The sequence below is a fragment of the Parasteatoda tepidariorum genome, chromosome 4 (genome assembly GCF_982258835.1).
Source record: "Parasteatoda tepidariorum strain Cologne lab strain chromosome 4, Ptep-v5.0, whole genome shotgun sequence".
Classification (NCBI taxonomy): Eukaryota; Metazoa; Arthropoda; class Arachnida; order Araneae; family Theridiidae; genus Parasteatoda; species Parasteatoda tepidariorum.
The window spans coordinates 31,195,942-31,256,889 of NC_141758.1; the positions used below are offsets into that span (position 1 = coordinate 31,195,942).

Sequence of the window (60,948 nt, forward strand, 5' to 3'; positions counted from 1 at the left end):
CATTATTAAAATAGTTTATAAACAGATGGCGCTGCTGACTTTTTAATCTATAACACTCTGTTTTGAATATAATCAACATTTAAAAATCTGAAGCGCCGCTGTCCGAGAACAAATTGATAACAATCGTCCGTTCAAATATTTCAGTTGAAATGGTGTGATATGCAGTATAAAACTATACTTTAGAGTTTTTCCAGTCAACAGTGCCATCTACTAAGAAATTTTGTGCTTAATTTTGAAGCTCTTGAAAAATCAGATTTCTGATTCTTTAAGCAAAGTTCTTTTCCGCTCCTTAAGTTTTTTTTTCTTTCATTTTCTCCAATTGCTTTAAAAAATATTCTTTGGCATTTGAGTCATATGGTAAAAATGTTTGTTAACAGTTATTAATTTCAATATCATTTATTTGGACACTTATTTCTTCGCTTTATTTTAGTTTTCAATATAAAATAGATTCCATTAATCATCAAAAAACTTATAATAATATCGTTTGTCAGTGTTTATTTTGCACTACCAGCAAATTAACTCTCGTTCTTACCGTTTAAACTGAGAGCAGAAGGATGTTAATTTTTTTTATATCTGTTAAATACACTATAACAGCCTCCGCAAATCGCACTTAAGATGGACAACTATATTTTTTACATTAAATCTTGCAAGCTTAGGAATTATAGGAAACAAACTTAAAGCCGTATTTAGTGAATGTGAAAGAACACAGTCAAATAGCTTTAACCCTTCCCGGTACTGTGTTGCCCGGTTTCTCAACACTAATTCATCAAATGTTACAAACCAATAGAAAATGTAAAACTCATTCCTTTTAAAAGCTTAGAAACCACTCTTCCAAAAACAACAAAGGTCTAAATTATGTTGCTTCACTTAGAATGTAGAGTTTAAGATCACACTTGCTCACGTCCTGCCTGAATAAAATTTTCAATCAAAATTTTCTTATTCGTATATAGTAGATTTTTTGGTCAATAACCATGAAATGTGATTAATGGTATTTCGGTCAGAGAGTATTAAAGTTTGTTAAAATTAATTTCTTTAAAATTCGTAAGTGCAATTTAAAGTTCGCTCAGTAAAGTTTTATTTGTTTGTTGAATTAAGTTTTGTTGAATGCGTGGTTTAATGTCAAAACAAATTATTTATTTAATAATTTTTTTTATATTTTGTAACCGTCGTTGAACAGCCGTCTCAATTTTTGGGTTTACGACTGCCAATGTTCAACTCCCTAGCCTTGTAATTTTGAACCCAATCCAGAAGACAAGGGAACTCTTGGATCAAGTATTTAGAGAAATTTGCCTTCGTGGATAACTTTTCGATGAAACTTACCCGCTTTTGAGTTGCATGGAGAGGAAGACCACGAGAACTTCCCACGGATAGCCTGACGGCAAGGGGACTCTAATCTATAATCAGTCTACCACTGACGATATTTCACGTAAGCACTGTGATCGGTGCAAGCTGGATGCGGAATTCGTATCGACCAGCCATCGCCGGGATCGGACCCCGGTTCACCTCATTGGAAGGCGAACACTCCATCCTTATGTCTAAATGTAAGCAACACGATGTACACTGAGAGTGTATAAATAAGCATCTTGTCAAATGTATACTCAACAAATAACAGACACATTATTAATTACACAACAAATTAAATACAAGTAAGAGCAGCACAAAATTTGTTGAAAATGAAAAAATAAGCAATTTTTCGAAAATATAGTCAACACATAGCATACAGCATAGAGAAATTATATAATTATTTATGTTAATTATATTATTTATTTAAAGTTAGTTAAGTTTTGTATCTGCAATTCGTTTAGTTAAGTTTATTTGTTTAAAATTAGTTGAGTTTAGTTGCATGCGATGTTAATGACACAAAAAATACAGTCCAAATTCAAGCCACATTAAGCAATCAAAAATTACATGATTTATTTTAGCAAATCGACTTTTCTCTATGAATAGTTTTCGTAAACTGCATAATTAGGCTTCATCTGAAAATTTCACCAAAAAGAATAACTTTTTCTTTGAGGTTAGCTCATGTGGCATTAATTTCATGAGACTTCTAACACAAGACTAATATTCTCACCAAATAAGATGATTTATGGAGTCTCTGGGGAGTTAGGAAAAGGAAAAAGAAAAATTCTCAGATTTGATGGATAACTCAACGATTAATGCCCAAAGAATTTTGTTTTTCATAGTGTCAGTACATATAAGTATTGCATTTATTCAAATTATTTTACTAAATGACTGGGAAAGAATATGATAAATCACAACTTAAAACTACTTTAATAATGGTGCTATCAATCTTCAACAAAATACATTTTTCTTTCAAGTCAAATGGTGATTTATTTGTAATACGAACACCTTCATGTAAACTAAATTCACTAAATTTTTAATGTAGTTATAATGTAATGTTGTGAAAGAAAATAAATATCAAAAAAAGTTTATCTAATTCATTTATTTCGAATAATAACAAATAAAAGACGCTGAAGATTTAGATACTATTTTCATATTATATGTGTGAGTATAAATAGCACAATAAATCAATAAATAAATACAAAAAGAATAAAGAGAAAAATGAAGAAAATTAATAAACTTTTTTTTACAGCGCATAATATATGGAACTCATAAAATAAGATCAAAATATAGAGAATTACAGAATAATAAAAATATAAGAAGAAAAATTATTAAAATAAAACAAAATAGCACTAAAAATCCGGGGGGGAAAGATATACATTCCTCATCAGCTCATACGATTATATCCCCAAAAAGGACTGCTTTCTAATAATCATATAGCCGAAAGAAAATATCAATATAATAGTGCGAGGAGCACAAGAGAAAAAATTTGAAACAAAATACGAGTACATAGAACTAATAAAATAAGTTAAAAATATAGAAAAAAACATGGAAAAAATATTATAATTTTTTTTTTAAAAAAAAGGAAGGAAGAATTATTAAAATATTTTGAGATATGTCCATTTTATGAAATACTCATGTTGATTGCCATAATTTTCTAAACATGCTATCAGGGTACATTTTTTCAATAAACATTTCGAGATTTGTCTATTTTACTGAAGATGACTATTGATCGTCTTAATTTTTCAAACATAAGAACAGTGTCTATTTGTTTAAAAAAAAACTTTTGAGCTGTGTCTACTTTCTTAAACGTGCATTTTCAATTATATCAACAACAAAAAATGCCGACCCTTTCATTTAGACAAGCACAGTTTTAAAATATTTAATGCAGTTAAACTTATGTATTATTTGGTATCTCTAACAATTAGTCCGAAAATATTTTCCCAATTTCTTTCTTTCTTTTTTTCTTTTTGGGGCAAAAGTATTTATTTTTAAAATACACTAAATTTTTGAAATCTTTAAAACTAAAATACAAGAAAAATATTTGGTTTTAAATATTTTCTTTTCTCGAAGAAGCGGGCTCTGGAATTCTCCAGATTTCACTCTCTCTTTCCCATGAGAATGCAACAGTTATCCTATATCATGGCTTTGAAAAAGTTACTCTTTTCTAGAATTCTTTGCATTTTAGAACCACCATAATCCTTCTTCATTCTTATGCGTTACATAACGCGTTCCCATGGTAACTACTTTTGCTGAATAAAATAATTGAACATTTCGTTCCCAAGGAATGCGTATTTTAGATGTTCTTTTTGAATTTAAGGGAGAGAAAGTTTTTTCTCTTTTTTATTAGTATTATTTGTTTTGAAGTATTACTGAAACAGGAAAACTGAGAAATTATGTAGTTTTTGCTTCTTATTACAAAATACAGTGAAAGTTATAATGTATCCAAAATAAATGTTATTATTTTTTATTAATTTTTATTTTAATATTTTTTATTGTAAGCATGATATAAATAAACAATATCTTGGTGTTCTACTCCCAATATCTACTCAATCGTGAATGAAATTGCATGGTTGATAAAGTTAATTGCAAATAACTTAATTCTTTGCTATAATTTATGTACTTTTAAGTTATTTGAATAAGAAAAAAAATAAAAGCTGGGATGTTGAAAAAATTTATTGTTTTATTTCTCAAGTAAATGATGATCTATTAGGACTTTTTTTAAACGTCCCTAAACTAATACCGACATCAGCTACAGGGATTTGATTTGATTTTATAATCGGTGTTGAACGACTGACCATTTTCTGAGAGAACGACTATCAATGTTCAACTCCGCAGTCTTGCGATTTTGGACCCTATCCAGAAGACGAGGGAGCTTCTGGGTTAGGTATTGAATGAGATGAGAAGACTTTTTGATGGAAATAACCAGCTTTGCGTTACAATGACGAATGCCTCTCTCAAAATGACGAAAACCTCTCTCGGTTTGTTAAACGGCAAAGGGAGATGGAAGGAATTGGACGAAAATATGGAAACACATCCATACTAGCTCTGTGTAAACAATTTTTCTTTTCTGTGCAAACAATTTTGCATGGCAAAAACTGTTGGCACGACTTGAAAAATCATGCTTGAAGCTTTCATAAAATGTGTCTTTTTTAAATGTGCACAATTTGCATCGACCAAAATAAGCTTAGGAAGTAAAGAGCTTCTTTCCTTGTTCAACACCGTTATAACTAAAAAAGCATTCAAATATAAATATTGCAGAAGGATTTCAAAATTACTACGATTAAAACTAAAACAGAAGCTTACTCTCCCCTTTGTAGTCGATTTGAGTTTTGCATGGATAAAAATGACGCCATTTCCGAAAGCTACATGCATGGTCTTTTAAATTATGACAACAGCTTTTGCCATGTAACATCTTCCAAAACATTTGCTGCTGAAGGAAAGATTGTTTACAGATAGTTAGTATATCGGTGTTTCTTATTTTTCATCAGTTCCTATGCATTATTATATCATCATTATTATTTCAATAAATTAAATAATAATTTACTCATCCTTTACTCGAAATATTACATTACTTAATCATTTTTTTCGAAATAGGAAACTCAATAATGCTTTACAGGAATGGAAGTTTTTAGGATACTTTATAGAAAAGTTTGAGAGTTTTCTCAGAATAGGAACTTTCATCTGAACTTTATAACAAGCAGTGTAATAATAAATATACTTATTCCTTATTTTTTAAACTTAATGACTGAATCCAGTTAACTGTTTAGATGACGAACTCAATAGAGTAAAAAGTTCTTTAACAACTGCTTGATTTCAGAACAAGCTATATAATCACAAGATATATAGTTTTATATATTAATAGATTTTGGTTCATAGGAAAAATCAGTTTTTCGAATCTTAAGTGCTAAGAACGAAAGATTCGAGTTAACAGTCTTCGAAATTTTAGAAAAGCAATATGTTCCAAACAAAGAACAATGGCATTTATTGGCAAAAAAGGAGTAGTTAAAGAGCATAGAGGATGTGGTAGGTAAAGTGACATTTTCGGGTTTATATTAAGAACAATAATTTTGAACTTCAGACAAAGTTTGATAATTGTATTTTTTGATTGGCTTGATTTTTTTAATTTTACTGTTGGTTTTGAAAATTAAATAGTTGGAAATTTTGAGGGCCGATAAAAATCTTCCTTTTCCTGTAGAAAATTTTAATGTTCAAAGTGGTTCAATTACATTTCTTAAAAAGTGAAATATATGTATGTTTTAAGGGGTTTATCTGAAGAAAGCAACAACACCTAAAGTTTTGTTTTGCTGTGTTATCAGTATATACCTGCCTAGTTATAGCCATGCACTCGTTTCCATGCATTATTGCTTTTCAGAATTAGGCTGCTCCATCAAAGTTAGTGAAAAATTCAGTTTTTCGGTTTCTCTGCCCAGAAAATCTTGGTTAAACAACAGCAGCTCATTAATTTCTTTACTGAATAATAAATTTCACTATTAGAACAAGTTCTGTGATCCAGCACTTCCTTTGTGTGTGAATACTTTTAGTAGATATAGCCATTCAAACTTTCAAAAAATCCGAAATCTAACTTTTTTATTTAGCTTTTCTCAAAACGACAGTGTCGCTCAAAAAAAACTAACTATACCATCTTGTAAAAGCAAGCAAAATTCCGAATTCTGCATGTAATTGAAACGGTTATACAGAAAGAGATTAAAAGATTTTGTCCTAAACATCAGCAAATAAAAATCAGCAATGCATGCAAAAATTACACAGAAAAGTTCATCAGGAAAATACAAACTTGGATAATTAAACAAGAAACAGAAGTAAATGTTCCCGAAGTCCGAAGCTATGATATCCATAATCCATATAATTAGTACCCGGGTACAAATGGTAACCAAACTATTTTTTTCTGTGGGGTACTAATTACATGACATCCATATAATTAGTACCCCGCAGAACAAAATCGTTTGGTATCAATACAACTCTGATTATAGTCTCTCTTAACACGTTCACGCCGGGAAAAGTGAAAATACTGGTGCGGGAAAAGAGAAAATACTGGTAGAAGAACTATTTCAATATTAGATAATATTCGAGAGGAGTTAATCTATTCTCAACAATAACAATTCGCTGTAAGGAAATTTATCACAGCGAAGAAGCAATTCAATATTAAAATTGCATCCGTTACAAACAGTTGGTAGTTAGGGATTTTTATTATTCCCGGAAAAAAAACTAAAAATTAAAATTTATTGTTACCAGTTTTTACTCCGGCGCTCTGCAAAGATGAGAAAATCAAGCGTGACCGTGTTAAAATATGACTTCCCTGTTTCAATCCAGGAATGCCACAACTATGCTATTAGCAAAATATTTCATTGAGTGGTAGCCAATTAAAAACTGAAGCCTTTAGATGCTTATATAATTTTGCCAACATTTTAAAAATTTCACTAAGAGGATGCTAAAAAAAGACGTTGCATATGAAAATTCCGATTGTATTGCATACTACTATAATAAATGTTTAAACGACGCCAAAACCATTATCGAAAAATTAAAAATGGAATAGTTACGTTTCAATGCACTTTACTTTACAGAATGAATTTTTAAGAAACTCGCACCATTTTTTTTTCTTTATTTTAGTTTTATTAAATTTCCTCGATTACATATATATATATATATATATATATATATATATATATATATACGATCATTATTAATCTAAACTTTTTTAAAAGATTCATTAAGTAAATCAGAAGTTAGAAAAATGTCAAGTATTAATATGAGAAACAACAAAGTTAATTTTTTTACAATACCAATTCATTAACTAAAATGTATTTTATAAATAATTTAAATTTCCGTGTATTTAACTAGCTAAGGTGAAATTGAATGATTTCTTTTTCTAAGTATTCACTAGCTGAAATTATGCTGGTGAAAGTTATGAATATAAAGATGTATGCCTGTCAACTCTTCCGGATTTTCCAGAAGATTTTATTTCCATATTTAAAGTGGTAGTAATTATATACTATTTTTTCTTTAATAAACTTAATTTTTAAATGATTTTGATCACCACTATTCTAACAAAAATTAAGCATATATATTAATATGCGTTACTATTATGGTTGTCTATTTAAGTTTTCTCAAATACCAGGTATTTGTTTGCTTAAAATTGGAAGTTTTAATACCACTGGGAAATATGATAATGGAAGGGGTTAAAAGTTGGCAGGTATTTTAGAAGTATTATCCAAATAATAAATTGCTAGCTCTCGGGCTAATTTTTTATTTCATTAAAATAAATATGAAAAACCCTAATGTCTCATTAAAAACTTTTAATCTTGAATAAGCTGATCAGCACTCTATAAACTGAAGCAAAGTACCTGAAAGAGCTTTCTAAAACTCAGCTCTTTAATTTTTTTCAATTATTTAAAAAAAATATTTCTGTTTTCAGAACAATTAATTGGAATGATAGAGCATATGTTTTGAAATATTAAATCAGTATAGAAATTTAAATACTTTTTTTCCTCAGGGAATTAGTCACCTTTATCCCGAAAGGAGGAAAACTGTTAGCTCAATTACCTGTTTTTTTTATATATATGTTTTTCTTTATGATGAAAGGACATTTGTATTTACAGATATATCTTAGACTTTATATTTTGATTTTAAATTATGCATTCGCAACATTTTTTAAAAGTAAAGCATTACTCGCATCAGAGGTTATCAACTTAGTTTAATCCTCTCAGGCGCAGTGTAACTAGTCCGGTTACACTAATTAACGCACAGAATTTTTGAAGAAAAAAAAACGGCCAAAAAAAAATCTATTTTTTTAATGTAAAAAAGACACACTTTAGAACATTGTCTTTTCTTTTGGTGGACAAATTTGATATACTGCGCTTTTGTTCCAAGGACTAGATAATAAATTTCACTATTAGGACAAGATCTGTGATCCAGCACTTTCTTTGTGTGAGAATACTTTCAGTAGATATAGACATTCAAGCTTTCAAACAATCAAAAAACTAACTTTTTATTATAAGTATGTTTATCTCAAAACGGCAAAGTCGCTCAAAAAAAAAAAACTAAAACATTTTGTATGTAAATGTATCTACTTACACTTGGAAAAGAAAAATTAGTGGGACCTCACCCTATTTTCAAGAAAAGAATTACCAAAGTCGCATGTAAATGCTTTGTTAAAAATCACATACCTCCTCCTTTCTGGGGCAGTAACAATGGATCTTCCCTCACAAAATAAGCTAAATTAAGGAGATTTTATATGAAGTATATCTGTAATTAAAAGATACAATTATAGAAGAAAAACTCTAAGACATTAATTTACGCTCATGCATTTAACCTGCAAGCCAATGCTTTTGTTGTCACTCAATTCCATACGTTATTAAATTGATAGTCCAGACCCTACAAAAAAATTTTTACATATTACCATACAAATTTTTTAAAAAAAAACGCTACGTTATCTGTTCTTCCTTATGCAAACGTTATCTAATCCTCCGGGGTTTCGAAGCGTTAATAGTAAAAAAAAGAAACATATGAAGTTATCCCGAAATTATTCAAGTTTTACTTGCATACATTACAGGTGTTCTATGCGTGAACCCTTGGTCACACGGCATACATCAATTACATAGTCCAGTTCTCCCATGAGGGAATTATTTATAACCCTGTGTATATATATATATATATATATATATATATATATATATATATATATATATATATATATATATATATATATATATATATATATATATATATATATATATGTATATATGTATATATATATATATATATATATATATATATATATATATATATATATATATATATATATATATATATATATATATATATATATATATATATATATATATATATATATATATATATATATATTTTTTTTTTTTTTTTTTTTTTTTTTTAAATAATATGTTTGTTATTTTTTTACTTATTATTTCCCACCCCCTATTTTTCTTTGTTTTATTCTTCATTTTGAACTTATATATATATATATATATGACCCATATATATATATATATATGGGTCATTCTCACAAAGACAGTCATTTTCATGTCCCCAGTATATTTTATGTTTGTTTTACAACTTACGAAAAAAAATTTTTCAGGGAAAGTGTCCCTCAGAATGCAAGCTAACAAAAGAATAAAAATAAAATTATCAATTTTTATTTTTTATTAATTTTAGGTAATAAAAATATACCAATATGTCATTCCCTCACTTGTCCCCACTGCTGATTTAAAAAAAGAAAAAAATTGTTTCTGAAATAAAATTTTTTTTTTTTACAAATTTGTGTTTTTTATTTGAGAATATTGAAATATAGAATTCAGAAAATAAATTTTAAATTTAATTTCTGATAAAAATATTAACACAGCACTATTTTAAACTTTGTCCCCAGTGTTTCGCGTCATTCCCTCACAACAATGCTCTTATCACCTGCAATCATCTTAGAATAAAAATATTTTAATAAAAACTTCAGAAGTTAACAACTGGCATCATAGAACAAAATTGCAGTATGTTTCCATCTTCAACTTAAAGAAGCTTTGCTGTGGAATAAATTTGAATGAATCAAACCAGGTAAAATTTTTTACATTTGTCATTCCCTCATGTCGTTTTTTAGATTAAAATAAAATACAACTTCATCGAGAAAGTGGATAATTATATGTTGCTTTCTTGTATGAATATAATTGTATGTGATTGACTTCAGAAATTAATAAAGCCTAACTGTTATTTTTAAATTTTATTAAATTCGTCATTCCCTCACTAGTGTATATCACTAGTATCCTCACTAGTGAGGGAATGATTCAAGATGAGTATATCATTAAATTTTTTTTTGTTCAATCCTGCCAGCCAATTTTATTTCCCAAACCTGTAAAAACTATTAAATATATAAGACTAAATTATAATAAATATTAGATATACTTAGTATGTTATCATTTTCAAACTTTAGGTAGATGTAACTTAGATAAAAACATATATTTAAATAAAATATCATTCCCTCACTATTAGTGTCAGTCCCTCACTTTTTAAATAGTGAAAATAATTAATTTACTTATTAATTAATTTGAAAAATAAATTAATAAATTGATTTATTAAACTAATTAATTTATTTATTAAATTAATTAATTAATTATTAATTATTATAAATTAATAATTATAAATTAATTATTTAAAAAATTAATTAATTTAAATATTAAGTATAATTTATAGGATATATACTTTCTTTATAATGCCATTACATATTTCTATTAATATAGAAAGTTTCAGAGCTTTTTATTCACTTTACTTTTTTGGGATTTTATGAACTGAAAAATGACAGTTTTCGTGAGAATGACCCATATATATATATGAAATTTTAATTAAAAAACCGGAAAAAAAAGATATAATCTTTTCTTCAGCCCACACGATTATATCCGCAAAACAGAGTGCTTTCTGATATTGTATCAATAAAGCCAAAGCAAAATATATTAATACAATAGTGTGAGGAGCACTCAAAAAATTTTTTATAAAATAACTACATAAAAATAGATCATAAAAAGTAAAAATAACATGTAGAAACAGATAATGAAATAAAATAAAAAGAAAAAACATTAAAAAGGGGGGGACTATAAAGCGAGTAGCAAAATCATAACAACTTACATGGACAGATATTTTTCAAGAATGATTTAAAAATGTTTTCGCAGAAAGATTGCCAGATTACAAAATATGAAAACAAAAGATGAAAGCAAAAGCGCAAATTGAGTGTAACAAGAGGGTTTTAAAGTGTCGTTCTTACTGCACTGCTGAAGTGATTTGTTATTCTGAGTTTTGATTTGTTAGTTACCAAGGATGGTCCCGAAATGGATGTGCGCAAGGTAATATTATACTGGATAATTTTAAAAATTGATCATAAATAGTTTTAGAAGATAGATGTTTATTTAAGAAAAATATAAAATAGAAAAGAGAAACATAAATTGCCTGCTTTGCAACTTGCCTGCTTTGATACTTATTGTTTTTCTTAACTTTCTTAGTGTTTTCTTGTATTTATTTATTTATTATATATATATATATATCTATATATATATATATATATATATATATATATATATATATATATATATATATCTATATATATCTATATATATATATATATATATATAAATAGATATGCAATTTCTGATAAGCAAATTTAATGTGAATATTTAAATATTTTTAAAAGTTTAAACTTTTCTTGTAAAAACATATTTAGATTTTCAAGACTGCAATATAAATTTTTACTTGCAATAATTAACTTTGGAAAAAAAAGCAAAATTCAGAATTCTGCATGTAATTGAAACGGTTATACAGGAAGAGATTGAAAGATTTTGTCCTTAACAACAGTAAATAAAAATCAGCAATGCATGCTAAGTTCGGAAAAGCAAAAAAAAAAAAAAAAATTCAACTAGATAACATAGAAAAGTTCATCAGGAAAATACAAACTTTGATAATTAAACGAGAAACAAAAGTAAATGTTCCCGAAGTCCGAAGCTATGATATCTATATTCCATATAATTAGTACCCCGCGGAACAAAATTATTCGGTAACCGTACAAATCTGATTATAGTCTCTCTTAAAATATGACTTACCTGATTCAACCCAGAGATGTCACAACTATGATATTAGCAAAATATTTAATTAAGTGGTAGACAATTAAAAGCTGAAAACTGGAGAAGCTTATATAATTTTGCCAAGAATTTAAAAGCTTCACTAAGAAAGAACGTAAAAAAAGGCGTTACATGTGAAATTTCGAATCAGTTGCGTGTAGTGGAGCGGATGCTGTTATGGAAACAAGAAATACCACATTTCAAAGAGGGAATCTTCCCCTGATTCCCTTTCTGTCGCTGACCCCAGTCCAAGCTTGTGTTAAATATCTACCCAGCGCTTCTACTTGATATGGGTAAACCTCGTAACCATAGTCAACACCACTTCTCCAGAGGAATAGCGAGGGGAGTTTTTTCCATAGACTGACTATACATTCCACGGTTAGCCCGATGACAAGGGGAATCAAACGCATGATTCATCTACCACAGAGGACATTTCACGTCAGTACTGTTGTCGATTCGAGACTTGAGCAGAATTTACATCAGCCAGTCACCGTTGGGATTCAAACTTACTTCATTTAGAGGTGAATTCTCGATCTCCTGAGCCCCTGCGACTCTTTTTAACGAATTAAGCTGAATCAATATTGATTTGCTTTACAGCAACCAAAAATAATAAAGTTAATAAATTAGTTTTTTGTATGAATGGCCACAGATTTGTTTATTTTCAAAGTCGACATAATCTATTTTTTAATTTAAATAAATACGCGTTCAAGATGCAACTAAAAATTAGAATAAAGCATTTTAATTCTAAAATAAGTTATGATGTTACTTAAATTCTGAAATTTATTATTTTAATCTTTTTCATATACATTTAAGAAACACTTAAGACTTGTAAAATAAAAAAAAACGTTACTTAAAATAACTTTAACATGACAGAACCATTCAAATCTTTTCATTTTTTACAGAAAATATTAATGCAAAATTTGTTAAGAGGTTTTTTAAGAAATTGAAAAAAAAAATTATTTTTCTGAATACGAATGAATTCAGTGAACTGAAACAATAAGAAATATCTCGAGCGATAAGAAAGTTAATTTCATGGTAACAGTGATAATGGAATAAATAAAAAAAACCATCTGTTGGGAAAATTGTGTAACAGACTTTGAATCTATGACGCATAAAAATAATTTGAAAAATATTTTTATAAAAAACTAACTTCAATGTTTTTTAATGTTGCATTTCAGGTTCTAAAAAAAAAGTTTTTAGAAATGCTAACTTTCATTTTTACTTGTGCCTCTGAACCAAAAAAATTGATGAAAAAAAGGAGCGCTTTAAATTAAATTCTGCAACTGAAAAAAATAAAGTTATCTAAAACATATTAGATGTTAAGTCATAAGTTTTCATAGCATGCCAGAGGTAATATTTAAAAAATGATTTATGATTGATGATGACCTTTAAATGATAATTATTTTTTCATATTTGAACTAGACAAGGTGATTTTAACATGAATTGAATTTTATGGGTTTGAACTTTTTACGAAAAATTTATAAGCATTTTTTCGGAAAAAAAAAGATTATTAAATCCAATAACTGATCACTCTACAAAATTTGGAATTCAAATCACAGATTTGAGTTTTCTTCTACTAAAATCATTCAACACTGTTTTTCACCTTCTGAACTTGACTTTTAGGAGTCATTTTATATTTTGAAAAATTCTATTAATTGAGTAATGATTTTTTGAATATTCCACCGTTTTTCAACAGTTGAAAATCTATTTTAATTTAATCTGTTGTACCCTGGGGTTCCTGGCAAATCCTCTCACTCCTGTTTCTTATCTCCCCCTTGTTATTTTCTTGTTCAAACTTGTTCCTTTCTCCCTATTGGTTAAGCCAGTATACACGTGTTTGTCTTTTTACTTCTCCACCTTTGACATTTTAATACTAAGGAAGGTTCTTGTTTATCGAACTGAAACAATAGTATGTTCATTTATGCACTTTCATTTGTGTATTATTCACGTTGTGCTTTGTTTTAGATTATTAAATATTTTAAAATACTGTTATAAGAAAGGAAATATTATAGCTATAGGTAAGGTTATGTTAAAAACTATAATATTAATCTGCTTTAATGTTTTAACACACAATTACTAATAATTATTTACGTAAATAATTGAGAGATTTATTATTTTTGGGAAAAATACTTAGACAGTAAATAAATAATTTTTTCAAAAAAGAAGAGAAAATCATCTAAAAATTCAATTATAATTAGTTGATTTCAAAACTATTAATCTGACGTATTTCAACTTATAAATGAGAATTGACAGAGGTTAAACAAAGTACATTTAGTTTCTTTTTTTTTTTTTTTTTTTTTTTTTTTTTTTTTTTATGAGAGATCTGAGGGCTCAAAGTTTACATATATTAGAACGGTGAAGTACAAAAACTGGAAACCATTTCCTCATATTATTTGGCATTTTTTATGCATATTGAAACGAATTTTTATAATTTATTATACTACTCCTGGTTTGATAAATCAAAATTATTTAAGCAGACATAACATAAAGAATTAAAAAAATATTATTATAAATATTTACTACAGATTAGGCTTTATATGTGTTAAAGCCTAACAAAATTTTAAAAAATTGTTAATAATTTTGATGTTTTTACTCAGGTTTTCATCTACAACTATGAAAATTCTTTAGCAAAGATCGTAAAAGTTGACAGCTATGCTTCATATCTATTTTTCGATAAGATTAAAACATCCTTATGACTACCGAGAATCTTTTAACAACTACAACAAAACTGTTTTTCTGCATGAGAAAAAGTAAATAAAAATGTATTATTATGTATAGTAAGAGCTTATTTTACTCCTGGCGAAAATGTGTTATAAATGAAATCATAACATCATCAATAACAGTCATAAATTTAAGTTTTATGTGAGGCAGTTGAATTCGCAAGCCTGCAGAAACTTTTAGCTTCCTAGTTTTCGGCGTATGCATAAATCAAAGTGAATAAATAAACTGAATTAGGGATTTTGAAAAAGAGCTGTTATAAAATGTGAGAAAGGTTACCGGAGAAATATAAAAATTATTTTTTTTTAATTAGGTTATTTATTTTGAATTTTAAAGTTTGATGAGAATTACTGATACAATCATTAGTAAATGCTTACCCTTTTAGTAATTTATTTAATATATTGTTATTGAGAAAAAATGTAAACATATATTTTAAAATGCACTATATATTTCCTGTTTATTGCCATTTTACTTAAATTACTTCAGAATAACTACTAAATTATTCAATAAATAAGATTATTGGTTTAATACAAACCTATCACAAGTATCAAACTTTATTGGTTAAAAAAAAAGTCTTAGCTCACGGAACCTCTGTGACCACGGAATTCTAAAGCTCCGCGGAACACCTTTTGGGAACCACTGGTCTGGAAACTTCGTTTCACCCCGAGAATAACATTACCCTACAAATAACATTACTCTAGCGACAATTTCACTTTGGCCCTATTTGGGCTAATAATTGGCTTTATAAGAGTCCTATATAAACACGCATAGAGGAACCAATATTGGGATGTCTAGACTTTTTAATATTGGTTACATAGGGCCAATATCAGCCTATATAGACCCAATATGAGGCATATAGTGGCTGAATAACAAATATAAAATATATGATTAATCTGATACAAAGCAACTTATATAAAGTTAGTCTGGCAGCTGAAACAGTCCCTTAAGCTACGAAAACTCGAGCCAACAGGGTGACATACACAGGCCGAACTCGCCAAAGGGAGCCTCGTGTAAACCGGGCTCAAATAAGCAGGTCAGCCCCACACCTCTACCACAAAATAACATGCAATTGAGCAGTACTTTAATTTAAAACTACCATTTGAAAATTTTCAATTATAACTGAATAACTATAATAACAATTAAGGCCGACCGGCCTGTGTAGGGGTTAGGGAACTGCTCTTGCATCAGAAAGGTTCTGGGTTCGAATCCCGGGCAAGGCATGGATGTTCTTTCCTTCTCTGTATTTTCTGTCCTTACTGAGGGAGCAAAGTTGGCCCACTTAATATGGTGCCCCTGAAAGTGTGGCCAACAAATATGCTCTTCAGAGGCCTGTATGATGCCCAGGTGGGTCATTCTAAAAGGTGGGAATTGGAGGGAAAAAAACAATTAAGCTTACATGGATTATCTTCGACATCACGAAGCTTTACAATTTGTAATGCATTACATGCGAAAATCAAACATTATGTTTAATTAAGGAAATTAGTAAGAAATATTAGCAGTTTAAGAAATTAACATATTATACAAGTTTAATTGTGTACAAAACCAACAATACTATAAAATTGCAAGTTAACGTTATTCGTAAGGAGTATTTACGATTTGTTTAAGTCCTTCTTTCACTCTTCTCGTCTTGAATGAAAATTTAAAACTTAATTCTAATGATGGATTTTATTTTTCTTTTGGAAAATATTAGTCAAGTAAGTATATATATATATATATATATATATATATATATATATATGGTCAGCTAATTAATTAAAAAAATTGCTTTTTATATTTTCATACTTTGCATTCTCGTTCTGTTTCTTTTTTTTTCGAGTAACTGTGTCAAGAAGTCGTTCAGAATGAAAATGAGGACATTTTCTTCGCAGTATGGCCGAGTCTGTGGAGCTTGGAGCAGTTGTTACAGTATTATAGTGTAATAGCGGCGAACATCACGTAATACTTTAAGATTGTTGCATCATCCTTTTTGTCATTGGGAGGCGCCAACGAGTCCAGATAGGGAAGTCTCGATGGAGAACTCCCGAATTTATAATTAATTCTGAACTTCTTCGATAGAACAATTTAATTTCTTATTCACATGCACTTTGGAGAGCACTGCGTGAAGGCAGCTCTCACCAACCATGTCACTTCTTAATTTAAACGTACTTCCTTTTCTTTGTATTAAATGTCAAGCTTGATTGTTAAATCGTCGTTATTTCATCTTATACTGCATTAACTTCCATATAAATATATATATATATATATATATATATATATATATATATATATATATATATATATATATATATATATATATATATATATATATATATATATATATATATGGTCAGCTAATTAATTAAAAAAATTGCTTTTTATATTTTCATACTTTGCATTCTCGTTCTGTTTCTTTTTTTTTCAAGTAACTGTGTCAAGAAGTCGTTCAGAATGAAAATGAGGACATTTTCTTCGCAGTATGGCCGAGTCTGTGGAGCTTGGAGCAGTTGTTACAGTATTATAGTGTAATAGCGGCGAACATCACGTAATACTTTAAGATTGTTGCATCATCCTTTTTGTCATTGGGAGGCGCCAACGAGTCCAGATAGGGAAGTCTCGATGGAGAACTCCCGAATTTATAATTTATTCTGAACTTCTTCGATAGAACAATTTAATTTCTTATTCACATGCACTTTGGAGAGCACTGCGTGAAGGCAGCTCTCACCAACCATGTCACTTCTTAATTTAAACGTACTTCCTTTTCTTTGTATTAAATGTCAAGCTTGATTGTTAAATCGTCGTTATTTCATCTTATACTGCATTAACTTCCATATATATATATATATATATATATATATATATATATATATATATATATATATATATATATATATATATATATATATATATATATATATATATATATATATATATATATATATATATATATATATATATATATATATATATATATATATATATATATATATATATATATATATATATATATATATAAGCTGATTCTATTGCTTTTAGACGTAGTTATTAATATAAGTTATCAATAATAAATTATATCCTCTCCTTTCCCTAATTATTTATCAATTAATCATCCGCAAAAGCGATAAAATGTATTTTTGGAGAGATTTTAGCTATTTAGGATCAATGATTTTCCAAAATAACTTTGAGATTGCTTATTTTTCATTTTAGCGGTCATTATTAGTTATTTCAAAGATAAAATAAGTAGGTAAAGTATGAATTTTTCATCTGTTATATACTTTAACTGACTTGTCAAGTCATTTCTAGAAATACTTAGTTATCCTATGAAATAACTGAATTACACACTTTAACGGTACTATGTCAAAAGAAGATAAGCCCCTCGTACATAGTTAAAACTACGACACTGCCATCGTGTAAACGATATATCCATAATTTAAAATGTAATTTATAAACCATAATATATAGCATAAGAAGAATACAACATATTAGGTATAACATATTAATTTGACGAAAGTAGGATGAAACAGAAGAATATACCTGGTTATATTATTTATAGCATAAGAAGAATACAACATATTAGATATAACATATTAATATGACGAAAGTAGGATGAAACAGAAGAATATACCTGATTATATTATTTATAGCATAAGAAGAATACAACATATTAGATATAACATATTAATATGACGAAAGTAGGATGAAACAGAAGAATATACCTGATTATATCATTTATAGCATAAGAAGAATACAACATATTAGATATAACATATTAATGTGACGAAAGTAGGATGAAACAGAAGAATATACCTGATTATATTATTTATAGCATAAGAAGAATACAACATATTAGGTATAACATATTAATTTGACGAAAGTAGGATGAAACAGAAGAATATACCTGATTATATTATTTATAGCATAAGAAGAATACAACATATTAGATATAACATATTAATATGACGAAAGTAGGATGAAACAGAAGAATATACCTGATTATATCATTTATAGCATAAGAAGAATACAACATATTAGGTATAACATATTAATATGACGAAAGTAGGATGAAACAGAAGAATATACCTGATTATATCATTTATAGCATAAGAAGAATACAACATATTAGGTATAACATATTAATATGACGAAAGTAGGATGAAACAGAAGAATATATCTGATTATATTATTTATAGCATAAGAAGAATACAACATATTAGATATAACATATTAATATGACGAAAGTAGGATGAAACAGAAGAATATACCTGATTATATTATTTATAGCATAAGAAGAATACAACATATTAGATATAACATATTAATATGACGAAAGTAGGATGAAACAGAAGAATATACCTGATTATATCATTTATAGCATAAGAAGAATACAACATATTAGGTATAACATATTAATATGACGAAAGTAGGATGAAACAGAAGAATATACCTGATTATATTATTTATAGCATAAGAAGAATACAACATATTAGGTATAACATATTAATATGACGAAAGTAGGATGAAACAGAAGAATATACCTGATTATATTATTTATAGCATAAGAAGAATACAACATATTAGGTATAACATATTAATTTGACGAAAGTAGGATGAAACAGAAGAATATACCTGATTATATCATTTACAGCATAAGAAGAATACAACATATTAGGTATAACATATTAATTTGACGAAAGTAGGATGAAACAGAAGAATATACCTGATTATATCATTTATAGCATAAGAAGAATACAACATATTAGATATAACATATTAATATGACGAAAGTAGGATGAAACAGAAGAATATACCTGATTATATTATTTATAGCATAAGAAGAATATAACATATTAGATATAACATATTAATATGGCGAAAGTAGGATGAAACAGAAGAATATACCTGATTATATTATTTATAGCATAAGAAGAATACAACATATTAGATATAACATATTAATATGACGAAAGTAGGATAAAACAGAAGAATATACCTGATTATATCATTTATAGCATAAGAAGAATACAACATATTAGATATAACATATTAATATGACGAAAGTAGGATGAAACAGAAGAATATACCTGATTATATCATTTATAGCATAAGAAGAATACAACATATTAGGTATAACATATTAATATGACGAAAGTAGGATGAAACAGAAGAATATACCTGATTATATCATTTATAGCATAAGAAGAATACAACATATTAGGTATAACATATTAATATGACGAAAGTAGGATGAAACAGAAGAATATACCTGATTATATCATTTATAGCATAAGAAGAATACAACATATTAGGTATAACATATTAATATGACGAAAGTAGGATGAAACAGAAGAATATACCTGATTATATCATTTATAGCATAAGAAGAATACAACATATTAGGTATAACATATTAATATGACGAAAGTAGGATGAAACAGAAGAATATACCTGATTATATCATTTATAGCATAAGAAGAATACAACATATTAGGTATAACATATTAATATGACGAAAGTAGGATGAAACAGAAGAATATACCTGATTGTATCATTTATAGCATAAGAAGAATACAACATATTAGGTATAACATATTAATATGACGAAAGTAGGAGGAAACAGAAGAATATACCTGATTGTATCATTTATAGCATAAGAAGAATACAACATATTAGGTATAATATATTAATTTGACGAAAGTAGGATGAAACAGAAGAATATACCTGATTATATTTTTTATAGCATAAGAAGAATGCAACATATTAGATATAACATATTAATATGACGAAAGTAGGATGAAACAGAAGAATATACCTGATTATATTATTTATAGCATAAGAAAAATACAACATATTAGATATAACATATTAATATGACGAAAGTAGGATGAAACAGAAGAATATACCTGATTATATCATTTATAGCATAAGAAGAATACAACATATTAGGTACAACATATTAATATGACGAAAGTAGAATGAAAGAGAAGAATATACCTGAACTTTCATAAAGCATGACATAAAAAGGATGTATCAAATAAGACCTAAGGTATATTTAAAATCAATATTAATTAATTTCAATTAATTCTAAATTAATATAATTTCAAAATAAATTAATCTTGGAATTAATTCATTTTTAAAAAGTCGTATTTGAGACATTCTTCTTCTCAGGTACTATTTGATCGATTTCGCTCAAACTTTATATTTTGCCATTTATAATTAAATTCTTTAAAATTATGTAAAGGTTTTTGCATTTCAATTTTTTTCGACTAGCATTAAATAAAATAATAAAAAATAGTAAATATTTACTAAAGTTATTTCTTGAATGGTATTATCTTTTGATAAACGAGTCTTCTAATTATGTACAAAACTGTTTCAATTCGCTTAAAAAGATATGGCAAAATAAGCAATTACTGAAATAACGTTAAGGGGCTTAAACTTCACATCACTCTCCCAGCCTAACTATTGATACTATATTTCCAAGATTGCGGTATTTTGAAGATCAGAAGTCCATCAAAAAAAAGGTACATCTATTCAAGGACATCTATGTTTTTGTGCCTAATGTCGTAACTTAAAATATCATCTCTACTAATTAATTAGCATATTTGTAAACCCCCCCCCCCGAACCATTAAGATTAATTTCAAGAGTAATTGATTGATCGAGTCAAGAGAGAAAAGATTAATTGAGTTCTGCACAGAAACCGTGAAGTTTTATCATTAAATCAAAAGTTATTCAGGGTGGTCCATTTTTTATTTTGATCATTATGCATTACATAATAACTAAAAGGCCTTATTCAGTTGCAAAGCCAAGTAGGTTTGCCCCTGATAGATTTTTCGAAATAAGTAGATTCCATAGATGCTTAGAAAGATATTTTGTTTCATCCAAAATATATGAAAAAAAGTCTCTATCTAGTACATTTCAATTTCACTAAAAAGCTTTTACTACTATAAAATATAACATTTGCTACCACTTTAATTAATCAAGAAAAATATCCCGTTGATATATCTCTAGTCATTTGGCTTTAACATTGATTATTAAAAAAGTTTTTTAAGATAAGTTACTCAAGACTGTATAATTAGACAAAAATTGGTTTCTTTATGATTTTACTTTCTTTTTTATAAGTAGCAATAGATTAAACAAGTTTTAAGACGTGTCCATGATAGGGTGATCAAAAACAACTTTGAAAAAAAAATTATTAAAAAAGTGTGCTTAGCCTATGTATCATTAAAAATGGAGAGAAAAGTTCAAATTTTAATAACAAAAATTTGATTAAAGTAATGATTAGTAAGCTCTTTTGGTTAATTTGTAAAAACTGCCTACTCTCACCTTCTTCTCCTCTAGATGACACAAGTAATTTATTAACGATTTCTATCTGTGCTTATTTTTTTGATAAAACGAGTAAAAAGAAATTATGTAACAAATAATAAATTTCTGATTCAGCATGCATTTCTTTTAAAAATGTTTGTGCTTTATACTTCTACGAGATATACAAATCGATCTTTTGCTGAGTTCAAAGACGACTAAATTACTATAGTCAGCAACGCATAATTTTTTATTTAAAAAAAAATAAGAATGAAACATAAATAGAAATGAATGAACAATTTATTGAAAAAGATGAATAATGATGAAGACCTTTTTTATATGAAATTGCAACATTTCGTTCCAAGATATTACAAAAGAATAAAAAATATTTAAAAGATATCATTTTAAAAAGAATCTTTTTAACACGCATGTACAAAAAATAAATATATAAATAAAATAAAATGAAGCATTTCTTCGCTGCTACTTCAATGAAATGTTGCTTTTTAAATTTGTTTATTTACAATGTAAAAGAAATAGAATAATTCAGTACAATATTTTTTTCTTACTAATGTATTGATGGGAAATCACCAGCTTAAAAATCACCAGGAAAAAATTGCTAATTATAATTTCTTTTAATAAAATTTAGAATTTTATTCATTTCGTGCGAACCATGCTAATGAAACAAAGAATTTTTTTTTTAATATAAAGAATAATTCGAAATGCAAATTACAGGGATATTTGCAATTGAATCATTAAAGAGAGAATAAATAAATTAAAATTATTTTAGTTTCTACAACTTTTTACATTTTTAGTCACCTGTGGCGTCCTTCTAAATGTAAAAAGTTCAAAATTAAAAATTCTTAGCACGAATGTTTCATTCGTAGATATCGAATCATTAAAACTGGTTTAGTCAGGAAAGTAATCAAAAGTTTGAGACCCTTAATTTAACTCCACTTTTTTGTACATTTCACCACATGTCGAGTTAATTAAGCAAATTAACGCGTTGAAAGCCATGCTTGCCCGTTGACTAATCGGGCAGGTATAAACTTAATTTTCTAATATTAGACAGATTTTGATAGATTATAAGAAAAATTAGCACGACGTGAATTATATATACTTACAAATTCTTTAGAAATAGTGGTGGATTAAAATCTATTAAATTCAATTTATTAAACCAATAATTGAAATTAATAAACTACCACTTGAAAATATTTATTCGCTGTCCGGAGCAAGTTCGCATCTCTGTGTATATAAATAAAACTATTTTTGTGTGTTCGATATTGCATTAATTTCTTCAAACCGTTTTAGTAACGATAATAATATCTAAAAATTTACTCGAATTATGTGTTTCTAATAATCTTGGCCTCACCGGTGACCCCCGTGTCACTACGAACAAACTCAGTGCCGGTCACCGCTGATCCCCATGGCATTCAACGTGTTAACCCTTTCGCGCCGACTGTCACAAATACGTGACAGCATAAAACCGCATCAATCAGGGTAAGAAGATAAAACTGGTAATCAAAGTATTTCTTTAGCAGTTTATTTGTGGGCGGAGTTATAATTTTTTGATTTATTTAATTCACCATTACTTTGTTCAAAATAAAACTATTTAGTTATACTTTGAATTAACATTTATTATATTTGTGATTAAACTAACAATAATTAAAGTAAAAGCAAAGTAAGTCTGTCGAATTAGCAACGACTACATTTAAGTTACCGTTTTTTATTTAATTACAACTTGATTCTGATTTTGTACGAATGCTTTTCTGAATCACCCGTCCCCAAGGGGTTAAAGAAAGAATTCAACGAAATTATAATGTCAGTTTATCTACAGATTTATCCACTTATCTGCGCAAGAAACTTCATCATAAAGCTATCTTTGCCAACAATTAAATGCTTAATTAGAAACCACTATTCTCACCAATCGAGTTAAATTTATCAATTAGATTGTTCAAGGGTGATCATAAAGTCAAATAATCATGGAGTCAAATAATCAGGAAATTTCTAGAAATTACTTTCGTTTCGAGAAAACTCTACTCCCCTTGGGAAAAATTTCTAAACTCCAGGATCCAAACTGTTGTCATTAACTGTTTTGCTGAAGCCAACTTCAGCTATACTTAAGTGATTTATAGAAGAGCATACCTAAGAAAAAGAAATAATTCATACACTTCCTCGTAAGAATGGTAAGTTAAGCTGGAAACGACTGAGAGGAAAAATAAATACCTCTAGTTTGTTTCGGTCGTAAAAGCAATTTTGCTTTTATTAGGATTTTGCAGAGCAATAAACATTCGAATGTTATATTATTTTGCGATGATTCTAAGCGAATGAATTTTGTGGAAATAATTCTTTAAGTTGTTCTTTATAATGCAAAGTAATATTTTTAGTATACTCCATTAGTAATCTTGCAAAAAGAAAGTTTTTGTTAAATTGTTTTATCTCTTTCCAGCGAAGCAAATTTTGATTTAAAATTTATGACAGACAGCACATTAGAAACTGCGACTATAGATCTTGTTTTCCAAGTAAAGACATATGTTTAAGTTCCATGTTTCTAAAAAAAATTCAGATTCCTAAAAAGGGTGGACGTTTAGAGGAAATAATATCTTTGATTTAGTTTCGCCATACTGGACATTCTGCTCTTGAAAATTTAATGTATTTAACTCTTTGGCGCAGATGGACACTAGTCGCCCTTTTGTACATATATATTTTCGGACGTTTTAGTTGCAAGCAAAAATATATTTTGGTACTTTTTTAATTATAAAAAACAGAGCCGTGATGGTTCAGGGGATAACGCGTCCACTTACCGATGAGGTGAGCCGAATTCGAATCCCAGTGATGGCTGGTAGATACCAATTCCGCTTACGACTTCCACCGACAGCAGTGCTGACATAAAATATCCTCAGTGGTAGCCGGATCAGGGGTAAGAGTCCCTTTGCTGTCAGGCTAACCAAGGGAGTTTTTGAGATTTTCCTCTCCGTGCAACACAATAGCGGGCTAGTTCCATCAAAAATTACTCCTCTAAGGCAAATTTCTCCCAATATATGATCTGGGAGTTCCCTTGTCTTCTGAATTGCTTTCAAATTTACAAACTACGGAGTTGAACAATAGCAGTCGTAAACCCAAAAAAATTGGCTCGGTTGTTAAACAACGGTTTTAAAATAAAATTATAAAAGACAGTCTAATAGTTACTAAAAAAATCTATTGGATTATCTGAATCATATTTGTACTCAAACATAAAATCCAAAAAAGTAGTTTCAAAAATTTTCCTTCGTATTAAAAATTTATCAATAATTGATTTTATAAATTAAATAACTTTCAATAATGAATAACTGTTTCTCTTAGATGTAAATTACTGCAAATAAGTAAAAATTTTGTTTGGAAGTGAACCGTGTTTAACCTTCAAAAAACTATGCAATAGACTAAATATGCAATAAGTTTGCATATTTCTTCTCAAAAATCTAAACCTTATATAAAGTACATTTCGTTTTTAATTTATATAAGGCGTTGAATATATACAAGACTGTCAATGATCAGCTCCGCAGCCATGTCGCTTTGCTTTTACCCCCTGGGGACGGGTGATTCAGAAAAGCATTCGTACAAAATCAAAATCAGCTGGATGCTGGATATTGGGGTTATCTCGGCGTTTGGCGCGAAGCGCCACTAACCGATTCATCGATTCTGTTTTGTTGTATTCTGGGAGGTCCTATATATCTTTGAAGTTGTAGTATGTTGTAACAACAAGTCAAGTCCTTAAGGAGTAAATCTTTAGTTTTGAAGGGAAAATCATCTTTGGATTGGGGAGATCCCCTTGAGTAGAGTTGTATGATAAAGTTAATAGTATTTTGATAGTATGCAGTCTGAGCATAAAAAGGCGGTAATTGGGCTGAAATTCGAATTATCACTGATTATATCAATATCGAACAATTTATTGAAATCCGATGTGGTGCATGTCTTTGCGTCGCTGTAAAATTTTGTGGTCAATTTAGCTATAAAGCAATTGATATCATCAATGTTTAAGTCTTTTCTGAGCAATCTATTGCTAATCGCCCTTGGGGCGCCAGTCATTGTGCGTAAAAATTTACCTTCAGTTGTAAATAGCTTCTTTTTTAGGTTGTTGCTTATGGTAGTGAGGGTTCAAAATCAGGCAGGACTGAAAGCCCATATATATCAAAACTGTAAAGAGTAAAAACTGGTAACAAATAAAATTCATTTTTTAGTCACATATTTTTCGGGAATAATAAAAATCCATAACTACCAATTGTTTTTAAGGGATACAATTTTTGTATTGTATTGCTTCTTAGACAATTAAAAATTTATTACAGTGAATTATTTATTGTTAAGAATAGATTGACTCCTCCCGAATATTACCAAATATTGAAATAGTTCTATTACCAGTATTTTCTTCTTTCCGTCTCGCTTTCAGGCCTGGAATCAGGATGTAAATAAATAAAAAACTGTAACTTAAATGCAGGCGTTGCTAATTTGACAGACTTACTTTTCTTTTACTTTTATTATTGTTAGTTTAACCAAAGATATAACCAATGTTAGTTCAAAGTATAACTAAATAATTTTATTTCGAACTAAATAATGGTGAATTAAATAAATTAAACAATTATTACCCCTCCCACAAATAAACTGCTAAAGAACTATTTTGGTTACCAGTTTTATCTTTTTACCCTGATTGATACGGTTTTATGCTGGCACGTATGTGTGACAGTCGGCGCGAAAGGGTTAAAGTGAAAGAAAAATGAGTCCGTAAAGTTAGCCATGTCCTCATTTAAGCTACCACTTGTTTTTCTATCCCGAATCTATATGAATGCGTTTAGAACTTCATTGCTTCCAAGAGGTTAACCCTTTCGAAAACTGCAAAAATCGAATCAAACTGAGAATAGTCAGGCTGGACATAAGCATGTTAACACAATGTGAAGCGACAGTTGTGTGTTGTTTAATTAATAGTGGTTGCTAAACGTTTGAAAGCAGTTTTATACTTCTAGTCCTTAGTAACATTCGTTGAATTAGTACCATACAACATTTGTTGCTATATTGCTAGACTAGTTACACAGCACCTAAAATGATTAAGGCAAATATAATAAACAACGATACAGTGAACTAACTGCTTTATTTTTCTCCATTTAATTTTTGAAAACATAATTCCCTGAATAATTATTTTAAACAGAATAGTTTTTATTAAGTAATTAAAATGAGGAGGAATTGAATTTTCAAATGTTCTTTTAGAAACTTTATTCTCACTTTTTTTAGTTTTCCCAGGAATCACTAAATTACTAAACTTAATTCTTCTCTGAAAAATCCGCTGCATCAAGGATCAATTTAAGATGTGAACGGAAATCATTTGCTTCTATAATAATAATTTTTATAAATAATTTTAATTTCTCTTTTATCATTGATGTTCTTATGAATAGAATAACCCAATTTTAAGGCTGCAAGTTGATATTTCGATAAGCGATAAATTTCCATACAATAGTTTCTGCTTATCAGTAAAAAGATTTAATCTTGTATTTCGGCTTCAGTAATGATTTAATTTGTAAACTTGCATTGTTACTAAGCAAAAACCTATGATGAGATGTGAGAGCTCCAATTCGTCAAGAAAGTTCGAACTTCCATTTGAAAGATATCATTTCAGACACTGAAGTTAGAAAATAAACTCATAATAAGAGAATTATAACTATCTAATGACTTGTTTTTTTTACATATATATATATTTTAACTTAAATTATTTCCTTCTTTTCATGCACTTTTGCAAAAGCTAACTTTAATTTGGGAAAAAAATTAATTATCTTTATAAAAACTCTCCTAAAGAGAAGAATCATCAAAAGCATTGATTTCCACTTTATATCAAATGTCTTTTTCCTTAAAGCAAGAATTAAAAAAAACAATTATAAAATTCACAAGCTTTAATTTACATAAAAATGGCTCTTTCTAAAATTAATTAAAATTTTTCTTCCTAAAAACATGAAAAAGCTTTATCCCTCTTAGCTTAGCCCAAAACTCCCCATTCGATGGGGAAAAAAAGGGGAACTTTGAGCAATCTCTTATCTATTATCCTACCAAAGCACACTCTCAAAAAGTCTTTTTCTTTTGTAAATCCACTGCTTCACAAATTGGTGAGGAAAGAAACAATAAGATTGTTGCACGGGGTCCTCATTAGTAAGGTTACGATTTGAATACAAATTAGTTCGAAATGTTTCGAGTGCCAGGCACTATCTTATTGAAATTCCTCTTAATTAAGCTCTTTTCAATTCACTTTTTCTCATTAAAAACGTTCCCGGAATATTTTTAATTCCATATTAATAAGTTCATACATTCTTTCTTTGGGGAAATACTTTCAAGTCTATCTCTTTTGGATATAATAATTTTAATTACGTTTGGTAACAATTTCCGTCTTTTTCTTCGCTGCCATTGCAGTACTTTTCTATAGATTTGAAAGAAGAAATTATTCAAAATAATCTGAATTCTTAATCATCTTACGTATTTATTAACGAACTGGCATTATTAATGCTCAAAATAATGGAGTTTGAAAAATAGAACCATGAACTTATAAAAATATCTTATATTCTAGTAAAATATGGACAATAATTATTTCAGTATGTAAAATAAAGAAAAAGAAGCAGAAAGATTTTTTTAGATTATTCATTGCTTAAAACTATCAATCTGCGCTATGAAGTAAATAATGACACCAGACAAATAATAAAAATGAAAAGTACTGATTACTTTCCTCAACTATAACTAGAATAGAAAAAAAAGAGTAATTTACTGGTTTTTGACTGTTTGAATTCAAATGAGAGGAGTTATTTTGTCACACAATTAACATAATATTCGATTCCCGAGATAATTAATTATTTTCATATTTACTGAAATCCTACAAATTAAATAACACAACTTGATCTTAGCATATTTTTTTGCTTTTAAAAAATAATTTTAAAATATATATTAAACATAATAAGATAATATATAACACATCAGTTGAATTTTAAGAAAAGATAAAAACTGATAGCATAATTATTTCAATATAGGTTTTATAATATAAAACGACGACGGCAAAATTATGTATATTGTGCAATCACCGTGATAGATACTTAAAATAACGTTTTCAAATCGATTCTGTCAAGCGAACTGTGTCGTTATTAATTTTTAAAGATTAAGTGATAGCTTACATACGAAAGAATTCTTAATATACACATTAATATACTAACATTCCTTTCATAAATAAATTTTTATATCAGTGCAATAAAAAACAATAAAGGTTTAGTGGATATTTATTGTGAATCGAAAGTTTTATTTCCAGATTTCTAGTGACTCGTTGTTACCTACCCTTTCAAAACAAAAGGTATTCTTATTTTTTAAAAAAAGTAATTAGTAGCAGTAACATGATTTCATAACTCGCGTGTATCTGGATTCACGTGTATCTGGATAATCACGTGTATAAACAAAATCGTTTGTATTCACCATATTTTTTTAATAACCGTCGTTGAGCAACCGACCCAATTTTTTTTTGGGGGGGGGAGGGGTTACGACAATGGGATACTTGCAAGTGACGTAGTGTGGGTATCTCGATCCTGATTGGTTATTGAAACGTGGCATTTGTTTACACTAGCAACTGTTCTTTTTATTCTACTTTGCCAAGCCTGAAGCAACTGAAGCCAAGCCTGTCAAGTACCAATTCTCTTAAGTAACGCAGCCTATAATCTTACACAAATATTTCAATTCTACCACTATATAATAACACAAAGACAGGCACGAAGCCATGAAGAACACAAACAAACTTATTATGCATCGAAGTTGCCAGGTACACAAAAAAAAATATATATAACAGTTGCAATTAAATTCATGAACAAATAATAAATTAAAGTTAAGTAAAAGAAGTAGACTAGAAAGAATTATATTTCAACAAATTTGATTTGCTATACGGCTCTCTATTTAATTAACTCAACGTTAATTAATATTTTAAGTTATGTAGAGAGACTTAGCTCAACTTTAATACTCCATATTGCTGATAAAGATTAGCTGGTGCTGACGTCATAGGTCACATGCATGGGTACTGGTTGTCTTCTTCTTCTTGGAGTGCAAGTGCCCAATTAATGTTCAACTCCATAATTTTGTAATTTTGAACCCAATCAAGAAGGCAAGAGAACTCCTGGATCAAGTATTGGGAGAAATTTGCCATCGTGGAGGACATTTTGATGGAGCTAACCCGCACTTGCGTTACATGGAGAGGAAGATCACGGAAATCTCCCACGGTTAGCCTGACTGTAAAGGGGGCTCTAACCCCTGATCCATCTACCACTGAGGATATTTTACGTCAGTACTGTGGTCGGTGCAAGCCTGATTCGGATTCGTGTCGACCACCATTGCTGGTATTCGAATCCTGTTCACCTCATTGGAAAGCGAACGGTCATTCCTCTGAGGCATCACGGCACACCATAAAATATTTGAAACATATGCAGAAGTATATGCGCTTTTTTCAAAATTTAAAATGGAAGCTATTAGTTTAAATCTAAGCATATAACCACTCATCATGGGAACATTTTTTTGAGTAATGAATGTACTCATATTAGTGCTTAGATCTGCTCAAATTTGTCATTTATTCGGAAATGCTAGTCTCTGTTATTTCGTTTGACATAACACAATTATTAGCTCTTTCTTTTTTTGCCATTAATAATTTTCTTTCGCTCATTTAATTTACTTGACCAACATTGCCATTTTATTTTATGAATAGCTTCGTAAAAAATAGTGTTTCTTTCTCTTGGCAATTATCATAAAAAATATGCATGCTACTTTTCTCTTGATAATCACATGTCAAGGGTTTCACCAGTTCATTCAGACATGAAAAATTAATAATTTTTAACTTATGAGCCTTCAAAAAGCTATTTTCAGGAATACGCAACTATGTATTTCGGTCAATTCTCGTCGGAACACTTACACAAAATAGACGAAGTCTGGAAAACGCACTATGTGAAACTTTCTCAGAATCATTTTCCTTTACAAACATTTTATGAAGATTTTTAAAATTATGTTCTAAAAGATACCTCATTTGCTTTTTCACTCTGTTAAGTATCATAGTATATTTTTTTACCAGCTGTTACACATCTTTTTCCAGAAAGAATTTGAACTCCGATACCTGTTTGACGTTAAGACTTGGTCTGTTTGTTTTTTGTTATTTTTTCTTCCTTCCTTTTCTTGAGGGGGGAAAGGGGAATAGAGAACTTTATAGCATCTAACATTTTTAATTATGTTATTTCATAAAGACAACAATCTGTTTAAAACATTTTTAAGAATATGATTCCCTTAAAAACACAACACGTGTCAGTAAGAATCGTATCATCTATTGTCTAATTTATGAAGGAACATTATAATGAGTATATAAAAAATAGTATTATAATGATTGTAAATCATAAAAATGTCGGAAAAAAATTCGGTAAAGGTAATTTTTATTAAGAATTCTCATTAAAGTATGTTCTAAAAAATTCAATTTCCACCTTTTGACAAGTCGTGTGTGTCTGTTACCACATTTGTAACTAAATTTTATTGATTAAAATACCAAACACTTACTTTTAATTTATTATAATCTTTCCAGAATGTAAGTGTGTCTATACATTCTGAAAAGATAATAATAATGTAATTATATGTAATGTAATTGTATCAATTTTGAATATTTTACTCAATTGTAAAATATGATGGAGTAAAAATTAGTTTAGTTATTGGAATGTAATTCTTGTAATAACAATTTAGCTTTTATGTTTTGGACAGGCGTATTTTTAATTTTCTTTCATTTAAATTCCTAGAAATACATTTTTGTTCCTAATCAGAGCTGTAACATTATACTTCGAATACTATATGTTAATAATCCTGAAATACTTCCTGCTGATAATTATGAGAAAAATCATTTAAAAAAGCAAAGAAAAATCATTTAAAGTTTGCTAGAACTTCTAAGAAAAATAATACTTTTCATATAAACAGCAAATGCCCAAATACGAAAATGACCCATATTTGCATACTTTTCGCCCTCACGGAGGATATTTTTCTGTGGTATTTGCGTACCTAAATTCATGCAAATTATTGATTATGTCAGAAATTGATTCATTTTTGAAATCATTTATAAACGTAAATCCATAATTATCAGATTATTTATGAGTTTAATTAATATATGTGTTCTGTTGGACTAGGGCCGAAATTGGTTCATTTTTGCCTACATTTAGAAACATAAATCCATAATTATCAGATTATTTATGAGTTTAATTTATATGTGTTCGTTTGGGACGATGGCAGAAATTGATTCATTTTTTCCATAAATCTATACATATCAGATTATTTATGAGATTAAGTAATATATGTGTTCTATTGGTTAAAATCTTTTCAAATCACATTTATTAACAAAAGTGACAGTCGTAAACTAAGAAGAAATAAAAGAATTTAGCTTAGCTACAGAGCTTTCTTCAATAATTTATAAGAATTTAATGTATAAAAAACTAATAAAACGGCTGATCAGCGAGAATGTTGGAATAAAAAATACAATTGCTCCACTTTTATCAGTTTTGCCTGATCTAGGTTCTGAGAACGTAATCTTCTAAAATTTAAAAGCAGTAAAACAAATAAGGGGAAAAAACGTTTTAATGAATTTGTTTCGAGATTATTTTAGAAGGCGGATGAAAGCTAAATCTGAAACTTAAACAGGGTAGCCATTTCCAGAAAATTTTAAAAACTGATTATAACATATCAAGGAATCAAGATGTTTTAATTAATTGCCATCAATCAAACATATTTGAAAACTAAATATTATTGTTACAACTGACTGATTGAAGTTCTAAAATTAACGTGAAATTAAAAGCTGTGAAATTTGCGATAATTTCATAAAAATTTTTGTCACCGCTTTTTAAATTTTTTCCAGGCTGAGGCAGCCCTAAAAAAGATGTAATTTAAAAAAATAATTAAATTCGAAAAGAATGACTATCTACCTGTTTTTCATCTAAAAAATCCTTAAAAATCTGGGCGTTTCTTACATTTACAGGTATAAATGATTAAAGAAAGAATTAACTATTTCATTAATGAGTTAACTCCTGTGGCGTATAATAATGAACTATTGCAATTTGGAGATATTATCTCAAAATACAGAGTCATTTCAATGTTATTTTAAGATTAATTTTTTTTAAATTTGTTTTTAAAAACGTTTTTAATGATCAAATGCCATGAAAATTTACGTTTAGGTTTTCAAAAAATCTGAAAATTCTGAATATAAAAATTTTTATATCTTGCAAAAATATTTTTTTATCATTAACTATTTAAATAATAAAAATTATTTATTTCATCGAAATTCCCCATTTTATAACTTATTTGTCTTTGGGCAGAGGGCTTATAACTTAAAGTGAAAGAATTGTAGTTTTACCAATCATTCAAAAGATACGAAGAGAAACGGGATACATGACGAGTAAAATAACATATAGAGTAGCAAATTTTTTGATATGTTATAGTTATACTGTTATAACTATGCTGTTATAAACTTTTCATAAGTTTGTCTAACCTTCCTAGTGTGGGAGGAAGGAATTTGATGAGAAAAAGGTATGGTCTTTAATAAAATTAATTGTTCCACATATTAAGAGTTTTTTTTGTAATTAATAAACACTTAATACAATCAAAATTCGACCATCCGACAAAACAAGCTTAATATACACGTGAAACTAATACGTAATGTCTATAACGCGTTTCTCGTATGTCAATACATATTTTACAACATTTTAAATTTTCGCGAAATATCTCTTTTTATCGATCTAACATTAAAGCAGAGATTTTTAAAACAAATAGATTTTTTATGTAACTTACAAAATGGAACATAAAACAATCTTCATTAATGTGATCATTTATATGTGTGTTAAAATAATTTAAATGTAGTTGATTCTTGAAAAAAAATTTTAATTCTAATTTATTAAACAGCTTATTGCTTTCATTTAAAAATATTTTCGTTAATATATAATAGAGTAGTGGTATGATGATTTTCGATATATAAGTAGTAATTCCAACTACCAAGGAAATTCCATAGTAGTTGGAAGATATGTCAGTATATCGTCAATACTTTTATATCTCCAGTAGAAAAAAATATTTTTTAACTTTTTCCGGTGTAATGTAGCCAGTCTGGCAACACTACTTCAATAAATGTTATAAGCTAATGCAATTGCTTAAATGTAAAACTAATTTTTTTTAAATGCTTAGCAGCCACTTTTTTTCAAACAACAAAGAGCTAAAGTATGCACTTCACTTAGAGCAAATTAATTTGAAATCGAACTTGCTTTTCTATTCAAAAAAATCAAATTTAATAGCAATACTGAAAACCTGATCAAGCGTTTCCCCACGTTGACCATCAAACTAAATTCAACCACACATAGTTCAGAGCAAGCTACTCCTTTTAATTTTCATTAGTTTTATTTACTCAAGCAAGGCAATTGAACTCAAAAACCAGCCATCACACAGTCTGCTGACCTTATAAAATTCCACTACAATTATTTAAATAAACATAATGGATAGGATAAGGGATGCCACGCGGCCCAGGAGCCCAGCTCAGTAAATTAAAGAAGATAAAGTATATATTGTGGAATAGTTTAAAAAAAGAATAAGTATACTCTTCCCGAAAACTAGCTATAACTGATATACAAGTAGGTTTACTACCAGTCTTTCCTCTTTTCCATCTTACCTTTACCCCTGTTATGATGTTTAGCAGTAATATTGTTTATTAGTTCTTTCCCTTTTTCGTTGCATTTTTAAGTTTTTTTTTTTTCAAAGAATCTATTCAAATGGAATGATGATAATACAAAAAAACAAAGGATTCTCCGAATTCAAAACAATTTTTTTGCTAATTCTATAATTATTAAAACCTCAAAGAATTTTTAAGTTTTTTCATTTGCTGTCCGTTTGCTTGAATTACCATTTCTACTTACTTTTTTAATGCTTAACTTTCGTTTTAAACATTGTTTTGAATAATAAGAACTATTTTATATTAACATTACTTTTGTTACTGATTATATTAGTACCAAGTAAATTTTTTTAACTTCAAGGCATATGAAATATAAAATTAGCCGTCAAATTGTTGAAAAACGATCAAATTTCGGAAAATTATTTAAATTAATTTATATTTCGCTCGGTGAGTCTTAATGAAAAAAAAAAAGCTTTATTTAAAGAGACTCCATTTAATGATCAATAATGATATTTATTGATAGTGAATTTCGATTTATGATTAAACTTTGGTTTTAATCACACAGCATCTACTAACTCACCTTATGAGTAGTAAATACTTATACAATTCTTTTGTAACTAATTTTCTATATAATTATTTTGCTTATTTTAAAAATATATATTAAAATATATTTAAAATATTAGTGGTATAAAAATTGAATCACCTAGGCTTATTTTAAAATTTGCTTCACTATTTTATTATTTTATTTTATATATTAAATAATCACGTCACATTACTCCAAATGCTTATCAACTCGAAATCTCAAACTTCGATTTAAAAAATATGCAGAGAATGAGGCATTTAATTTGAAATAACGGTGAAAAATAATTCAATAGTAGTGAAACTTGCACACAGAATTTTATCAAAACAATAATCACGTACTTTCGTCAAAATAATTTCATACTTGCGAATTCTTTTCGAGAATGATTTTCTTCAGAGGTAGTGAGATTACAATCTGTTTCCTTTTCCTATTTAAAAAATCATTATTTTTCATATTTAATAATTTTTGAATTTATATATAAATTTAAGATATGAAAAAAAGTATAAGTTTTGCTCCCAGTTTAAATAGAAGAACACATCAGCATACATATAAATTAAATATAATGAAGTCTAATTCTTATTAAACGTGTTAAAACAAAAACTCTATCAGAGAAGCCAAGGGCAACATAATTAATATTTATTTATTTTTAAACTCTTTAATTAATTTTAACTACCACTATAACTTACATTTCAAATTATTTATATTTAAATTAAAATCTTGCCAAATTTAGGAGATTAAACAATTAATGACGTCTTAAAAAATTCAATATGCACGCATATTGATGTTCTTATCACATTTAACATCTTCTGCCAGGGGTGAAGGCGAGGCGGAAAGGTTGGTAGTAAAACCATTTCAGTTATAACTAGTTTTCGGGAGGAGTTAACTTATTCTTTTTAAAACTATTCAACAACATCTACTTTAGCCTTGGAAAATAACCAGTTTTATATATAGACTAAAATTATAAAAGATATCTTGATATAAAAAAAAATGCTAAAATGAAATGGCTTTCGTACCAGTTTTTGCACTTTTCCTTGTTGCTATATAAGGGCTTTCAGCCATGTCTTCTGCCTGTAAGATGTGGCACCATGATTAAACTATTATTTTCCTTTTATTACTCGCTTATGTAATATTGCCAGGCCTGCCAACTTCTACTCTTTTTGCAAAATAAACCTTAGAGTGATATATATTTAAAAACCAAAGCTTTCTGAAATTTTGGTCATTTCGCCAACACTTTAAACGCCTCACCACGGTTGACTAAAAAACTTTCACATGAAAGTAGGTTGTCCTATTAGCAAATACCTTTTGATAAATTACTATATTCCTTATAAATTCTAACATTATAAAAGGTTTCTGCGGTCCTTGAAAAACTTTAGAAGTGATTGTAAATTAATACTAGAAGATATTTCTTATTTTAATATACCACTTTGTCGTTAAGTGTTTTAGAAGTTGGAATTTTCATGCATATATACTTTCTTTGGAAAACCATTTTTCGTGGTGGTTACACAGAATAAAATTATAAACATTAGTTTAATTTTCGTTACAACTTTTTAAAATTTACAATGCTCAAGGAAACCCTCTTATACAAATCTCTTTTTTCAAAAGCTATTAATATAGTTTCTAAAATAATCCTTTTATCCCACTTAGAAAGGCCAATTGCCTTAGCGACACTAAAACCAAATAATGCAAAAGTACGAACAGGCAAAATAATGTCCTTTCTTTCTTCACGATATTATCTCAACAGACATGCATAAGAAAAACAATCTGGAATTTCAAAACTAAAAAACAAAAGTAGACACGTCGAAATACAAGTTTTGTCGAAAAACTGCGTTTAAAATTAAATTTACATTCCCGATCCATCTTTAAAAACTTCTCAACTCGGAAATGACAGTGAAGCATTGAGTTAGATGACGAGTATTTTCACTTTCGAATAAAGAAATCGAATGAAAGAAAAAGAGGGGGAGGTAGAGAACGTACATGTTCGGGTTGAAATAACACAAGAACTCAATTGGAAATTTTTCAGCTGCGAATATCAGCTGCCAAATAAGAATTCAAAATGACTTCTGTAATTCTGTCACATTTTTCTCTTACAAAAGCAGCAGACGTTGCATTACTCGGTGACGAATATAAGTTTGAAGTCAGATTAAAAAATTTAAAATTCCTAAAAGAATTCGAAGTTAAACTAGATGCGCATGCCTCTGAACCAAATGAAAAGAAAGTGTCAAGGATGAATATAGTCTTATCTGTAGGTCTAGAATCGTTCAACAAGGAAATAAAATCTTGCAAACAAAGTTTGTTTATGGTAATTAAAATTTCCCAATTTAACCCATCACATTGTTCTTGAAATTTACAACATAAAAGTTTTAAGTTTAAAAGAAACATTCGTTAATTATGCACATCATGCAATACGCAATAAATAACTTCAGATTTTAAAAGAAATTGAAGATAAATTAAAAATGCATGTCTCCGAACCAAATGAAAAGAAAGTGTCAAGGATGAATGTGGGCTTATCTGTAGGTCTAGAATCTTTCAACAAGGAAATATAATCTTGTAAACAATGTTCATTTGAGGCAATTAAAATTTCTTAATTTCGCCTATCACATTTCTCTTAAAATTTACAACATGAAAGTTTTATATTTAAAATAAATATTCTTTAATTATGCATAAATAACAAAAAAGCAAATTTAATTATGCATATAAAGTTGCAATAACTTAAAATTTGTGAAAGAATTTGAGGTTAAACTAGAAACGCATGCTTCTAAATCAAATTAAACAAAATGTCAAGGATCAATGTAGTTTTTATCTGTAGGTCTAGAATCGTTCAGCATTGAAAGAAAATCTTGCAAACAATGTTTGTTAAGGCAATTATGAAAACAATGTTCTCAGGAACTAACTATTCGACCAATTTAACTCAAATTTAATATTTTGCCATGTAAAACTGCCTTCTCTAAAACGATTTAAAAATAAAGTATCTTACAATTTAATCTTTTTTCGAAAATTATTAAATAAAAATTTATAAAAAATAATAAAAAAATAAAGAAATTTTATTAAGTGTAATTTTTTGCATGGAATTATATTTGGATAAACGAATTTTATAATTATTTGCAAAAATTTTTATACATGTCTTATAAATATGGGAAAATGTTTTATGTACATAAAAATATCGTCTGCACTAATTAGTTATCATAGACTTAGGGTTTTTACCATAATACATGCATAAAGGAATGTTTTTGATATGCAATACCAAAGCTGGGTTAAAAACTGACAAGTAAAAACCGAGCGATCCGCGAATTCCAATGCACCACCAAAACAATAATCGCTAATCTTTTGGACTGGATTCTTTCTTTTTTTTCTTCGTTGTACAATATAAAAGCTTAGAAAATATTAAAATACCTGCCAACTTCTAATCCTTTCCATTATGATTTTTCCCAGTGGTAGTAAAATGAAATTAAATTTTCAATTGTAAGCAAAAAATACGTTGTAATTGAAAAGGCTTTAGCTGACAACCATGTTGGTAATACATATTAATATATATGCTAAATTGTTTTCAGAATACTGGTAATCAAAATGATTTTAAATTTAGTTTATAAAATAAAAAATAGTGCATATTTTTCTACCACTTTAAATATAAAAATAACATTTTACGCCAAATGCGTAAAAGTTGGCAGGTATGACTGAATTTATTTTTCACTAGCAGTTAGTTCCCTCTGACATGACAGTATTACTGTCATCTGCATCAGTTGGGAACATTTGGCACATTGGGGAACATTTTTTGTTGCAATTATGCAAGAATTTGATCTTTCCCAATTCAGGTAAGGGGATTTCAAATCTGAAATTAGTTTCATTCCTAAATATACAGATTGTTTTTGTACAAGTACAAATTTATAAAGAATGTATAGGTTTATATACATACATGTACACTTGTCTACTTTGAAAACTACTCTACACTTTGAAAATAACACTTGACCTTAACGTAAAACATCAAAATCTTCTAGGGTTGCTATTTATCCGGAAGCGATAAGAAATTTCCAATAAGAAAATTTTGTATTATAAAATTAATTATCAGAAATCAAATTATCAAAACTACCACTACTTGTTAATAAGTGAAAGATGTGTTTTTATTGCATCATATTTACCAACTATCAGCTGACCACTATGTGATACAACAAATATATTTGAATGAGATAATTCCGTTGAATAATTCACGTTGAGATAATTCACGTTGAATGAGATAATTCCGTGACCCAGGTGCCCAGTTTCAGAACACTACTAACACTAGGTAATTGCAACTATGAAGTAATAATTGCAAAAAGTTTGTTTTTGCCAAAAGAAGGAAAAACGTTAATGCTTTTATTACAGTATGTTTAAATGTTTTAATATCTTTTCCGGGTAGGTATCATCCATGATCCTCCTACCACTCCCTAAGTAGCGGAGAAGTCTGGACGCTTCTTCTTCTTCTTCTTCTTCTTCTTGCTTGAGCTTGTCAGATATGTGGCACCTCTGCACATGTTGCATTTTGTACCATACTCCAAGCCCAATTTTTCCTAGTTCCATTGTCTCGGGTCGCCTACTTTATTAATATAGTCTGACAGTCCCTTAATGGAATTAAGGTGAAGCTCTTTAGGATATGGATTGCCTAAGGTAGTGAGGCGCATAAGGGCGAGGGCATCACATTCGTATAGGATGTGATGTGCTGATTCTACCTCTTCACGGCATTTCCGACATATTGGTTCTTGTTCGAAAAGTCCCAATCTATGTAGATGTTTCCTGAAATGATAATGCCCAGTGATGAAGCCTACAATTGTTTGAATCTTCAATCTTGGGAGCCTAAGAATTTCAGAAGCAATTTTTGCAGAAGGGCTGCTGATCATGCTTTTAGCATGTTTTTGTCCAGGAGAATTGCGCCAAACTTTGTTCATCTCCTGTTTTTCCCATTTTAGGACAGCCTTCTTTGTAGTCTTCATATTGATTCCACAGAAGGGTTCCGTTCCTATTGGATTGAAAGAGGATCCCCGTTTTGCGAGTTCATCAGCTCTTTCATTACCATCAATTCCCATATGCCCTGGTACCCAAATAAGAATGATTTTATTCTTTTTTGCCAGTTCTATTAGGAGATTCTTGCATTCCAAAACAATTTTTGATTTTACTTGAAATGAATAAAGAGCCATCAAGGCTGCTTGACTGTCGCTGAAAATAAGAATCCGCTTACCATGGTAGCCTTTCTTAATATTTATCTGCAGACAGTTTACAATAGCAAGTACCTCCGCCTGAAAGACAGTAGCATACTCCCCAAGACCTTCAAAAAGGTTGAATCTTGGTGACAAGCCACAGACACCCAGTCCTGAGAGGTTACCTTTCTTTGATCCATCGGTATACCAGATTAGATCATCATTTTTTGTATCGATCGTGTTGTTATCCCATTCTTCTCTGGTAGGAAAAACTACTTCAAATGGTCTTTCAAACACGTACTTTCTCTCCATGCAGTCAGAAGGCATAAGGAGAGTTGGATGGTAAATTTTCTTAGTAATACTGGTATGACCTCCAGAAGAGGGCTTGTCATACCATTAATATTGCAATTTCATTCTATATGCAGTCATTCTGGCAGAGCTGCACATGAAGATATCTAAAGGAGTCAGGTCCAGAATTGCCTCAAGTGCTCTGGTAGGGGCCGTGGACATTGCACCTGTGATACACAAGCAGGCCAGTCTTTGCAGACTTCCCAGCTTATCCTTCACAGTTTTCTGTTCCACTTTACACCACCATATCACTGAAGCATATGTGAAAGCAGGCCTGACAATTGCTGTGTACATCCAAAACATCATTTTTGGTTGTAATCCCCAGTTTTTACCAAGCATGCGTCTGCACATCATTATGCATTTTTTTGCTTGATTGATTTTGTAATCAACATGTTTATTCCAGGTGAGTTTTTGGTCAAGAATTAAGCTTAAAAATTTCACCTCAGAGGCAATATTGATTTCAACGTTAAAAAGTTTTGGGATAAAAAAGCCTTCCCTTTTTATTTTACGAGTGAATGGTACTAGATTGGTCTTCTGTGGATTTATGTCCAGATTCCTCTCCCTGCACCATTTGCTTACATAACTTAGAGCGTTTTGCATAAGTTGGCAAGTTATGTGAAAATCTTTGCCAAGGATGAGTATGACAATGTCATCTGCATATCCCTGGGTATAGTAGCCTGTATTATTTAGATGTTTGATTAGGCTATTTACAACCAGATTCCAAAGTAATGGTGATAGTACACCTCCTTGTGGACAGCCTCTGGTTGTTTTCTTTTCTAATGTCTCGTTGAAGATATTCATTTGAATGGCTCTATCCATAAGTAGGGACTTAATCCATAAACATAAAGTTTGGTCTATCCCTGTTTCCCTTAAGGCATTAAGGATGGATGGGTGAGAGGTATTATCAAAAGCACCCTGAATATCTAGGAAGGTGGCCAATGCAATTTCCTTTCTCTACAGGGTGTCTTCATTCTTAGAAACTAGCTTGTGTAAGGCTGTCTCTGTAGATTTACCAGGTTGGTAGGCAAACTGTAGATTATGCAAGGGGTTATTGCTACCCAGGTAATCCCTAATATGCCTATCAATAATTTTCTCCATAATTTTAAGAAAGAATGAAGATAAGCTAATTGGTCTGAAAGACTTAGCCTGGTCATAGTTACTTTTGCCAGGTTTAGGAATGTAAACAATCCTGGTCTTTTGCCATAGCTTTGGAATATGTCCCAGTGCCAGACTGGCTCTGTAAATTCTGGTTAACACAGGGATGATAGGATCTCCTGCCTTTTGGATCATTACAGGAATGATTCCATCAGGTCCAGGGCTTTTAAGTGGTTTGAAGGTGGAGATAGCCCACCTGACATTGTTTTGATTGATAACGTTCTTAGCATAGGTCCATTGATTTCTTTGTATTCTTTTTACAGATCCAATGAAATGTTGTCCTTCATTGCTATCCATATCAATGGCTCCTGGAAAGTGAGTTTTGGCCATAACTTCCATTATCTCTTTTCCAGTGGTAGCAAAGTTGCCATCCTCATCCTTTAAGGTGCCAACCATTATGGGTTCATCCCTTCTAAGGATTCTCTGGAGTCTAGCTCCTTCAGAGATAGAATTTACCTCTTCACAGAACTTTCTCCAGGATTCTTGTTTGCTTTTCCTGACATTTTTGTTATAGTTGGTGAGGGCTCTTTTATAGTTGTCCCACTCACCATGTTTCTTTGCTTTATTAAAAAGTTTTCTAACATTTGCCCTTTCAGTTTCCAAGGAGTTGTTCCACCAAGGACATTGGGGCTTTGCTCTTTTGGTACGTATTGGGCAATTTTTATTGTATGAACCTAGAATTTCGTTCTGCAGAGTTTCTGCTGCAATTTCTAGATCATAATTATCTCTAATATAATTTTCTCCCAGTTGAGTCAGCCCCATGATATCATCTTGGAATTTCTTCCAATTTGTTCTCATGGGGTCTCTGAAGCAGCGGTCAATATTTATATTGGAGTTTATTTCAAAATGGATGTTTTGATGGTCGGAACCTGATGGTCTCCCATCTACTTTCCATTTCGTGATATTTTTACTGATAGCCGGTGTTGCTATAGTAATGTCAATTACTTCAGAACGATTAGAAGTTATAAAGGTAGGGTCATTGCCTTTGTTCAAAATATCTAAATTGTAATTAAGAATAAATTCTAAAAGACACTCACCTCTTTTATTTGTGTCTGTGCTGCCCCATACAGTATGGTGAGCATTGCAGTCCAGCCCTAAGACTACCTGCAAGCTGTTTTCTGCACAAAACTGCAGGAGTTTGTGCAGTGTTTGGTCAGGTGGAGCCTTCTCTTCATAGGGTAGGTAGACTGAGCAAAAAACAATTTCTCGGTCTCTTCCCTCTATGTTGAGTCTGACTTTCACTGCTGTTAAATCCCTATGAATAAAATCTGTTAGAGGTAGAACCTTAATATCTTTATCTATTAGGATACATGTTCTAGCTTCACTATTAAGATTATAAATGAGCTTACCTTTTGTTCCTTTGAGGCCACTGATTTTTCCCCTGACAAGCCAAGGTTCTTGGATCAGGGCCAGGTGAAAATCCTCATCAAGAAATTTCTTGGTGAGGTTTGTGGTGCCACTTCTACTGTGGTGGATGTTGGCTTGAAGAACCTTCACCCCCATCGTTTTTGGAAGGTTTGTCTAGGACTTTGGCTTGAACTTGGTGAAGTCCGATATAAAATTTATATCCCCTTTTGCCAAGTGTAGCCGCGTCCAGTTCAGGCACGCTAAGGACGATGGTCTGTCCTGATGGTTCATTCTTCCGATGAAGTATGTTCCATTCGGTTGGAGTAAGCCCACCATTTTGTGCCTCAATCTTTCTCAGAACCTCTTTGGACTCCAGTTTACTACAGACTTTCGGCAGTTTAGCAATGATCTTAGTAGTTCTGACAAGTTTCTTTGCCTCTCCTACCAAGAGAGTTTGCTCCTGCCATGGGTTTATCTCAACTACAATCTGTTCCAGCCACTTAGAGCTCCCCAGATCTGCACAATTGATGATAAGTGCCCCATTTTCTAGTCTGCAAGAAAGAAAAGTGGGGACAAAACCCTCTTCATTTCTAGAAATTTTTTCAGTTATCAAGAACTCAAGGTCTAGGGCCTGTTCTTCGGATAAGCGCTCAAGAGGATGTCCTTCAAGAATCACAGCCATTTTAACTGCGGTTAGAGCTTCCTTAAAGGTTATACCTTCAGGTCCTTCTTTCCTGGCAGCCTTTGGGGCTACATCTTGTTCCATCCTTTGGCTTTGTCTTTTCTCGCCTCTCTGCTTTGGTTTGGGTTTTTCTACCCAGGTACCTTCAGCCATCTTTTTTTCTCGGGCAAGTTTCTTTTTCTGTGCACCAGATAGTCTTTTTTTAAGTTTGATCCCATCCATGGAGGCAGTCATGCTATTAATAGCTTCCTGCCCCACTTGAGATGTTGATTGGGTAGAGGTCATTTCTACCTCTTTTGATGAAGGGTTCATTTTATCTCCTTCAGTTGGTTTTTCCCTAGTTTCCTTTTCTTTTGCAGAAAGGTCTACTTTGGGATTTTCACCTGCAAATGCAGTAATTTGAGTTGTATTTTTGTCATTTTCAGCCATAAATTACCTCAAATAAAAAGCTCAGGTAAAGAAAGTCAGCCCAGCATTGCCTGAGTTACTGGGTAAGGCAATTACTCTAGATGTTCGCCAGTCAAACTAGAGGCTCCGTTAAGACACTATAACCGCAGTGCCATTCACCCAAGGCACGGGTCGCGTAACACCTGGGTTACGGGAGTTGGTTCGCGACCTCCTATTTGTTATTCAGAGGCTATCCTGTCAGCGCTACAGGACATTCGGCTATCCACCACCTGCCGTCGCGCCTGGTAGCCGGTCAAGCCCCAGGAGTCTGGACGCTTAGTATTCACTTAAATGAATTTAAAAGAACACCTATTGGGAATATATTTTTGAAATACATACAAATTGTAGCTAGTAGTAAAAAATTGATTGCATGTTTGAAATAAGCGAAGCGAAAATATGTATTTGTTCAATAACTTCATGCAATAGAGAGCAAAAAAAATTGTACATCAGTCATATGCATGATAACAAAATGGAAATAATAGAAAATGAATTTTATATAGATTATTAGATTTTTTTTTTGAATTTTATATAGATAATAGATTATCATTAATAATTAGTATAGTTTATTATCTTAAAAATACTTGAATTATGAAATGATTTAAATACATTTACATTGCAAAAAAAAAAAACAATGACAACTTTTAATCATTTTAGCTTAAAAAATTTCTCGTCGGGCATTTGCTTTTAATGAAACCAATTCTTTATAGCAGACAAAAAAATAACAAATAAGTCATTTCACAAATATAACAACATTATAAGCAATTCAATGCACTCATTTTTTTAAAATATATTTCAAATTAAATATCTTAACGATGTTTTCAACACGATAAAAAATAAAGTTTACAAAATACCTCAGGGAAATTTTTAGTAATTCGCTTAACTTTCAATTGATTCCAAATTTACCAGAAAGCCCATTACTCACTCTTCGGTTATTTCTACAAATATTTAAATGAAATGAAATCGCTCTTTGACAATTCAACCGCAGCGATCAAAACTAATTACACATTTGTAAATTTCCTTAATCTTAAAATTATATTTCAACTTACAGTTATTGATTTAAACGCCGTCGAAATTTAAATGACTCAGTTTGCTTTTTTGATTACATCAAATTATTAATTAAGCGTTTTTGGCATATCTAAATATTTTACCAATTATTGATTTCGATTATTCGGGTTTATTTAAGAACATAATATTTATTTATTTTTAAATTAAAAACTTTTTATTGCTTGCAAGATTGTGATAATTTGAAAAAAGTATTTAAAAAAGTTAGTCAAACTATTTTATTCATATTTTTATGAGCAGCATGACAATGTTATGATTTATTCAACGCAACTTATTTGCGCTTTTCAAAAACTACTCAAGTTCATTTAACACGTTCACGCCGGGAAAAGTGAAAATACTGGAAGAAGAACTATTTCAATATTTGATAGTATTCGGGAGGAGTTAATCTATGCTCAACAATAACAATTTATTGTAAGGAAATTTATCACGGCGAAGAAGCAATTCAATATAAAAATTGCGTCTGTTAAAAACAATTGGTAGTTAGAAATTTGTATTATTCCCGGAAAAAAACTAAAAAATGAAATTTAATGTTACCAGTTTTTACCCCGGTGCGCTGCCAAGATGATACAATCTAGCGTGACCCACCGGTGGGTCACCCCGGCGTGAACGTGTTAAAACTAATTTCGATTACAAAAGCTTAAAAACTTTGCTAAAGTTAGAGCAGAAAAGGTAAAACTTTTAATGAAAATTTCCACGATCCGAAATTAAAAAAGAGAAAAAAATAAACCAAAAAATAGTAACTGCAAATGTACTGTTCTAAAAAAAAAAATAAACCACCCCGAATAACTTTTGATCTAAAGATCGGAACTTCACGTTCTAGAATTTAATCTTTATATTTCGAGGGGTTGAATTTAAATATCGAAACTAATTAGGGCAGACGATTTTTTAAATTACGAAATTAGACTCAGAAATGCAGTTTCTTTGAATAAGTGAACTCTTTTTCAACGAATTTGATTTCTGACCCCAAAATATAGTCGGTAGCCACAATCTGGAAAATATGATCTGAATGGTTTGGTAAGGAGAGAGGTCCAAAGTTTGAACCCCTTAATGTTAATTTTATTTTTTGAGTATTTTGCCATATTTCGAGATCTTTTTAAGCAGAATAAAAAGTTTTTGCACCCAATTATAAAATTATTTTATCCAAAGATAATTCCACGCAAAAAATAGCTTTCAATAAATGTTTATTATTTTTTTAAATTATAGTCGAAAACATTTTGAATTGTTAAGTATGCAAATTTTTATATATTTTTAAATAAATATTTTCATGGCAGAATGCAAAATTTGAGCGAAATTTGTAAAGTAGTTCCCGAGAAATCGAATTTTTAAAAGGTCATATTTTTGAAATTATATTTCTCCGGAACTACTTTACTTTTGTAACTTGAAATATCGTCTGCACTAACTAATTAGAATATTTGAGGTCACCTTCTAGAACAGGGGTTTCCAACTTGCATGAGGCCGGAGGCCACAATTAATAACACAAATCAAATGGCGGGCCGCAACTTTATCAAAAATTTTTGTAGGACTCTTTTATGTTTGAAGGAACATTAAATATTACTGTCAGAGTTTTACCAAGTTGTAGAAAAGAAAAGTATTAAATTACAAATTAAAATAAGTAGATTTTTGAAAATATTTAATTGTTATTCATACTATTTTTAAAAATACTAAATAATAAAAATTAGGGGGTACAATAATTTAATGTACACCTATGTATTAAACAATTAATGTGCAACAGATATCTAATTGTTAAGGCATTAAAATTTACATAGTAGTACACAAAATATTCAATGAATAAATTGAGGTTTGTCTGCTGCAACTACCAGAGAGTAGATATTTACATTTTAAATTTACAAATGTTAAAAATGTTAAAAAGTTAAATCGGAGAATTTCTTCGAGAAAATTTCTGATACGCACTTGTTAAGTTATATTCACAAAATACAAAAAAAAATGAAATAAAAAAGAGCAACATACACGACTATTTTTGTATTTGAATAAATATTTTCTTGGATGCAAAACCTGAAAAATGAATTTCTTTGCACCGTTGGTATGTTAAGTTTCACAGAAACGAAGAAATTAGGTTTTTATAAACGAGAAAAGTATTTTAAAGCCATTTAGATTTTTTTACGAAAATTGTCCGCAAAAAAATGGCAACTAATATATTTTAGTTCGTGGGCCACATAAAAAGGCTTCGTGGGCCGGATGCGGCCCCCGGGCCGCCAGTTGGAAACCCCTGTTCTAGAACCATTAAGTTTCAATGCTGAAGAGCCGATCATTACATTAAAAATTACTCAGGGTGATCATTTTTTTCTTCTTCTCGTGCATAGGTAGCGACGTTGTACTAAAAAATGTACGTAAAAATAAGTAAAAAGAAATGTAATTTATGGTGTTATTGAAATGTTATTCTGGAAGTTATTTAGCGCAAGTCGAAAATCTTTTTTTTTTTTCACGTAAGTTCGATTACTGAAGTGCTATATAATAATGAACTAAATAAAACAAGAGTCTAGACAAGGGTTTTATTGTTTATTAACATTTTTAAAGATTCGGTCAATTAAATTACGTGCCTCTACATTCAAGTCTCCACCTTCCATCTGTAAATATTCGAAATAAAATGAAATTCGTGATAAACATTTTAAATTGTTCATGGCAAAAAATTACAAAATAATAATAAGAAGAAATTTATAATAATTTTCTTTTCTACTTTATTATTTAAATACTTTGAATTAAAATTAATTTATAATATAATAGCAATGGAAATTAATTTACAATTCGAAAGAAAATTCCCTGTTAAAGTCATAAATTAGTTATCAAAGCCATTTTTTTAATAAATAAAAGCAGGGATAAGCTTACTTTTATGACGCTTTGATATAACGTTCCATCATTCAATAAGAAAGCTGAAGTTGAAAGCAGTTAAAGTTTCTGAAGATGTTCTTGAGTCAATGAGAAACAATATTTGCTCAAGTTCATTGCAGTGAAGCAACAATAGGAATGCTATGTGTTGACCCCCCCCCCGGCTTTAACGTATACAGCAAGCGCAGCACACCTCTGCTGTAATAAATTGGTTTTTATTTTATTTTATTTTTAAGAAATGCTTGGATGTTACTTTTAAAAGAATGTCGTGTCTTAAAGAAGACTATAGCGCAATTTTTTGTAGGCAAGAGAGAGAAATTACACATTGATTTAAATATTCTAGTTCTGCTTTTTCTTGTTTTTAAGTTTATTTTTATGTTGAACATGATGCATACTTGTGCCTCATAAATTCTTTAGAATAAATATGATGAAGTACTATTTCTCAAAGTCATTACATGAGTTTCTTTAAAAAAAATAGTGTTTTTTATTCTTTATTCGAGCTAAAATACATTGTTAAACAGAATTAAATTAACACGTTGAATGCCATGGGGTTCACCGGCGATTATTAAAAACACATAATTCGAGTAAATTTTAAATTTTTTTATAATATTTTCGTTACTAAAACGGTTTGAAGAAATTAATGCAATACATAACACACAAAAATAGTTTTATTTATATACACAGAGATACCAACTTGCTCCGGACAGGGAATAAATATTTTCCAGTGGTAGTTAATTAATTGTGATTCTTGGTTTAATAAATTCAATTTAGTATATTTTTATCCACCTCTATTCCTAAACAATTCGTAGGCTTATATAATTCACCACTTTCAGTTATGCCATTCTAAACCATTTTAAAACCAGCCAAATCTGCTGGCATGCCAACTGCTCCGCTTTCTGGAATAGTGTTAATAATGTGGGAGTAAATTCTATAGTAAAATTCGTTAAAGAAAGATAGTTACGCTTACTTTTTAATACAGTAGCCAGTAGATTGATTTCTTAACGTGCATTTTATATCATACTTATAATTTTTGATATTTGGAGGTGGAAAAATAAATAATGAATGGCTTACAGAGATGCCAACTTGCTCCGGACAGCAAATATATATTTTAAAGTGGTAGTTTATCAATTGTGATTCTTGTTTTAATAAATCATTTTAGTCATACCCTCCAACTTATGAGGATTTTGAAAATAATTCTTTCTAGTGGTAGCGAACCAAAGTAGAAATTTTTAAAGCAAATGGATCTCTCATAAGACTTTTATCAAAACTTAAGAATCTAGCCCCATGGCCTGCACTTTTATAAGTAATAGTGGACAAATTACGCTAAAATTAATTTTTTTTAAATATTAAGACATTAATTTTGCTACCGTCTCAAAAGAAGATTTCTGAAACTACGGAAATTCCGTAGCAGTTGGAGAGTATGATTTTAGTAGATTTTTATCCACCGCTATTTAAAAATAATTCGTAGGCCTATATTATTCGCCACTTTATAGTACTTATGTCATGCTATACCTTTTAAAAAGCAAGTGAAAATTATCAAATGTTTGCAAAATTTACTTCGAAGTTATTTACCGTTTTTTGGCATCTCTGGACTTATATAAAATGAAAAATACTTAACTAAAAGTAACTTAAATTTCACTACCACTAGAAAATACCATTTTACAAAGCGGAGCAAGTTGGCATCTCTGATACTTGATGTTTCACTTTGCTTGCTTGCTTTATTTAACCCCTTGCGGACGGATGATTCAGAAAAGCATTCGCACAAAATCAGAATCAGGATGTAATTAAATAAAAAACGGTATCTTAAATGTAGTCGTTGCTATTTTGACAGACTTTGCTTTTACTTTAAATATTGTTAGTTTAATCATATATATAATCAATGTTAATTCAAAGTATAACTAAATAGTTTTATTTTGAACAAAGTAATGGTGAATTAAATAAATCAAACGATTATAACTCCGCCCACAAATAAACTGCTAAAGAATTACTTTGGTTACCAGTTTTATCTTTTTACTCTGGTTGATACGGTTTTATGCTGACACGCGTTTGTGACAGTCGACGCGAAAGGGTTAAATAAACTGGGCATCTGGGCCGCGAAGCGCCCTCTATCCCATTCATCATTAAATAACATACAGTAATGTGAAATACATCGATTTGGCAAACATTGCGGTAGCCATAAGAAAATCAAGCCGTTTGCTTGTGAAATAATAAAACAATGAAAAACTTCAATATGGCAAATTGACGTTTTTACATAACATTAGAAATATTGACTGTAGACTTAAATTAATAATAAAGATAAAAGATGTACTTGATGTTTCACAAGGCTGAAAGTCCGTATACATCAAGAGGGAAAAGAGTAAAAACTGGCAACAAATAAATTTCATTTTTAGCTTTTTTCGTGAATAATAAAATATCCATAATTACCAATTTCTTAAACGCGTACAATTTATATATTGAATCGCTTTATTTCCGGGGAATGTTAAAATAACAGCAAATTTTAATGAAACTTTTAAATTTGAAAGTTATAGCAAAGACAATAACAACAGACTAGAGATGGGTTAACTTCTATTTCACTGTTACCTCTGCTATTGTGGTTCTAAAGTAACAGTAACAAATAGCAGTGAGTGTGTTTAGTTCGATATATCAATTCGATTAATCATTTTCTTAAACAAAATTTGGTACAAATTAATCGATTAGAAATTTTTAATAAATAATCAATATAATTAGTTTTTTAGTAAAATTAATAGATATCATAAATTTTTAAATTAATCGATAAATATAATTAATCGTTATACTTAGTAGCCATTTTTATGTTAAGTAATGATTTTTAATGACCAATGTATATAGCAGAGATGCCAACTTGCTCCGGACAGCAAATATATGTTTTAAAGAGGTAGTTTATCAATTGTAATTCTTGGTATAATAAATTAAATTTAGTAGATTTTCATCCACCACTATTTCCAAATAATTAGTAGGTTTATATATCCACCACTTTATATGCCATGCTATACCTTTTAAAAAGCAAGCAAAAATAGTCACATATTTTCAAAATTTGTATTCGAGTTATTTACCGTTTTTTTTAATTATTTAGCTTGTCGGGAGCAGTTGACAACTCTGAATATAGCCTTTTTCCTTGGAACAAAAGCGCAGTATATGAAAATTGTCCACCAAAAGAAAAGACAATGTTTTAAAATGCTTTTTTTTTTAACATTCAAAAAATTTATTTTTTTTCGGCCAGTTTTTTTTTTTAAAAAATCTGTGCGTTAAGGTTTTTGTAGTATAACCGGACTAGTTACACTGCACCTGAGTTAAACTATGTTGATAACCTCTGATGTGAGTAACGCTTTACTTCAAAAAAATATTGCGAATGCATAATTTAAAATCAAAATATGAGGTCTAAGATATATCCGTAAATACAAATGTCTTTACATTATAAAGAAAAATATATATAAAAAAAATAATTCAACAACTAGTTTTCCTATCTTCGGGATAACGGTGGCTAACGCCCTGAGAAAAAATAAGTATTTAAATTTCTATACTGACATAATATTTCAAAACACGTGCTCTATCGTTCCATTTCCAATTTATTGTTCTGAGAACAGAAATATTTTTTTTTAAATAATTGGAAAAGTAAAGAAGTGGGTTTTCGAAAGCTCTTTCAGACACTTTGCTTCAGTTTTTAGAGTGCTGATCAGCTTACTCAAGATTAAAGGTTTTTAACCCTAGGTTTACGGACGTTTCTTATATACCTATCTCTACGCACACACGTCAACTTGACGTGTGAAAGAATACATATAATTGTGATTCTTGATTTAATAAATTCAATTTAGTAGATTTCTATCCACCACTATTTCTAAATAAATCGTAAGCTTATATTATTCATCACTTAATATTTTTTTCAAAATTTATTTAGCTGTTATATACCATTCTTTGAAATTATTTTGGCGTGTCCGGAGCAGTTGGCATCTCTGCACTTAGAAACCAATGTAATTGTATATTTAAAGAAAAATATGAAATATATATTTACAGACCTGCCAACTTTTAATCCCTTCCATTATCATTTTTCCCAGTGGTATTAAAATGTAATTAAAACTTCAATTTTAAGCAAACAAGTACGTTGTATTTGACCAAAATGATGTTGACAACCATGATAGTAATGCATATTAATATGTAAGCTTAATTTTTGTAAGAATAGTGGTGATCAAAATCATTTAAAAATTAAATTTATAAAAGAAAAAATAGTATATATTTCCTACCACTTTAAATATGAAAATAAAATCTCCCGCAAAATCCGGGAGAGTTGGCAGGTATGTATTAATTAAATATTCTAGTATTTTATGTTTCAATACTCGAACTAAGCAGCTGAAACCTTCAAAATCTGACATCAATTGACATTCTGCTGTTTGTTTTTTCTATTACTGCTTATCGGCAACAGATGTTTATCACCTGTTTCATTTGCGATAACGAATCGAAGTATTGTCGGTACATTCCTATTTATTATTGATGTGATAATTGCTTGTTTACTCAAAATTTTGTCTAAATTATGATCGCGTCAAATTGACTCATATCCGTAGATATAGAGAATTTCAATATTTCAACGCTTTTGAAGAAAATAGCCTTCAAAATATATTTACGTCGATCAATGGTTAAAAGTCATTACAAGAAAAAAAATAAAAATTCAAACGGGTTTTATAATTTTCCATACAAAACTCGAAATGCGTCAAAATGACGCGTCCCGTAAACCTAGTGTTAATGATACATGAGGATTTTTCATATTTATTTTAATGAAATTAAAAATTAGCCAGAGAGTCAACAACTTACTCTTAGGATAATACTTCTTTTCATCATTACATTCACCAGCACAATTTTCAGCTAGTGATCACTTAGAAAAACTATTCTGCTCATTACGATTACACAATTTCTATCATAATTTGAAATATTTATAAAATGCATTTTAGTTAATAAATTGGTAGTGTTTAAAAAAATTAAACTTTGATATTTCTTATATTAATATTTGACATTTTTCTAACTTAAGATATACTTGAAGAATTTTTTTAAAAGTTTATATTAATAAAGATCATATATATATATATGATCTATTCCAATAACTATAAACGTAACTATTCCAATTTTAACTTTTCGATACTGTTTTTGGCGTCGTTTAAACATTCTTTATAGTAGTATGCAATATAATAGTATGATTTTTAATAACCAACAGACCTTTTTTCAATTCTTGTAATATGTTAAAATAACATAAGAAAAGATTTGATCTCAGATAAAGAATATTAAGTTATAGCTCATAATTCGCACTACTAATATTTCCATAATGTTTACTATATCTTGTTTACTATATCTATCTATACTATACTATATCTTGTAATGTTTACTATATCTATATATAGTGTTTACAATATGTTACGCGCTACTAATATTTCCATAATGTTCCGTCTAATATTTGCAAATCTAGTTTGTAGTTATTTACCGTGGCCAGATGGGCAAGACATGTAAAATTAGCGTGGCGTTCAGAGTGTTAATGCGTTGCCTAACTAAAATTTGCTTTCGTAACTTGATGTTCCAGTTTCCGATTCAGGTATTACATTTCTGAGTACTTAGGCCGTATTGACAGGGGTGAAAGCGAGACGGAAGACAGGAAAAGCTGATAGTAAAACCTTTTAAGTTGTAGCTTGTTTTGGGGAGGAGTTTACTTATTATTTTTTTAAACTATTCAACAATATCTACCTTATCTTCGTTCGTTGTTACAACATCTGAGCATCTGATCTGAGGCCTAAATAGCCCGTCTACTTTATCTTCTCATCTCATATGTGGTGGTAAGCTTAGCATCAGCCCCGCCAAGGCAACGCCTCCTATAACTGAAAGCCTCCACACGGTTTCTTATAGTTAGTCCGATCAGACCACTGTGAGGAATTACATACCCTCCAACTGCTACGGAATTTCCGTAGTTTCAGAAATCTTCTTTTCTGACGGTAGCAAAATTAATGTCTTAATATTTAAAAAAAATTAATTTTAGCGTAACTTGTCCACTATTACTTATAAAAGTGCAGGCCATATGGCTAGATTCTTAAGTTCTGATAAAAGTTTTATGAGATCCATTTGCTTTAAAAATTTCTACTTTGGTTCGCTACCACTAGAAAGAATTATTTTCAAAATCCTCATAAGTTGGAAGGTGTGGGAATATCCACTTACCGAAGGAGTCATTTAATACAGAATATAGTTAAAAAAAGAAAGTGGTACGAAATATATGACTAAAGCTTTATTTTATTTATGAATATTAATGCCTTGCCTAATTCACTTGTCAACCACTACAGATTCAATTCTCAAATATATATGATGAATTTCTCTCAATTACTTTTATAAAAGGTTTTGGGTACATGCGCACAGCTGGTTCGCTTTTTAAGCAGTCTGCACGGACTACTTTTGAAAGACCGTGTGGAGGCTTCTTGATGTAGGATGTGGTGGCCAGGGGCTCTAACTAATTCATCTGAGTGGGAATAAATAATAAATCGCCGAAGCGCAATTGAATGGTGAAAGTTGGGGTTCAGTAACATTTACTGAATGAAAATTAAAATTAAGTAGCGAGATTAAACAAGCAAATTTAAGAGAGAGAAGAGGTTTTTGTGGCAGACTGCTTCACCTCCCCCCGAGGTATTACCCACGAGCTTCTCAGGTGCACAGTAGCCACATAGCCTCAGAGAAAAGGAAAAATGCATGATAATAAATGCGCAAAAATATATACAAGTATTTATAATTATTTACAAAATTTACGGGACAAAACTCCATCGGATAGGAAAAAGGCGGTGGCCGGGCTATATTTTATATTGTCTTTGATGAGCTCAAAATCAAAGTTTTTAAAGTAGTTGCATTTATCACAGGAGAGTGCATCTCTGAAGAAACTTGCACATAGTTCAGCTATATGCCAATCTATTTTGTTGATTTCTAAATCTCTTCTTAGATCTTTTATTCCCATGGATCTGGGGGCTCCAGTGATGTATCTGAGAAATTTGTTTTGAGTACTCTCCAGTTTCTTCTTTTGAGTAGCAGTGGTTGTGCTCCATGCCGGGGCTGCGTAGCTGATGATCGGTCGAATGCATTGGAGGTATAGCGTTCGTTTTGTTTTGAGTGCAAGTTTTGAGTTACAGATTAATATTGGTTTCAGAGCACTATCGGCTTCTTGCGCTCTGCTTAGAATATTATCAATATGGGAGTTCCAGTTTAAAGTACTAGTAAGAGTGACGCCTAGGTAGGTGGCCTTTCGAACTAGTGGCATTGTCTCATTGAAAAGAGTAATATTTGGATAAATGACTTTCTCTTTACTTTATTTTCTATTAATTGGTAGCGAAGATTTGGTGGTGTTGATGGCTACCTTCCATTTCGTGCACCTGTCTTCGATATTAGGTATGCATACCTGCCAACTTTTACGCATTTGGCGTAAAATTTTATTTTTATATTTAAAGTGGTAGTAAATATACACTATTTTTTTCCTTTATAAACTAAATTTTTAAATGATTTTCATCACCACTATTCTTAAAAAAATTAAGCATATATATTAATATGCGTTACTATCATGACAGGCAGCTTAAGCTCTTTCAAATACAACGTATTTTTTTGCTTAAAATTGAAATTTTTATTCCATTTTAATACCACTGGGAAATCTCATAATGGAAGGGATTAAAAGTTGGCAGGTATGGGTATGATATTACTGAGATTAGTTACTGACTTCTTAGGATTTATGGCAGTATCATCCACGTAGAAGGCTGAGGTGATGTTTCTCAAATTCTTAAAATTTGAAAAGTCCGCTGAATAAATTAGGTAGAGCACAGGGCCGAGAATTGATCTTTGCGGAACTCCTGCTCTTATGCATCTAGCGGTAGAAAATGCTGGATTGATCTTTATAAGAAAAGTTCTGTTTGTCAGATAATTATTAATTAGTAGAACTAGATCTTTGGGGATATTGAAATTTATGAGCTTGTAATGAGGCCCTGATGCCAGACTCGGTCAAAGGCTTTGGCCACATCCAACATCAGGAGCACTGTTGTTTCTTCTTTGAAGAATCCTTGGTTAATATTCTCAATAATTCTCACTAGTTGTTTAGTGGTGGATAGGTGTTCTCGAAAACCGAATTGTCATCCGGGATAAAACTGAGATGGGACTTTAGTCTGTTGAGGATTATCTTATCAAAATTTTTTGAAAATATGGTCGCAAACTAATAGGTCTGTAGCTTTCAAGATTTAGCAAATTTTTCCCCTGCTTGGGGAGGAGCACAACCTGAGCGTGTTTCCATTTGGGGGGGATATTTCAGCTTGAGGCAAGCATTGATGATGTTTAGCAGCTGCCCGATGATGTTGGGAGGGAGGTTTTTAATCATGAAGTTATATATATTATCAGTACCGGGAGTTTTATTATTCTGAAATTTGGTGATAATACTGGTGATCTCTTCCATAGTGGCTAGATCTGAGGATAACTGATAGTCATTTTTCAAGAAATTATTGACACCATTAAAGATAATGTCATCGGAAATTGCATCAGTAGGATCATTATTGAGCGAAAATTGTCCTTCCATTGTGTCTGTAAAAATTTCGCATTTATCAGTATCGGAATAAGTCCTGCCATTTGGGCCATTTAGCGGCAAGTTAGTGGTCTTATTCGACTTTAGAGATCGTACCATGTTCCAAGCGGCTTTGGTCTGACTGGTAAGACTCTCAACCTTTTCATTCCAGGTATCTTTCTTAAATTTGTCTATTTGCTTCTTTACTTTATCTTGGAAAAGAAGTAGTTTTATATATCTGCTAAAATTATAAAATAAATTTTGATAGTTACAGATATTTTATTATTTTTGAAAAAAATATTGAAATGATGTCTAACGTACCAGTTTTTTTCTTTTTTCAGTCTTGCTTTATAACGGCCTTCAACCGTGCTATCAGTTTTCTTTTTTTTTCTTAGCAAATTTAATTGGTAAGATCACGTCTAAACAGTTATCAACAAAGCACAAACAGCCTGCCACAGATTACAAATCCTTCTTCAGAACCCTAAAATGGAACTCAAACTTAAACGTTTACTTTACATCTCGATGATCCGTCCCATCCTAACTTATGCATCTCCAGCTTGGTGCAACATCTCCACATCACTCCTTAAAAAACTCAAAATATCCCAGAATAAAATCCTCAGGAAAATAACAAAATCAAGATGGTTTATCCGCAATAAAAACATACATCGTGACCTCAACATAGATTTTTTAGATCATCATATTGCAAAGCAAAATTTCAGATTTTTTGAAAAGACCATATATTGTGACAACGCAGGATTCAACGAAGTTTTTACTTTCGAAAACTTAAGGGAAGACATAAACCTCAGGCCGATTGCAGCTCATTTTTGTAGTGACATAATTTTAACTAAAATACAAAATATTTAATTTCCTTTTATTCCAATTGCATTCCAAATACCAGAAAGAACCACCTTAAAGATTAAATACAAGACGAATGGGGAAAAGGCCGCTAACGGCCCCAGGCGCCCAGTTATATTTCGATGATGATGATGCAATCTTTTTCGCCAAAGCCATTTAGTCCCAGCCATTATGCCATTTCATCCGATGAAGGAGTGAGATATCTGCTTCGCGGGCATGTACTCTGCTACACTACATATCAAGTCAATTCAAGCGTAGGGCTATCTGCTCATTCATCGAAGTTGGTTCAACAATGAGAGAAGAATGTGGGTAAAATATTGAACATAAGATACTCTATACAAACTGCTCCACTTTCTGCAATAGTTTTAATAAAGTGGTAGCAAATTATATAGTAAAATTCGTTAAAGAAAGATAGTTACGCCTACTTTTTATTGTAGTGTCCAGTAAATGCATACCTCAGTGCTGCATTTTATATCATACTTATAATTTTTGATATTTAGTGGTGAGAAAATTACTTAAAATGAAAAATATTAAACTAAAAGTAACTTAAATATCGCTACCACTAGAAAATACTATTTTACAGAACGGAGCAAGTTGGCATCTCTGAATCTGTGTAATATTTGCAAACTTAGTTTTCAATTATTTTCCGTTTGGTCAAATGGACAAGCCATGTAAAATTAATGTGACATTCAACGTGTTAAATCATGAAAGAGAGCCTAAATTTTTTTCTCTTCAAATCCGCAACTTCAACTAATTATTTCTTTTTAATGCCAATAGATGGCTCTTCCAAAACTTAGGAAGGAGAAACTTTGAAAAATGCAATGCTGCGGCTTCACAGTATAGAGCCTTTAAAGCTAGCTCATGAATTAGATACATTAAAATATATTAAACTGATAGTAATTCATCGCAATTATTACCAGCTTAAAATACCAAATAACTCTGAAAGATCCGTGGTGGCCCAGAGAATCGAGAGCTCACCTTCCAATGAGGTGTGAATTGTAAAATATATTTGATATTTTTAAACTCTTAAAGGCAATAACAATAAATGAGAAAATTAAAATCAAACTTTTTGGGTTGCTGCTATAATGTGATTAATATTTAAGACTAACCATTTAATATTTTTTAAAGTTATGATATGATAGTTTAAAAGTTTTATTCTTTGTGTTATGTCTAGATATTTGAACATTTTATTTTCGCACATAAACTGAAGAAACTATAAAATCGTAAAAATGCCATAAAACTTGGGAAAAGCAAAAGGACTAACAGCTTTTGGTCAGGGCATTTAACACAAAGAAGAAATGTTTACCACAGCAATAAAATAAAAATGTTACTGGCATTTGTCATGATGTATACGATCAACGCTTGAGAAGACTTATCTGGCTTTATGCCTATTTGATATTGTTTAAAGTAAAGAAAATCGAAATAAAATGGTTAAAGTGATTTTTTATAAATTGCTTTTTATACTACAATTGCTTCTTTAAATAATTTATTCTTAGAAAAATATGTTAAAATGTTTTAGTATTAAACTCTAGTACACAAGCATTTTTTTGTACTATATTATATTATATTATATTATATTATATTATATTATATTATATTATATTATATTATATTATATTATATTATATTATATTATATTATATTATATTATATTATTTTATATTATATTATATTATATTATATTATATTATATTATATTATATTATATTATATTATATTATGTTATATTATATTATATTATATTGTATTATATTATATTATATTGTATTATATTATATTATATTATATTATATTATATTATATTATATTATATTATATTATATTATATTATATTATATTATATTATATTATATTATATTATATTATATTATATTATATTATATTATATTATATTATGTTATATTATATTATATTATATTGTATTATATTATATTATATTGTATTATATTATATTATATTAAGCATGTATCTAGTATACAAGTATAGTATTAATTATAAGCTTTATACTCTCATTGAATACAACCTTAATAAAAAATACGAAATATATTTCAGCGCAAGTATCATTTCATATCTTTCATGAATTAAATTTTCGCATCAATACTAAATGTTGCGTTAACAAAACTACACTCCTTTAAGAGAAAGCCTCCACACGGTATTTTATAGATGGTTCGATCAGACCACTATGATAAAGGTAAGCTGATTATGAAAGAGCAGTTTAATCGAAAATCCAATAAAAATAAGAAAGTGATAGCAAATATAAGTCTGAAATTTTTTTTTAATCTATGAATATAATTGGTTTGGAATATAGCAATTCAACTGTCGGATATAAGATTATTAATGATAAAACGAAGTAAAATTTTTGTTCCTCTAATCAAATATTTTAAATATAGCCTCTTATAGGTTATAAGGTTTACTATCACCATAATAAACATTATTTATGAAGTCGAGGTTCCCCCGAAAAAAATTTGATTGTTTAGGGTTCCGCAGGCAAAAAATAATTTGCGAATCACTGCAATAGTAAACTGAAAAAAAACTATGCTATAAAAAGTTGCTAATTTGAATCTTGTTTAATAATGTTTAGTTGTTGTTGTTTCTAATGCTACTTGCCAATATCAGCAAGCCTGCTTGGTGAAACGAAACGAATTTAAGGCAGAGAGGTGCATTGTTTCTGAGTGGCGCCGTCTATGGCCAAGAATACGACTTCAGCTACACACTCGTCGCAGCGAGTTTATAGGGCGGACCCATTCATTCGTCCGCAAATCGTAATTTTGACCGTAACCAGAGAAAGTTCAATCTCCAATTCAGTATCCCCAGAGGTGTAATTTGTTGAAACAGCTTGAAGGACTTAGTGACCTAAAAGATTTAACGTGCACCAGTCACCATTTACTACACTCCACCATTTACTACGTCTTCGGTAATCAGGGATTGAACTCACGACCTCTTGGACATGGGCCCAACGCCCTACCAACCAGGCTATCCCAGCCTTAACATTGTTATAAATTTTATAAGTCACCACAATTTGTATTTTTAGTCACCCGTGGCTGTGCTGGTAAGTTAAATTTCCTTTAAGTTTATGCTGTAATGAATTATTCATTCTTTTGTAAGTTTGATTTAAAGTTATTTTTCACACCACTACATGTAAATGTTTTAAGAATTTATTTCAAATTATCTTTGTTAGAGCTGACTCGGGTCGAAGCTTTTAAAATGTTGCCAAAATTACCAAAAGTTCTGAAAGCTTCTGCTTTTAAT

General features: G+C 29.7%; 2 protein-coding genes across 2 annotated transcripts; both read right to left on the reverse strand.

The window, feature by feature from the left end:
- Positions 1 to 39,772: 39,772 nt before the first annotated feature.
- Positions 39,773 to 40,723, reverse strand: LOC147810859 (uncharacterized). Its single transcript, XM_087162124.1, has one exon. The coding sequence runs from the start codon at positions 40,721 to 40,723 to the stop codon at positions 39,773 to 39,775; it is 951 nt and encodes a 316-aa protein (XP_087018250.1).
- Positions 40,724 to 42,491: 1,768 nt separating this feature from the next.
- LOC147810860 (uncharacterized) lies at positions 42,492 to 44,620 on the reverse strand. The gene is made up of 2 exons (XM_087160873.1): positions 43,249 to 44,620; positions 42,492 to 43,154 (listed from the first exon to the last, which is right to left on the reverse strand). The coding sequence occupies exon 1, from the start codon at positions 44,355 to 44,357 to the stop codon at positions 43,362 to 43,364; it is 996 nt and encodes a 331-aa protein (XP_087016999.1). The 5' UTR covers positions 44,358 to 44,620; the 3' UTR covers positions 42,492 to 43,154; positions 43,249 to 43,361.
- Between the last annotated feature and the right edge of the window lie 16,328 nt (positions 44,621 to 60,948).

Bases quoted from the DNA above. Each gene is read 5' to 3' on its own strand.
- LOC147810860 (XM_087160873.1), bottom strand. From the start codon at position 44,357: ATGGCTGAAAATGACAAAAATACAACTCAAATTACTGCATTTGCAGGT.
- LOC147810859 (XM_087162124.1), bottom strand. From the start codon at position 40,723: ATGCCTTCTGACTGCATGGAGAGAAAGTACGTGTTTGAAAGACCATTT.